We start from the raw sequence: 72,089 nt of genomic DNA, 5'->3' as shown, positions 1-72,089 counted from the left end.
GCAGTGGCAGAAACAGGCTCAGAGAGTTTAAGAATATGCTAGTGAGTAGAAGGGGTGAGGGATTAAACCTGGTCATTGTGGGTCAAATCTCAGAATTTTAATTGTCTGTGACACCATTCCACATGCTGTTTGGCCACTGTCTCTAGGGATGCTGGGCCAGTGTGGCAAGAGGGCTCACAGAAGGGGCTGAGGGGTAAAGGTTTAGGTGGAACATGGGGTCCCCTAGCCATTCTTAAGAGGGAGCGTAAAGTGAGCATAGAGATTTAGCAGAGCTTAATCTGCAGGGTCACTTGGCTACATCTCGTATCTCTTTCTACATTATTCAGCTGAAAGTTGATGCCATTGTTTACAAGAAGATTCAAGGATAGCCACATATCATAGATTCCCATAAAGGTTTCTCTCATTTCTACTTCTGTCCTTCTGCCTTGGGCAGAGTACTTTTCATGTGAAATATGAGCCTCAGAATGGAACTCTGGTGCAGATGAGAATGGGAGGAGGTGGGAGGACTGGTGATAGAGAGAAGGAGAAGCAGGATCTCAGGAAAACAGCACAGACTATGACAGAGGTGAGATTGTGCACGTGATCCCTTTGATATGGCTTCTCACTCTTTGAGGATAGTCAGATCCCAACAAATTCATTCAGTCACTTCCATGTGACCAACCGGGCCTCTCTGGGTATAAGGACTCAGGCTTTCTGGATGGGCAGAGCTGAATTATATCTTTACAAGTCCTAAGCATACTAAAGAGAACGGTTTTCCCCTTCCCATATGTAAATTCAAATAGTGAAAATACTCTACACTACAGAAAGTCCAGCGAGCTTGAATCTTTCTATTATGATTGTATTAGTGCTTCCTTCAGTTCAGTTCAGTTCAGTTCAGTCGCTGAGTCATGTCCGACTCTTTGTGACCCCTTGAATCGCAGCACGCCAGGCCTCCCTGTCCATCACCATCTCCCAGAGTTCACTCAGATTCACATCCATCGAGTCAGTGATGCCATCCAGCCATCTCATCCTCTGTCATCCCCTTCTCCTCCTGCCCCCAGCATCAGTCCCTCCCAGCATCAAAGTCTTTTCCAATGAGTCAACTCTTCACATGAGGTGGCCAAAGTACTGGAGTTTCAGCTTCCATCATTCCTTCCAAAGAAATCCCAGGGCTGATCTCCTTCAGAATAGACTGGTTGGATCTCCTTGCAGTCCAAGGGACTCTCAAGAGTCTTCTCCAACACCACAGTTCAAAAGCATCAATTCTTCAGCACTCAGCCTTCTTCACAGTCCAACTCTCACATCCATACATGACTACTGGAAAAACCATAGCCTTGACTAGACGGATGTTAGTCAGCAAAGTAATGTCTCTGCTTTTCAATATGCTATCTAGATTGATCATAGGGAAAATTAAATATCATATTTCTATTTTTCTCTCTCGGTGTTTTTACTAAGCCTGCTTTGATTTTCTGCTAAGAAAAGGCATGTCTAGTTTCAGTGGGGAGGCTTGGGCACTGCTCCAGTATCAGGCCACACTAGGAAAAGTTTGAATGGAGCTCCAACTCCTGGTTTCATTGTCAGGGAGCATCTGTGTCTCTCCATCAAGGCTGAAAGGTACCAGAGGCCTGGATATGAGGCCCGGGTGGCTCAGAAATGTTGGGCAGTGTGACTGGTCCAAGTGTTTCATATACTGGACATGGATTCTGTCACTAGGGTAGAGAAAGAATTGAAAAGTAAACTAAAGTTCACCTTGGATTTGGACAAAGGTACACTCTATCAATATCTCTTAAGATGGATTGTTGTTGTTCAGTCACCAAGTTATGGCTGAATCTTTGCAACTCCATGAATGGATACACAGAATTAATAAGGGAAAATAACTGTTCTCATAGACTTCTGGTCAGTCTGGTCTATTTTGGTTTTGCAAAAGACATCTACAGTCAATTCCATGATACACACAGTGAACAAAGTTGTATTAATAGCTGAAAAGTAGATTTGATCTAAAGAAGTAATCTAGGGTTCAGTGGGTCACCAGAATATCCCCCAAAGTCCCATAACCCCAGAGGGGGTGGGCAGTAAAGAGGTCTTCTCAACGTGAAATCTAATTTATTTATTTAAGAAATATTATTTATTTGGCTGCTCCGGGTACTCATTGCAGCATGTAGGTTGTTTTAGTTGGGTCATGTGGGATTTAGTTCCCTGACCAGAAATCGAACATGGACCCCCTGCATGAGGAATGTGGAGTCTTAGCCATTGAACCACCAGGAAGTCCCTGAAATCTAATTTAGATAGGTTGTTTCTGCCATCGATTTTTGATTAGTGAGTTAATTGCTATGCCCATTTCCTCTTCTCAGAGAATGTTTTCCTTTGACTCTTGACCCGAAAATGCTTATGGATTTTTAAACAAGCTGCTCAGCCAGTTTCTGGGGGAGAGATGTCTGTACTTTTGCAAGACTGCCTGACCGGTCCTGCTATCTGGGTGAAAAATTGGAGTGGAAGGAGCCCAAGTCATGGTTGAATGTCTTTTAATGAGTTGCTGTTTCAAGCATGTTTTCTTGTACAGAATGTGGCTTTCAGCACTGAGTATTTTTCCTGCCTCAGTCTGGAATTTTAAGGAAGGAGAAAGGATGATGTGGAGTCAAGGATGCGTAATTCGGGCACAACTAAAGCTTCGAAGCCATTGTTTCTTCTCTTATTGTCTCAACATCCCAGAGAATCCTGCATCTCCCCTACAAATATAAAGTGGTGGTTCAGAAAGCCCGTCTCTCCTGCCTCTTGGATTAAGACTTGGACTGAATTTTGGTGTATCAGAAAGGAGCATGTGGCTGGCTGTGTTTGCTTTAATACATAGGGAGGACTTTCATCCATTACTCCTACACATGAAACAACCTCTCTGCTTTTAGGTGCCTGAATGAATAACTCATTTCTCAGCACCTGAGTATGAACATAACCTTACTTTAACACAGGTGTCTGAGAATTAAATGGATGGAGTTGGGTATGGATGCTGCTTCCTGGTCATGTAAAAAATACAAATCTAATCATCTGACTTCCTTGCTTAAAGATTTCTGATGACTGCCACTGGCTACTGAATAAAGCATACTCTTCTTAATTAACATCCAGTACCTACCCAGGAGAAACGCATATATATGTGCACCAGAAGATATGTATATACTAACTTTTGTTTATGAGCCTGAAAACAGCCTGACTGTCCACCAGTAGCTGAATGGACGAATACCATGTTGCGGTATATTCACACAAAGTATGAAGACCCTTGGATATCATGCAAAGAGGTTGGACTTTGTTAATTTATTTTTTAAATAAATTTTTTATTTTGTTTTGGAGTGTAGCCGATTAACAGTGCTGTGCTAGTTTCAAGTGAACAGCAAAGGGACTCCCATACATGTACATGTATGTATTCATACTCCCCAAATCCCCACCCTCCCATTCAGGTGGCCACATAACATTGAACGGAGTTCCATGTGCTGTACAGAGGGCCAAAGGGCCTGGACTTTAATTGTTAGGTAATGGAACACCATTCGGAGGTGCTGAGCAGAGAACAGAGCTGTGAATGAAGAAGTTGCTATGATGCAAAGAAGATATTTGCACATATTGGGGTTTGGACAAAGGTTTTTCTTTTCAAAAGGTCTAGGTTTAAAACTATTTTTAATATGTGATCTAGAGTGATCCAATGTTATTTTGATATAGTTTTTTCCTCACCACTAGGTGTTTTCATGTCAAGATTGCTTCCACATTAAAAAATTATACTTAATAAATTAAAGTACCCTCTAAATTTCACCCTGTTGAACTGCCCAGTTCTTGTGAAGAAATTCGTTGCTTAAGATATTGACTTCATTAAAAAACAGACTAGCAATGAATATAGTTATGCTTATTTTCAACTATGGACTTTACAACAGAGGATTTTTTTCCCTCTTTGCACAGATTAGTTCTAGCTGAAGGAGTCATGAAGTTAGAATTAGGGACATTTTGGTTCTAAAAACAGACATAATTCATGAAGAGGAAAAAGCCCACTTCTTTCATTGATTTTGAAGTGCTTATTCAGTATCAAAGTCATCTGTCAGTATGATTCTTAAGCTCCTTATGTACGTTGGAACGTTTACCTGGAGAATATTCTTTTTAAACAGGTCAGTGACGCTGTGTGAATGAGAAAGACAAGAGGAAAGTCTAGATTTCTCTTATTATCAGGTTTTCTTTATTGGTCACATATATAATCATATATTACATGCAAGGAAATCACAATATAGACCAAAACATATGTGTATTCTGGCACAAGAGTAATACAGTGCAAACATCTGTTTTTATACACAGTTACATCAAACAGTCAGATAAGAATAAAGTGAAATGAATTTAGTGATATGCCTGTTGGTTGATGTAGGAATCAACATTTTGATCTGCGTGTGAGACCATTGTGATTTGACAGTTCATTCTTTTGAAGCTATGGTGGATCATCCTGTCTTGTTCGGAAATATTCATTAAATGATAGTTTAGTCTTTTCTTCAAGTGAAAATACTTGTTTATCAACAGTGAAAAAGACATTCTGATGGATCAAACAAAAAGCTAAAGAAAAACTACTAGATGATCAAAAGGAAAAGAATGCCATATATTTTTAAAATGTTCCTCTTTGTGTGTTACCATAACCAACAATACATTCATTTGTCTCTATTTCCCTGGCAGGGGCACATAGGCAAAGTACAGATACCTGGCAATACTTTTGTCTTATTGTGGTGAAGACAGATGTGTGTATGTGTGTGTGGGGGAGGAGATCTGAAAAATAAATATAGGAAGCATGCTGTATTCATTGTTAAATCCATGGATTTCATACTATGTTTTGAAAGACATGGTTGGACTTTCATTTACTTGAATACGGAATCTGTAAAACATGAACTATTCTAGGCTTTCTGTTTATGTTACTGGTTGGCATCTCTGCTTGCTCTTTGAATAGTTAATGCTGCAGGGAGGCTTATTCCATAGGCAGAGCAGCAGATCAGTTTCTTTTCTTTCACCTCCAAGGAAAATTATCAATTCTGCTCTTCTCTCAGACCCTGAATGGGAGCCACTTGAGTGAGATTGATGGATGGAATTTGACCTGAAGCTATAGAAATAGGAAGTAACAATTCTTCTGCCATTTCTATTGCTGGGGAGAAAAGCATCAACCATAGACAATCTCATTTAATGAAACAGATTCCCTTATAAATTTTTTTTCCCACAGAAACGTGATGGTCATCTTTATAAACTAAGTGTTTTTAGTTACCTGAATTTCCAACATAATTGAAAGCATGCAGTACATCTTCTCTTGTCTAATGGAAATTATCTTTAAAAAGCAAAAATGTGTCAATACTGCTACAAAAAATTTCTCAACAAGAGTCAGAGCAACTACTGTTTAGATTTACACTTTTTAAAAAGATCTTTTTCTATTTCTTTTTTCTTTTAGAGCTCCGCTTGCAAAATGGTTTCTTTTTTCCATAACAGAACAAAATTAAAACTTGTCATCTTGAGTTTTCAGAAATATGTCAGTAGATGAAAAGTTCAGAAAATGTTTTACCAAGGGAAGGATGAGTTAGTAGAAACTGGCATTTCTTCTTTAACTCCCATTAAGTTAATGGGAACTTATATGGCAATATATATAGGTACATTTAGACCAATATATAGGTTTCCCAGTTGACTCAGTGGTAAAGAATCCACCTGCAATGCAGGAGACATAAGAGATGCAGTTTTGATTCCTAAATCAGGAAGATTCCCTGGAGGAGGAAATGGCAGCCCACTCCAATATTCTTGCCTGGGAAATCCCATGGACAGAGGAGCCTGGTGGGCTACAGTCCATGGGTTGCAAAGAGTTGGATACGATAGCACACATGTACATCAATATATATATTCCCTGTATATACTCAAATTTATAATGGGATATACAATGGAAATACGTATTCATATATCTATATTCTTAATTTGTTTCTCATTAAATTAATGTGAATTTATATTCTGATATTCATAGACCAGAAATTTTATGGTGGGAGTATTAAATTATAAACAGAAGCTTTGAATTTTATGGATTCAGGATTTATGACCATTCAAACTTTTCACTGAAATTGATGGTCTGAATGGAGATCATAGCATCATTTAAAGTTCAAATTAAGATTTAAATAGAGAATGTGTAGTTGAAAGCATTTTAAATTCATTTTGAGTTTATAAGTAATTTTTTTGATTCTGGAGTGTTGAATAAAGAGCCACATTTTTGATAAATTTGATTTTATTGATTGCTTTCTATTTTGACTACAATTACCATATAATTTCCAAGACTTCTTTTTGCTATGGAGTGTGTGTGTGTGTGTGTGTGTGTGTTGGTGTATGTGTGTGCCAGTGAAAGTTATTTTAAAAGATACTATATAATGTAGCAGACCTGACTGAAAATGGAAACTTCATCCAAACTAGCCATTTTTAAAAATCACAGAGTTCTCTGATCCTCAAGATGCTGCTGAACTATTCTGAAGAGTCTGGAAGTCATATGTTTATCAGGCCATGAACTAAATAAATATGTTTGAGAATAGTCATAGAACTATCTTTCAAAAAAATGTAGATGCTCTTAACAGAAAGAAACTCCAATCTAAGAGTATGATTGATGTTTTAGTTTTTCCATTATGAATTTTCTCAAACAGAGGGCACTCAAAGTCAAAATGATATTTGTATGTGGGAGTCTCCAGCATCATACCATGTTGAGATGAAACTTAGATTTCAAATGTTATAAAGTACAGACACAGGCCAGACGATGCTCTTTTAACATGACAGAGTCAAATTGACTTAGGTTATAGATCCAACCAAACATTAATTTCCTATTATTTACAAAGATATCTGTACGCTATGCAAAAACAGAGCTAGAGGAAGTCCTACTGGTTTTTCAGTTTATGTCAGAGATAGCATGGCCGTTACTAGGCATCCTTCCCCGGTCCTGTCCCTCAGCCCTGCAGGAAGTGTAAGGCAACTTTTTTTTTCTCATGCTGTCTTTAATTGCTCAGTTTTTCAGTCGTTTCTAAATGAGAAATCAGCCAGTTAGAAAGCAACTAGCAAGATTGCTTCAACTATCTTTAGGATCAATAAGAAAAGTAACCAAACTGGTCTCCCAAGTTCCTACTGATTGGTATGTATTTGATTATGATCAGATTTAGTGTATTCCTGGACAAAGAAGGATTTCATAATAAAAGTGAAAAAGGAGCCATGTAATCAGGATGAACGTCCCCCCACCCTGGCTAGTAAATGGATTGAGTTTATTCAAACAAACAAAATCATTGGTCAGTTTCTCACATTAACCCGTTTTTTTCACTGTTGTTATTTTGCCCCAGTTCACACAGAAGTTACATGATTGGTTTGCAGACAAGCAAGGGGATCCATGTGCCAGGTTCTACTATTTGCAATATTGAGTTTATAAATCTTGAAAATAAAGTCATTTGAACCTAATTTATATAGATCCAGTCACTCATATGGAAAGTACCCGGCTGGTAGGAGGTCTATTGGTTTTCTCCATTCCCTTGAGAAATAAGGGCCATGAATTTCCATAAAGCAAATGAGTTTCGAATTAATGCAGCAGTGATCAGTAGCAGCTTCCCACTGAGTCAGAGGGCCAGGTGAGCCTGGGAGCAGATGGGAACAAATTGTCTCAGCCAGAGAGCTTAGCAGGAAGACTTTGTTATTTTTCTGAATGGACCCCTGTGGAGGCTGGAGCAGAAATCAGGCTTTCCGCTTGCAGAGATGCAGCTGCAGAATCAGCTGATGGGCTTCCTGTGCTAGACAGGATGTAGGAGGTTGAATTCTGACCAGCTCTAAAATCCAGATGATGTAGGAGGAGGGGGCCGTTGTTTGGCGAAAGAATGTAGGTGGCCCCACCAGGGTGTCGAACTATCCGCAGAGATGTGCCTCGGTTTTCCACTTTATTCCAGTGAGGATGCTAACCTCCTACACTGGTCATTACAAAGGGAAATCCATTCAGTAGGGAGAATAGAGGCATATGAATTTGCGTGGTGACAAACATTCCAAAGAGACCTGAAAAATCTTGAACAGCAGCAACAAAAACCCACACATCATCTAGCCAACCAGCCAGCCAACAAAAACATCTCCAAGGGTCAACAAATGAGGAATAGGCATTCTGAAACACCTAGCTGACCCTTTTGTTTCAAAATCACATTATAAATGGGAACTCTTTTCTTTTGGAAGTCTTTAGTTATCAGAAAGCTTAGACAATAATATACGTGTGGTCAAGGCATCAGAGCAAAAGACACGTTAGGTTTCCTGCACATGATAGTAGGGTGAAGGGCAAAGTATATTTGATTCATGACATAGCTTTGAATGATAGCAGATCATTTAAAAGTGTGATCACCCAGCAATCCCACTGCTGGGCATATGTACCGAGGAAACCAGAATTGAAAGAGACACATGTACCCCAGTGTTCATCGTAGCACTGTTTATAATAGCCAGGACATGAAAGCCACCTAGATGTCCATCAGCAGATGAAAGGATAAGAAAGCTGTGGTACATATACACAATGGAGTATTACTCAGCCATTAAAAGGAGTACATTTGAATCAGTTCTAATGAGGTGGATGAAACTGGAGCTGATTATACAGAGTGAAGTAAGCCAGAAAGAAAAACACCAGTACAGTATACTAACGCATATATATGAAATTTAGAAAGATGGTAACAATAACTGTATGCGAGACAGCAAAAGAGACACAGATGTATAGAATAGTCTTATGGACTCTGTGGGAGAGGGCAAGGGTGGGATGATTTGGGGGAATGGCATTGAAACATGTATAATATCATATATGAAACGAATCGCCCGTCCAGGTTCAATGCATGATACCGGATGCTCGGGGCTGGTGCACTGGGATGACCCAGAGGGATGGGATGGGGAGGGAGGTGGGAGGGGGGTTCAGGATGGGGAACACGTGTACACCCGTGGTGGATTCATGTTGATGTATGGCAAAATCAATACAATATTGTAAAGTAATTAGCCTCCAATTAAAATAAATAAATTTATATTAAAAATAATAAAAATAAAAGGGTGAGCATTGAGATGTACAGACAAGAGCCAAATTTAGCTACTGAGAAAACTATCCCCTTTTATGAGATGTACTTATATACTTGTAACCGAAGTGTCAAGAATGATTGCTCAAAACCAAAACTAAAGAGGACACACCATTTGAAAAATATAAAAATATGTATACTTCCATTGAAAACTTGGAGGCTGCTTTGATGCACATTGGGTAATTTTTACATTAACATAGGGCTGTTTGTGCTATTGCCCCAAGTACAGAGTTTTTCCAGAAACACTGCTTGCACTCAAATGTGGTTTTAATAGGACTTGCTTCTGGTCTGATGGATCCCATAGACCCTTTGCAGTTTTGAGTAGATTGCTACCAGCTCTATAAAATATCTGGGTACTTTTTATAGATAATCTCTTTGCATAAGGGTACTACTGTGGGAATTCCCTGGTGGTCCCGTGGTTAGAACTCAGTGCTTTAACTCCTGAGGTTTGATCTCTAACCCAAGATCTCTAACTAAGATCCTGCAGGCTGTGCAGCGTGGCCAAAAGAAAAAAAATGTATCATTTTTCTAGATTCCATATATATGTGTTAATATATGATATTTGTTTTTCTCTTTCTGACTTACTTCACTCTGTATGACAATCTCTAGGTCCATCCATGTGTCTACAAGTGACCCAATTTCCTTCCTTTATATAGCTGAGTAATATTCCATTGTGTATATGTATGACATCTTCTTTTTCAAAGTTTTAATTGAAGGATAATTGCTTTACAATATTGTGTTGCTTTCTGCCATACATCATGGATCAGCCATAGGTATACATATGTCCCCTCCCTCCTGAATCTCCCACCAAGCTCGCATCCCAGCCCATCTCTAGGTTGTCACAAAGCACTGGTTTGGGCTCTCTGAGTGATACAACAAATTTCCTCTGGCTATCTATTTTGCATATGGTAATATACATGTTTTCACGCTACTCTCTGCATCCATCCCACCCTCTCCACCCCTCCATGTCCACAAGTATGTTTTCTATGTCTGTGTCTCCATCGCTGCCCTGCAAATAAGTTCATCAGTCCCATCTTTCTAGATTCCATATATAGGCATTAATATATGATATTTGTTTTTCTCTTTCTGACTTACTTCACTCTGTATAATAAGCTCTAGGTTCATCTACCTCATTAGAACTGACTCACATGCATTGCATTCCTTTTTAAGGCTGAGTAACATCCCATTGTACGTATGGATCACATCTTCTTTCTGAAAAAGAGGGGGTGTGTGTATACATACAGCTGATTCATTTTGCTGTACAGTAGAAACTAAAGCATTTTAAAAAAAGAAAAAAAGGATGGTAATGCCAACTACTTTCTCTGAGTGGCAGTGAAGTGTTATGCTAATTCATTCTAGTGATTATGGTAAAAATGAATAAACTCTCTCCTTGCTGCTTTACCCCATATTGATTCTTCTTGATTCTTAACTCACTTATTCCAAATAAATAATAAAGCTTTCCTATTGTCTCACACCTAGTAGTACATTTTAAGAATGTCTTAATCTACTGCTATAGAGTTTTACTTTGTCTTTAAGTATCTGAGAAGATCTTGGATGTGAATGGAAAGAGACTTGCTAAGTTTCTGGAGTTTTGGAGAGAAGAAAGGAGATAATGTTTTGTACCGCATAAGATTGTAGAAATATTTTTTCTAGGCTTGGGTTCTGGAATACGGTGGATCTTAGAACTCTAAGCATTAGCATCTAGATGACTTTTCTATGAAATGCAAGCCTGAATTTCCCTCAAAGTTCAGAAGAAACAGTAACTCTTCCAATTTCTCTCTAACTTTGTAAAGTTTAAGTGAAATCCAAAGTGCTAACTTTAATGGAGTTCTCATTTGCTATAAGCTGATAGATTATGCAAAGTGAGTTGAAAAGTACCTTATCAGATTTCTATTAAATGTGTGATGGGGAAAACCCCATAAAATTTTTCTTTTCTCTGAATATGTGCCCAGGGTCTAGAATTATCTTCATATAAGTCAGAAGATGCTTTTGAAGATTGATAGATTTAATTCAATGATTTCTGAACTCTTAAAATTCCTTTAAAATGCATGTGTAGCTATCCAATGTTACTTGAAAAGTACCTTGTTGTCACAAGATTCATTTTCAATCCACCTGCAAGCCGCTTTTTGTAATCTTAAAATTTTAGTGTTGATGGTCCTTATGGTTATAACCCAAACACCCATGATGCAATAATATTGGTTGAATTAAGCTGAACTCGACTCCTTTCAGAGCTTAGATATTTGCCACACACTGTAGCACACTAAACTTTGGGCATTTGGTTTTGCTTAATTTTGAACAGTGAGTAATATATATATACTTCCTAAAATTTTTAATATTTTGATCTTGCTGGAAAACAATGACTGCAGGTTGAAATTATTTTAAATTAAATTCTGTCGGCTCCTGGCTGAATGTCCCAAAGTTAAGCCTTTTAATTAACTTGTCAATTTAGCCCCAAGGTTCTAATGACAATAGTCTTAAAAATAATCTGGAGGCTGTGTTCCATGACTACGAATCCTAAAGCATCTCACACCAGGGAAAAAAACAGTTGTTATGCATTGATGAAGGTTCATGTTCTCACCCTTTCCCTAACCCAAGCAACATGGTTCATGAGAAAAGACTTATGTTGAGAACCTAGACAAGAATTTTGTTGCTTCTATAATGGCAATAAGGATTCTCCAAGACACTCCTTTCTTGCTGTTGAATATTCTATGAAGAGGATAGTGTTTTTAATTATGACCAGCCTCTGGAATTGCACAGAACAGGGGCATGTGTGACATGTAAAGAGGTCAAGACGCTGAGGCTGCTATGTCCTGTTCTCAGTTTGCTCTGGTTGGAATGCTCCAAAGTTTGGAAAACCCCAAGGGACAGCATCAGCTTCTGCAGCATTCATGTCTGAAGCTGGAAGAGCCACTTGCGAGCCATCTCATCTTGGTAATTACCAGCAGACAGAGCATAGAGCATAAGTCTGTATAAATGGATTACCTCCATTACATGGGAGATGCACCACGTATCTTATCATTTCCATGCATCTTGAATGAAACAGTCCAACGTTTATCAAGAAGGTTTTCTTTTAACTTTTGAACATATAAATATACTTGACTTAAGGACTTTGAATGCTTTGGGGGATCTTTGCGATAACTATGATCAGAGAGAATCTTTTCAGAAGTACTTTCTTTGTATCTTAGTTACATTTCCCTAATAGATTTTGAATCTGTGCTTCTGAATTTCAGCCTTTGCCTGGATCCTGAGACATAAAGTGTTGGCTATGATAACGCTGGAAATTGAACTCTGTTAGCATCATTTTGGGGGGAGGGTAATATTTAATAAGCTAACTGTACTTTTTCAATAATGAAATTTGCAAATGAATGGATATCAGTTTTAGCAAGACCTGTCTTATTATTTAAGGAAATTAATATCCTCTTACCAACTCAAAGCTGTTTTTTTAGATGAATTTATCTTAAAACTGCCAACTGTCTATTTCAGTGTTGAGAGTATTTCAAGTGGCCAAGTTAAGAATCCCATTCTACCAATGGCAGTTGGGATGGCATCCCATCACAGTAAATTCTGCTTGAGATACTTCCTGCCTTCTCAAAAGAGGTCCTTCTCAGGGTTTTATGCCAAGGGTGATTAGAGGTGATTTCCAACAAATTCACCTAGTTACTCTAGCTCTTTTTTTTTTTTTTGACATTGATATTTTCATGTATAATGTTCACTACACATAAGAAGCATTTGCTATGTAGGTCAAGTTTTTTATAAACATTATCTGACTTGATCCTGAACACGACTCAATAAGGGTACTATTATAAGCCTACTTTTAAAGCTAAAGTCAAAAAGCTGAAATGTATTACTCAAAGCCAAAAGATGTCACAGTGTGTTTTCAGACATGGCTCTAGATGAACTAGAAGCCCAGATTTTTAGCCTCTCTACTAGACTCAGTAAAAGTTTGACATCATCAGATTGTTAGGGTGGATCTAGAATAGTACAGGAAAAGTTTAAAACAAAAGTGTGATCAAATCCCCTTCCGAGGACCCCATCCATCCAGCAGGGGGATCGGCAGTAAAGTCCTGATGACTCACTTTTGCTCCAGCCAAGTCTCACCTGTTTCTTCTTTCCTTTCTAGTGACAGGCACGGAGAGAATCAGGAGCAAAATATCCGCGAAGGTAGAGACCAAAGAGGAAAGACCACTACCTACTGGTGATGAGAAATTCCACAGCAAGAAATTAGACAAAGAAGCCAAACTTCTGCTTCACATCTAGAGTCTGCATTACTAGAAAGCCAAACTAGGAAGACATTCCATCCATAAGTCAGAGTGAAATACAAGAATAAGAGGAGGAACAAAGCAGAACATTACATTTTCTTTATCTTCAAATTTTATAAGAAGCTTTAGCTCATCCATCTGGGTCTGGGCTGTTATTTCTCTATTTGCAAAGGTAGTTCTAGCAAATTTATGATAAAAAAAGAGCAGATACATGCACCTGTGCAACTGATTCACTTTGCTCTACACCTGAAACTAACATTGTAAACCAACTATAACCCCAATAAATGTTTTTTTTTTAAAAAAAGGAACAGAAGAAATGTTTCTTTTAAAATAAAAAAATGGCTTTGAAGGAAACATATAAAAACCCACTAATGTACTGTTTAGAGTGTCTTAACTAAGAGCTGGTCATTAGACAGAAATAATGAATACTGAGAAACAGTCATGAGCAGGAAGTATTGTCCTGTCATCTCTTGAGAAAACCCTTGTTATTATGGTCCATTAACAACAAGAACTTTCCTCTGCAGTACACCAATATTTCATTTTCCCTTATTGGTGGCGTTTCATTTGAATTATCACTTGTACTTGTGGAAGCTCTAATAGTGTGTATATGTATATAATGTACATAAAACAAATGCATTTATTCACCACTCTAAAACTTTTCAAGGCCCCAATTTTAGTTATTTTGATCTGAAAATCTAAAAAATAAAAAAATAATGCATATCCATACTTGGACATTATATTTGAGAAATGAAGATTATTAGAGGCAAACAGAAGACTTCATAGAAGGAAACACTAAAACACTCATCTTGCATCCTTTTTTTTTCTTCCTCATCCAACAGATTCATGGGCGATATCCACATATGGCCATATAACTACAGCCAATAGGATCTGAGACAGTAAATTCATTTAGTCCAATCTGTGACAGCTGTCTTTCTGAAACATTGCCCTTAGATAGCTGGTGCATATTTGTGCCTTGTTAGATTCAATAATGAAGACAGATTGTAAGGTTGAGACTCTTGGCAAACCATGGACTCAGGAATATTCTTACAAGGGAAGCTGGCAGCCCGTTTGCTACCATGTCTTCACAGAAAACTATGATGTATTTGATTCATTTAATCGGTGCAGTCAACAGTTCAAAGTGGAGAGCTTTTTGGCATGGACCATCTAACTCGATTGTCTGTATAGATTAAATAAAATGGGTGGACTGCCAAATCTCTAACTGTATTTCATGCCAAAGAAAACCTGTCAAAGAGAAGAATTGTCTTAGAGAAGCTACTTAGAAGACTGACATTTTACAAAGGAAATCTTGACATTTAGCAAAGATCAAAAAGACCAACATATTGGTGATGACATTATAGAAACATAATCTTCAGGAAAATATTCTTGGGTCACTGTTAATATATCATGTCCAAGGAACTACCTAGAAGTGAAAAGTAGATAACCCATTTTTCTCCACGGTCTTTTGAGTCTTTCAAGTTTGAGATTAAGCTTACTGGATCCATATTTTCTTCGAGTTTAAACTTCTGAAAATCAACAAAAAACAGCTGTCATTTTGTCGTGTTGATTCAAAAGGTGTAAGTATTCTGAGAAGAGTTAAAAAAAAGAGAGAGAAAGTATGATGTAAAGAGCATTTAGTAAGAAGAAATTATCAGAAATAAAGAATCCATTTTAGGGCTTGACTTTCTGTGGGGATAAAGCAATGAAATGAAGGTGGAAACTATATTTTAACTCTGAAGATAATTTTGAGGTTAACATTAGAGGATAAAAATGGGACAATTAATTCTCTTGCAGACATGGAAAGTCTTGGATGTTCACATAAGGTGCTTTGATCAGAGGTAGCATTTAAATTACATTATACGATGAATTTAACAAGTGATGGTTTTCCTTCGATGAGGCTGTAAATATTTGCTTGAAAACAGAATATTACATACAGTAGGGCCGTCTTCCACGATGACCTTAACGCACATACCACAGCAGGTTTCGACCCCGTGTGGCGTCTTCCTCGCGATTATGTACACACAAACTCAAAGTGGTTTAGTTCTTTCCTCCCTAATACTTGATTTAGTCTGGATGTCCCTCTCAGGTGCAGAGTGGAGGAGGCAGAGAGGAAGGAGTTTTGATGACTTTGGGCAGGAACAGGCACTTCCCCAGGAAACCAGAGCTTTCCACGCATTCTCACAGTGACCTCCTTCCACATAGACGGTGGCGTCTAAGCTCAGTGAGGGTCTGAATGGTATGAGACCCAGTTAGGGTAACGGAGTGGTTTCTGCTTCCAGATTTTCTAGCTGAAAGAAGAGAAAGTGCAAAGACAGTGAATATTTCAGGTTGGGTTGCAGTACACCGTTATTGGACATCTTCTGTGTCAGAAAATACATTGAGAATCTTCATGTATACTTTCGTTTGCAACTCTCAGAGTTTATCCTAGATATCAAGATGTTATTTAATCTCTTGGGTCTTTGTGAATATGTTACTGCATCTGTATACACTGATGAATAAGAATTATACGCTAATCATAAAAGAGATATGATATGATGGCTCTTGAAAAAAAATAATTTAACCCAAACTGTTTCCCTCTGTGCTTGACCCTCTTCCCTCCTTGTCTTCAAATTATTCATGATTTGGTGAAAATTTCAAAAGAAAAGCAACACCTCTCTTTGTAGTACTTTTTACATTCTTTCTTTCTAGATGAAAAACTTTTATTTTTCATCGAACTCACTAAATCAGTGGATTTTTTTTTTCCTGAAGCCACTGATTTGCAGTTCAGAGATATTTTCCCCTCACTACCCCCACCATAAACATAGCATATCTGCTGAGCACTCACTGGACATTTGTTCACACACAAAAATGTGGCTTGATATTTTCTAGTAAGGGAGGAGGATCACAGACATGAAGTGAATTGTACAATGAACAAATAGTTGTTGTTGTCATACTGGTTGCTAAAAAAAGGAGTTGTTTGTATAGTAAGTGGAAAGAGATGAGATTTTTTTTTTCCTTTAACTTTATTTTGGTAACTTTCACACTTCAGGAAAAGTACAAGAATTAGACTGGTATTAATACAAAGAACACTTGCATACCTTTTACCCAGATTCACCTACTGTTAACAATGTACCCCATTTGCTTTACCACTTGCTTCCTCTTCGTTTTTTTCCTCTTTCAACAGACACACAGACTTACAGACACACACATACACAGACATACACACTTCGTCTTATTGAACCATTTGATGCTAAAATTTGATCTCTAAATATTTCACGATGCATCTCTTAGGAGTAAGGAACAGAGAGCTCACTATGGGATCTCTGTGGGAGAGGCAGAGTCCGCCATGACCCCTGGATGCTCCTGTTCATGCTTTCTGATGGTAGGGCTTGACCGATCTCTGACCCAGAACCATTTCTGCAGTGGTAGCATAGGTGATTAAGTAGGTCGAGCTGACCACAGCATTGATCACTGTGTGACTGCTTGCTCCTAAGAGGCTGGTTTATTACTTGTTACCAAAGGGACTGAGACGTTAGCTCTGGTTCCCCAACTGTGATACAATCATTGTGTGTACAGCCACCATCTGGTCCCATCGCATCACCCTTCGCAACAGCTAAAGTTTCTACTGTTCATTGTGCTATGACTACCTAAGTAATTTTTATCTACTTTTGGCAGATAAAAGTATCTTGCTTGCTTGCTTGCTCTGTCATTTCCCACTTTGGGGTCTTGTTACCTCCTGTCCTCTTCTAAGAGGCTGAGGTTCTTCCCCAACTGGTACAACGAGCAGTATGTCAAGATGGATGATGAGTGTTTGCAAGAGAAAAGACAAGGGCTCATGGAAGAGATCTGAGGATGTGAAGAAACTCCTCGGGAACTGGTGGCGCATGTTCTGGCCCACGTGGTGAAGAGAAGGTGCGAACACTCCACTCTGTCCTTTGTTGTTGTTGCTGTTTAGTCACTGAGTTGTGTCTGACTCTTTTGTGACCCCATGGACTGTAGCCCTCCAGGCTCCTCTGTCCATGGGATTTCCCAGGCAAGAATACTGGAGTGGGTTATTATTCCTTTCTGCAGGGGGTTTTCCCGATGCAGAGATCGAACTCGAGTCTCCTATAAGGGCAGACAGATTCTGTATCACTGAACCACCAGAACAACTCTGTCCCATCTGTTGATAAACAGGAGTTGAGTGGATGGATGGAGGCTGAGCGGTGAGGGGTAAACTCTAACCAGATGCCCAAGTGGTGCCATGGTTGCCGCTTGGGCTCCTGTGGGCTAGGGGGCTAGAAGAGCACTCTGACCCCATGAGGGAGGAAAGTCCAGCTACATCCAGTCTCAAGTCACAAGTAGAAACATCTAGAGGACAGTGAGTCCCTATATTGAGCACCAACATATAGACCCTTAATGAGAGGGAAAGGAAGCACGCCCAGGAGCATTTTGATCAACAGACTGAGCAACTTGTAGACCCGTGGATGACAAAGGAGTGAGGAAAGCGATGCTCTTAGAGGGTGAATGAAGCCCCTAGGCTGTCAAAATCTTGAATGGACTATGACTCAAAAGTGGATTCTGGAGGCAGTAAACAAAATATTCTTTGCACTATGACTCTCTATTATCATAAACATAGCCCAGCACTTAATTGCACTGTCCAGCTATTGGAGACAATATGTGCCTTATCTACGCATGCATTTTGTTGTCTGCAAGTTAATCAGATAACCTGTCAAATTTTGCTGAAGACCTAAGCAGCAGGTGACACCCTGGGGCTTTTCTGAACTACAGATTTCTGTAAGAGGAGGCAGCCTCCGTGAGGAGTGTCCCTTGGAACCTTCCTGGGACCATCAGTATCTACTTCAGCTGGGGAAGGAATAGCTCAGGCTTTGGAGCTACTGGGAGGGGAACATGATTAATGCTTTCTTTGTTTCCAAATTCCAGGCTGCAGCCTGGCAAAGCAATCACATGGTCCACTGGTCAGGGAGCAGCTCTGATAGCTAAACTGACCTCCTGCAGGGTTTATCACCCCCGACTGTGTGCTGTGAGATCAGAGGAACTCGTGTGGGTTTGGCTGGTCTTGAATTACTCTACAATGCCTAATGCTATTAAAGGCAGCTCTTAAATGTGAAAATCTTATACATGTACAAACACACACAGATAGATGCAGCCATAGAGTTATAACTAGCTGACCTGCTTAGTTGCTAAGATATCTCTCTTGAAAGCTTGCAACTCCCTGACATTTTCTAAGACCAGGCTTCTTTCCTGACTGTAATCACAGTTGCTGTTATAAATTCAGTAAATTTAACATTTGACATAGATACAATATTTTAATCTACCATCAGCTTTCCATTTTTAAAAAGAACTTCTTAAACTGTTATGTTCTCCAGAAAGTCAACCAGCAAATACCCTTGAGCTGTTTTTTAGCCTACATTGAAAAATAAAGTTTCCAAAAGCTTTTAGGTTCAAACTGAATCTTATTTGGGGCACTTTTAATCTCTAGTGATACAAAGATCGGTACGTGCTTCCTATCACTGGAAGGAATTTAAGAGCCTGCCTTTTCCCATTTTATTAATCTCTGGGAGGAAATAGAGGTCTTGAGTGGTGAAGTGACAGGCCCAAGAGTACTGCTGGAGGAAAGCCCCTTTAATATTTTTATTTTCACTCTTTGTAGCACTCTCTTCCACTTTTATTTTCTCCTTCCCATCCTTGATGATACCCAACGTTGCAGGTGAAGCCAGTACCAGGCTTGGGATATTTCTGAAGCTGATCAATGTTTCAGTCAGTCATAGACTTCAAAATCCCATTCATGACAGAATCCATAAAAGCAGAGCCACCCACCCACAAGAAAACTTTGGGAGTGGATTACTCATTGGCAAAGATGTCTATTTATGTAAGCAGTAGAGAACTCACCCTCTCTTCCATGTTTCATTGCTAGAACCAGACACTTTGGAACGTAGAGTGTAACAAGGGGTCATACTTTAGTAAGGGAGAATTCAAGGAGAGGTGGAATTTCAAAGGTTTTTGTTTAACTGCTAAGTCATGTCTGACTCTTTGCAACCCCTTGGACTGTAACCCAACAGGTTCTTCTGTCCATGGGCTTTCCTAGGCAAGAACAGTGAAATGCGTTGCCATTTCCTTCTCCAGGGGATCTTCCTGACCCAGGATCTCTTGCATTGGCAGGCTGATTCTTTACCACTGAGCTAGTAATCTGGACTCAAATATGCCTTATGCTTCTTTCTGCTTTTAATATGAATTTTTGTTCGGTATAATAAATTCTTTTACAAAAGGAAGCTTTGGTGGTTACCTCTTTTGTTGTTCACTAGGAGTAGTTAGTCCCAAGAGCCTGAATGGGGGTAATTAATCAAGACCAGAAATGAGCCTGATTCACTGGCTAGCAAAAGAAGGTAAGAAAGTCCCTTCCTAAAGGTAGAAGAGAGCCCCTAGGCAGCCAGTAGCACGAGATGCCAAACCCACACAGCTGGCACCAGAACCCAAGTTTTTTGATTTCTGATCTTGTATTGTTTCACAAGAAAGACTGTAATTATTTAACCTTTGGTATGATTTTCACAGTTAAATATAGATCACTCTTAAAAGAAACCTATTTTCTAGAGGGACCTTGCTGCACAGCACGGGGAGCTCTGCTAAATTCTCTGTGAAGACCTAGATGGTTGGAGTGGGATCAGGGTGGGAGGGAGGTCCAAGGAGGGGATATATGCATAGGTACAGCTGATTCTGTTCATTGGTCAGCAGGAACTAATACAACGTTGTAAAGCAATTATACTTCAATAAAAAGGAAACACATTTTTTCCTCCAAGATGTTTCACTCAAAACAAAAGAATCTGTCCGTTGTAAGGCTTCTTACTAGCAACGTGTAGTTTAAAGCACTGAAAACATATCCCAAAGCTATGTAGATTTTTTCCCGCTTTAGGATGGTAACCAGAAAGCAACAAACTTCAAAATGAAACAAAACAAAAGTGAGAACCCAAACAAAATACAATCTGTTCTATTTTCAGAGGTATAAAGTTTCATTATCTTGCTTGTATTTAGACCTTATGTTTTGAATGAGAGAGAATAAGAGATCGATAATCAATTTTAGAATCCTGGTTAGTGCCTAGAATTATAAGACCTTGTCATTCATTCTAGTAAAACATTGAATTTGAAACAGATTTGTGCCTAACTGGAACTAATGCTCTATGTTGGGCTTTTTGAAGTGCTTAAGCAAACCATTCTGTGATTTGTTAAAGAGAAAAACAAGTATCATATATTAATGAATATATGTGGAAACTAGAATCATGGTACAGATGGACCTATTTGCTGGGCAACAACAGAGATGCAGACATAGAAAAGAGAGGTGTGGACACAGGGAAGAAAGGGGAGGGTGGGACGAATTGGGAGTTTAGGACTGAGATATGAACTCTACTGTGTGTAAGATAGAGAGCTACATGCTAGCAAAGTTATGCTCAAAAATTCACCAAGCCAGGCTTCAACAGTACTTGAACCATGAACTTCCAGATGTTCAAGCTGGGTTTAGAAAAGGCAGAGGAGCCAGAGATCAAATTGCCAACATCCACTGGATCATCGAAAAAGCAAGAGAGTTCCAGAAAAACATCTACTTCTGCTTTATTGACTATACCAAAGCCTTTAACTGTGTGGATCACAACAAACTGGAAAATTCTGAAAGAGATGGGAATACCAGACCACCTGACCTGCCTCTTGAGATATCTGTATGCAGGTCAAGAAGCAACAGTTAGAAACAGATTGGTTCCAAATAGGGAAATGAGTACATCAAGGCTGTATATTGTTACCCTGGTTATTTAACTTATATGCAGAGTACCTCATGAGAAATGCTGGGCTGCATGAAGTACAAGCTGAAATCAAGATTGCCGGGAGAAATATCAATAACCTCAGGTATGCAGATGAAACCACCCTTTTGGGAGAAAGTGAAGAGGAACTAAAGAGCCTCTTGATGAAAGTGAAAGAGGAGAGTGAAAAAGTTGGCTTAAAAGTCAATATTTGGAAAACGAAGATCATGGCATCCGGTCCCATCACTTCATGGGAAATAGATGGGGAAACAGTGCAAACAGTGTCAGACTTTATTTTGGGGGGCTCCAAAATCACTGCAGATGGTGACTGCAGCCATGAAATTAAAAGACACTTACTCCTTGGAAGAAAAGTTATGACCAACCTAGATAGTATATTCAAAAGCAGAGACATTACTTTGCCAACCAAGGTCCGTCTAGTCAAGGCTATGGTTTTTCCAGTGGTCATGTATGGATGTGAGAGTTGGACTCTGAAGAAGGCTGAGCGCCAAAGAATTGATGCTTTTGAGCTGTGGTGTTGGAGAAGACTCTTGAGAGTCCCTTGGACTGCAAGGAGATCCAACCAGTCCATTCTGAAGGAGATCAACCCTGGGATTTCTTAGGAAGGAATGATGCTAAAGCTGAAAGTACTTTGGCCACCTCATGCGGAAAGCTGACTCATTGGAAAAGACTCTGATGCTGGGAGGAATTGGGGGCAGAAGGAGAAGGGGATGACCCAGGATGAGATGGCTGGATGGCATCACGGACTTGATGGATGTGAGTCTGAGTGAACTCCAGGAGTTGGTGATGGACAGGGAGGCCTGGTGTGCTGCGATTCAAGGGGTCTCAAAGAGTCGGATATGACTGAGAGACTGAGCTGAACTGAACTGAAGATCATGGCATCTGGTCCCATCACTTCATGGCAAATAGATGGGGAAACAATGGAAACAGTGACAGACTTTACTTTTTGGGGCTCCAAAATCATTGCAGATGGTGACTGCAACCAAGAAATTAAAAGACGCTTGGAAGAAAAGTTATGACCAACCTAGATAGTATATTAAAAAGCAGAGACATTACTTTGCCAGCAAAGGTCTGTCTAGTCAAAGCTATGGTTTTCCAGTAGTCACACATGGATGTGAGGATTGGACTATAAAGAAAGCTGAGCACTGAAGAATTGGTGCTTTTAAACTGTGGTGTTGGAGAAGACTCTTGAGAGTCTCTTGGACTGCAAGGAGATCCAACTAGTCCATCCTAAAGGAAACTAGTCCTGAATATTCATTGGAAGGACTGATGCTAAAGCTGAAACTCCAATACTTTGGTCACCTGATGTGAAGAACTGACTCATTTGAAAAGACCCTGATGGTGGGAAGTATTGAAGGCGGGGAGAGAAGGGGATGACAGAGGATGAGATGGTTGGATGGCATTACCAACTCGATGGATGTGAATTTGAGTAAACTCCGGGAGTTGGTGATAGACAGGGAAGCCTGGTGTGCTGCAGTCCATGGGGTCTCAAAGAGTCAGATACAACTGAGCAACTGAACTGAACTGAACTGAATGGGAATCTGCTGTGTAGCCCAAGGCACTCAGCTCAGTGATCTGTGACAACCTAGATGGGTGGGATGAGGAGTAGGTGGGAGGGAGGTCCCACAGGGAAGGGACCTGTGTATATGTATAACTGATTCATTTTGCTGTTAATGTTGAAATGAACACAACGTTGTAATGCTTTTATGTCTGTGTTAGTCTCTCTGTCATATCCAACTCTTTGAGACCCCATGGACTGTAGCCCACTAGGCTTCTCTGTCCATGGGATTCTCCAGGCAAGAATACTGGAGTGGATTGCCATTCCCTTCTCCAGAGGATCTTCCTGACCCAGGGGTTGAACCCTGGTCTTCTGCATTGCATGCAGATTCTTTACCATTTGAGCTACAGGAAAGTCCCAGAAATCAAGTACCCCATGGACTCTACAGTCCATGAAATTCTCCAGGCCAGAATACTGGAGTAGGTAGCCTATCCCTTCTCCAGGGGATCTTCCCAATCCAGGGATTGAACCCAGGTCTCCCGCATTATAGGCAGACTCTTTACCAGTTGAAGCACTAGGGAAGCCCAAGAATACTAGAGTGGGTAGCCTATCCCTTCTCCAGCAGATCTTCCTGACTCAGGAATTGAACCAGGGTCTCCTGCCTTGCAGGAGGATTCTGTACCAGCTGAGCTACCAGAGAAGCTCAATGAAAAAAAACAAAAACAAAAAAACCAGACTGTGTTCAGATAAGTTTGAACAGTTTAGCTTAAAAACAAGATGTGAGTACATATAGAGAACTAAACGCAACTCATACACGTACACACACATAAACACACAATAGGGCTTTTCAGAGCCTTGAAAATGCTCATCCGCAGCATCAGTCCCCATGACCTAAATAAGATATGCAACATTTCTGAATATTCACCTAACACCTATTTTTTCATGGACCACATATTAGCATTTCACTGTAATAGTGTTCTGTAAGAACTCAGTGGAACTTGTAAAAACTAAAAAACTTATGAAAGAGTCATTTGTTCTGATTCCCTAAATATCAAATCTTAACATTTGAATTTTTGTAGCGTCCCGTTTTATGCATGCGAAATGTGATGTTTGGACTTTTAAGACTGCCAGTGGCAAGGGAATCCTTGTGTCTCTAGGCTTAGAAAATTAGAGAGTCCCACTCAGTTCAGTTCAGTCATTCAGTTGCGTCCGACTCTGCAACCCCACGCACTGCAGCACGCCAGGCCTCCCTGTCCATCACCAACTTCCGGAGTTCACTCAAACTTATGTCTATTGAGTCAGTGATGCCATCCAACCATCTCATCCTCTGTCATTCCCTTCTCCTCCTACCTTCAATCTTCCCTGGCATCAGGGCCTTTTCAAATGAGTCAAATGAGATCCCCATTACTGAATTTCTAATTCCCTATGCTAATCATTAAAAATCATTTGACTGCTTACTTTTACACGCAGATACAAAAATACACTGAGTACATCCAAACAAACCTATATAAAGGTCTTATGGCTTTCAAACTGTCAGTATATAAATGCTATAATCTAGTTCTCAAAGCCACCACTGAGTGAAGGGGGAAACAGACTGGGAGGAGAGTAGGGTAGGTCTATGATATAAAATTTAATTGGACTCATTCCTCAGCCAGTACTTTTTACCTATGACCTTGGCCATGTTAATTCCTTAAACATTGATTTCCTCAACTGTAGAGATAATCCACACCTTATATGATTAAATAAGATACAGTGGATAGAAACTGGTTAATAAATGTTATTTCTAACAGTCTTATTTTAGACAAGCCTAAATTTATCCAAATGCAAATATTGTAACTCTGTTTTCTTCTTTTCTTTTTTTAGCCATTTTAAACTGAAGTATAGCTAATTCACAATTTTGTGTTAGTTTCAAGTGTACAGCAAAGTGTTTCAGTTATATATGTACATATACACATTTCTTTTCCAGATTCTTTTCCATTATAGCTTATTACAAGATATTGAATATGGTTCCCTGTGATGTACAATAGATCTTGTTATTTATCTACTTTATATATAGTAGTGGGTATATGTTACTCCCATAATCCTAATTTGTCTCCTGCCTCCTGTTATCCCCTTTGATAACCATGCATTTGTTTTCCCTGTCTGTGAGTCTGTTCCAGTTTTATAAATATATTCCCTTGTGGCTCAGCTGGTAAAGAATCTGCCTGCAGTGCAGGAAACCTGAGTTCGATCCCTGGGTTGGGAAGATCTCCTGGAGAAGGGAAATGCTACCCGCCCAGTTTTCTGGTCTGATGATTTCTATGGACTGTATAGTCCATGGGGTCGCAAAGAGTTGGACACAACTGAGCGACTTTCACTTTCATTTGTATCATTTTTATGTAAGTGATATATATGCTATTTGTCTTTCTCTTACTGACTTATTTCACTTAGTATGATCATCTCTAGGTCTATCCATGTTGTTGCAAATGGTGTTAATTTAATTCTTTTTTTTTTGCGGCTGTTATTCCACTGTGTGTGTGTGTGTGTGTGTGTGTGTATGTATATATATATATATATATATATATATATATATATATATATACCACATGTTTATCCATTCATCTCTTAATGTACATTTAGATTACTTCCATGTTTTATATTACTATAAATAGTGCTGCAATAAACACTGGAGTACATGTATATTTTGCATGTATATTTTGAATTAGAGTTTTGTCTGGATATGTGCCCAGGAGTGAGATTGCAGGATTGTATGATAACTCCACTTTTAGTTTTTTAAAGGAAACTCATACTGTTCTCCATAGTGGCTGTACCGATTTACAGTCTCACCAACAGTGTAGGAGGAGGGTTCCTTTTTCTCCATGCCTTCCCCAGCATTTATTATTTGCAGACTTTGATGATCATTTTGATTTATATGAAATGATACCCCATTGTAGTTTTATTTTTCAGTTTTCTAATAATTAGTGATGTTGAGCATCTTTCCATGTGCCTGTTGGCCATCCATATATCTTCTTTGGAGAAATGTCTATTCAGGTCAGTTATTACTAATAGCCAAATATTTTGTGGGAATAAACATACTTCCAAGTAAACAAGATTTGCTTTTCCCAGGCCGTAGTCAATTTACAGAAACATGCTATTTCTTCTGCTACTTGTGAATGGTGGCATTCATTTTAAACTTAGATATACTTTAGTACTACACATGCATAGAGGCACACCTGTATCATGCCCATGTATGCTCTCTCTCTCTCACACACTCATCACTGGGACTGTTTTCCTTTTAAGTCAAAGAAGTGCAAGCATAGCCACTTTGACCCCATTCATAAAATATGTATTAATGTAGTCAAGTGTGGTAATTTCGCGAGCTATTCTCATTTTGGGTCTTTTGTCACAGAATTGAAATACTTTTCCATCTTAAATTGGCTCTCCACAGATGTCTTGTTAAAAAACAATTGAGAGCCGAATTTCGAGAATAATGTAGTTGATTTGACAAACTAGGCTTCCGCTTTCAGTTTAGCTAGGGATAATATAGTTTTATAGTTAATACAAATACAAAGTATGTCATTTCTTGACCTGCTACTTTGATTAAAATGTCAAGAAACTGATTTAAAAATAGTAACCCAAGGATTTAGGAATGGGCTTGCCATATCGATGAGGAGTTGGCAGGAGGCAACTCTTCACATGAGGTGGCCAAAGTACTGGAGTTTCAGCTTTAGCATCATTCCTTCCAAAGAAATCCCAGGCCTGATCTCCTTCAGAATGGACTGGTTGGATCTCCTTGCAGTCCAAGGGACTCTCAAGAGTCTTCTCCAACACCACAGTTCAAAAGCATCAATTCTTCGGTGCTCAGCTTTCTTCACAGTCCAACTCCCACATCCATACATGAACACAGGAAAAACCATAGCCTTGACTAGATGGACCTTAGTCGGCAAAGTAATATCTCTGCTTTTGAATATGCTGTCTAGGTTGGTCATAACTTTTCTTCCAAGGAGTAAGTGTCTTTTAATTTCATGGCTGCAATCACCATCTGCAGTGATTTTGGAGCCCCCCAAAATAAAGTCTGACACTGTTTCCACTGTTTCCCCATCTATTTCCCATGAAGTGATGGGACCGGATGCCATGATCTTCGTTTTCTGAATGTTGAGCTTTAGGCCAACTTTTTCAGTCTCCACTTTCACTTTCATCAAGAGGCTTTTTAGTTCCTTTTCACTTTCTGCCATAAGGGTGGTGTCATCTGCATATCTGAGCTTATTGATATTTCTCCCAGCAATCTTGACTCGACCTTGTGTTTCTTCCAGTCCAGCGTTTCTCATGATGTACTCTGCATAGAAGTTAAATAAGCAGGGTGACAATATACAGCCTTGACGTACTCTTTTTCCTATTTGGAACCAGTCTGTTGTTCCACGTACAGTTCTAACTTAGCTTCCTGACTTGCATACAGATTTCTCAAGAGGCAGGTCAGGTGGTCTGGTATTCCCATCTCTCTCAGAATCTTCCACAGTTTCTTGTGATCCACATAGTCAAAGGCTTTGGCATAGTCAACAAAGCAGAAGTAGATGTTTTTCTGGAACTCTCTTGCTTTTTCCATGACTCAGGGGATGTTGGCAATTTGATCTCTGGTTCCCCTGCCTTTCCTAAAACTGGCTTGAACATCAGGAAGTTCATGGTTCACGTATTGCTGAAACCTGGCTTGGACAATTTTGAGCATTACTTACTAGTATGTGAGATGAGTGCAATTGTGTGGTAGTTTGAGCATTCTTTGGGATTGGAATGAAAACTGACCTTTTCCAGTCCTGTGGCCACTGCTGAGTTTCCAAATTTGCTGGCATATTGAGTGCAGCACTTTCACAGCATCATCTCTCAGGATTTGAAATAGCTCAACTGGAATTCCATCACCTCCACTAGCTTTGTTCATAGTGATGCTTTCTAAGGCCCACTTGACTTCACATTCCAGGATGTCAGGCTCTAGATGAGTGATCACACCATCGTGATTATCTGGGTCGTGAAGATCTTTTTTGTACAGTTCTGTGTATTCTTGCCACCGCTTCTTACTTTGGCCACCTAATGCGATGAGTTGACTCATTGGAAAAGACTTTGATGTTGGGAGGGGTTGGGGGCAGGAGGAGAAGGGGATGACAGAGGATGAGATGGCTGGATGGCATCACTGACTCGATGGACATGAATCTGAGTGAACTCTGGGAGTTAGTGATGGACAGGGAGGCCTGGCGTGCTGCGATTCATGGTGTCGCAGAATCGGACACGACTGAGCGACTGAACTGAACTGAAGTGAACTGAACATAACATTAGCTTTATCACTGTTGTGTTACTTTCTCCTACAAGACTCACTGATTGATAAGGCTTTATCAAAGGATATCAACATCTTTTTGCTAAACACAAGATTCATTTGGTGAAAGACATAGGGCCAATCATCTTGACTGAATGGGTTACTCAAGTTAGACACACCAGTAACTGTGATAATGTTTGGATGAAGTCATATTTTAATTCGGAGTTTTCAGTTTAGTACTTTATTCAACATTCAGATTTTTGGATCCTACCCTGACTCAGTGAACCAGTCTTTCTTAGAGTTCCCCCAAAATTATTCTGGAGTTCATAGTAAAGCTTGAAATCTTCTGCTTGAGGCCACACCCTAATATTTGAATGCATAATGGTGTTTTGTGGGATAACAGGAAAGTTTTGGATTTGTATTAGAATTCTACCTAAAAAGAAATGATACAAACAAACTTATTTATGAAACAGGAAAAGACTTGCAGAGAATGAATTTATGGTTGCTGAGGGGAAGGTTGAAGGGAAGGAATAGTTAGGGAGTTTGGGATAGACATATACACACTGCTATATTTAAAATAGATAACCAACAAGGACCCACTGTATAACACAGGGAACTCTCCTCAGTCTTGTGTAGCAGGCTGGTTGGGAGGGGAGTTTGGGGGATAATGGATAAATGTATATGTATGGCTGAGTCCCTTTGCTACCCACCTGAAACTATTACAACATTGTTAATACTCCAGTACAAAATAAAAAGTTAAGAAAATATTAGAATTCTACATGTCTGTCTGAGTTTTACCTCTTACTGGTGATGTGATATTGTATAATTATTAACCTCCTTGAACATTTATTTTTTTCATGTTTACCCATTAGGGTTATTATTAGAAGCTGATATGATAAAAGTACTTTTTAATCAGCATGCTATCTATCATATGAGTAAGATACCATTATTATTAATATTATAGTTATAGTTAATACAAACTGAATATTAACAACAATCCAGCAGATACAATAGAATTCTCTTTTCCAATATAACGTTATGCATTAAAAATCAATCTTTTGTCAAAACAAAAATGCATTTGAGAATATGATTAGAGTGGAAGGCACACAGGAAGGCAGGTCAGTAGTGGTCAGTAGTGGTCTCATGTCTAAGCTGGACCTGGACCGATTTGAGCAAATGATGGAAGTGTTTTGAAGCCAAATAGAATCCAATGAGGACAACAAAAGGGTGGTACACATACAAAGAAATTAAACTTCACTGACAGCCAATGGAAAATGAATACCTTTACCTAAGTCTACCTAACAAAGATCTAGAAGACTTAAAGACAAGTTGAACATAAATCACGCATTATTCTGGAGCAGTAGGCTGGACCCTGGAATGCACAAAGGAATATGAGCCTATCTTTTTTTTTTTTTCCCCCATAATGAGCCAGGACATGACCTCTTTAGGGCACTGAGTCTCGTTCTTGATTGCCTCATCACTAGCATTTACTTAGAATTAGAAGACAAGCACAAATGCAAGAAAATTTTTGAAAGGTGTAACTGGATTAGAGGACTAAAGGCTGGAGAGAAAAAAAATGAAGAATCCTTCCTGTGAATATTTTCCTCTTATTGAAGGGTAAGTATGAAATAAGTCAAGGTGCCACGCGATCCTTTAGCCTGTCAATCAGTTCCAGGAAAAGGATCATTCTGGCCCCTTCCGTATCTCCTGAAATACCAAGAGCCCTCAGAGGTCATTCACGTATTCAGATATGGAGGTACAAGGAAGACTGAGGCAGATGTGGTTTGTCCTCTCAGGAAGCTGTGACTTGCCTGACCCAGGCAGCATGTGTTACTGTAGATGGTGATCGGATGTGGCCACAATGACTTCCCTCCCTTCATCCACATCCCTTTGCAATGTGACTGCAGCTCCGAACATCCATAGGTGGAGTCTGTTTTCCCATCCTTCGAATCTGGAGCCTGTGATCACCATGGAAACATGCCTCAGCTAACATGAATGAGAGAAGGTGCGGATCCATGAAGAGCCAGCCATTCTCACTATGGCCACTAAATCAGCTGGCTGACAGCCCAACTAAGGCTGGGGAGAACTGTCTATCTTAGCCCAGCCCAAATCACTGATCAATAGAATTGTAAACTAAGTAAATGGCGTCTTTCAGCCAATAAATTTTGGAATGATTTGTTGTGCAGCCAGAACTCACTAAGTAGCGCTTACCTATCTATGTGACTCAAAGTTTATTCTGGGCACAAAACTCTCTTATAAGGTTTATTGAATTACCTTGATAACTGCCACCTCTCCACTTGACTTTGCGTTGTATGAACATGGTCTCAGTATACAGTTGTCAGAATACAGACACCCTGGGAAGGTTTGATATTGGATCTCTGATCTGCAGAATATGAAGTTGACTAATGTGCTTGAGATATGACATAGATAGAACAACACATTTCTTGAGAAAATACAAAGACTAAGTCAGGACATCAGTATCTACAATGGTATAAATTTAAGATGAGCAGTTAAAAAGTTAATATGAATCCAATTAGCTCTGTCTCATAACATGATGGCTCATGAGTTAAAAGAAAAAAGAAAGAACAAAACCTTCCTGTCAGATACTGAACTTGTAAACTAATCAACTACGGCCTATGTATTCTGTGTGCTCAATTGCTCAGTTGTGGCTGACTTTTTGTGGCCTCATGGACTCTAGCCTCTCAGGCTCCTCTGTCCATGGGATTTTCCAGGCAATAGTGGAGTGGATTGCCATTTCCTCCTTCAGGGGATCTTCCCGACCAAGGCATCAAACCCATGTTTCATGTGTCTCCTTCATTGGCAGGCAGATTCTGTACCACTAACCCCACATAGACCCCACTGGAGGCATAAAGTCTCCAGTTTTTTCCTCAAATAATGTTACCATTTTGATATATTACTGAAGTGATCATCAAAGGCTCGTATATTGTTCTAAATGTATGTGTGTAACTGCCTTGATTCTGATGATGACACACCAGTGGCAATTAGTGAAAGAAATCTTTGATTTCTCTTAATTTTCAGATATGTCAGTATGTCTTTTCCTCTTTCCCCAGCAGCGGCCCTTCTCTGTCCAACTCTCCCAGCTGGGCATTTTGGGAAAGCAGCCAGCTCCAGGGCTAATGTGTTTCTGCTGTTATCTGACACTGATGCTGCTTCATAGAGGCAGCAATGAAGATAAGCCCTAATTGGATGTATTTTTAAGGCAAACCTTTTAGTTACTCAGAACAGAGCTTCCCTAATTAGCTTCCTTTCTCCTCTCTCTGACTGTGCAAGGACCACACGGATGTGGAAACACAGGATTTGGAGGGGACTCAAGGGCAGTGGCAGGACAGCTAGAGGACATTCATGGTGAACTCAGGAAACACGCTCCAGCAGACAGGCTGGGAGCTGTCTTGCCAGGAGAGCAAGGCAAATGAAGGATGCTGAGAGGATCAAATGTGACGAGAAGGCCCGGCAGTGGTCCAGGGTATAAGGCCAATACCCACACTCCAAAGGAGAGGGAAGGCATGAGCTGGTGCTTAAGGAGAAAGAACTAATCCTTTGTAATGGCCATCGTCTTGTTCCCATAGAAATATATTTCTCCAATGTAAAATATTTGAACCACAGTTTAGGACTGAGAGTTTGAAGTTGCACTCTTTAATGTATTATCCTCGCCTTAGAGAAAAATCTATTTAAATGCCTACCCTCTCTAAGTTATTCACAAGATTTCCATAGCCACTGAGAAGGAGCTATGCTTAGCAAAAAGAACAGGATTCGAGGTCTTGATGATGAAGGAAAAAAAAAAAAAAGGAGCAGAGTAGGAAAACACTTCTTTCTGGCTTTCCTTTCGGAAATGGAATTAGAAATGAGACATAATAAGTTAATCATTTCCCTTTGGTTGGAAGTAGGTCTGCCATCATTACCTCATGCTCCCTAGGGCTTGCCAGTTCCTGGGTTCATTTGAGCATGATTTAATATCGAGGGTATGAGGATTAATGCGCCTATGACAGATCCATCTGGGCCATATTGCATTAGTCCTGCAGTCAATTAGCAGGGTGAGCCCGGGTTGGGGTCGGTTTGGTGGCGTAGTGGGACAAGAGAAAGCAGAGATGAAGCAGCTGCATCTTAAGGGAGTCAGGCTCTCCTTCTGGCCCCTTGATTTGGCTTCTGGGTGATTGTCATGGAGCCATCTGTTCCCATGGCTTCTCCCTGAACCTAGAAACTTTATCTAAGCTTCTGACATGAGGATTTACTTTCACAGGGAGTTTGCATTTGAGCTTTGTGTTATAAAATCACATACGCCACGATTTGGGGGATGCTGGCACCATTATTTGGAAATTTACTTGGTTACATTGATAAGTAAGTGACTGATTTACTTAACAGGTCAGAGGCCAAATTTTCGAAACCAGAGGCTGAACAGGCAACAGTAGCCTAGAGACAGATGTTTTTCTCTTTTCTTTTTTTTTTGATTTCTTGTGTGATTATACTGCTGTGTGTAAATCTGGCCTCTTCCATGCAGGCTTCCGTCTGTACTCTTTTATGTGTAGGGATACATCTTCCAGGAAATAGTCACTCCTTATGATATTAGCCTCAAGGGGCATGTTGACTGGGCTTCCCAGGTGAGTTGGCGGTAAAGAATCCACCTGCCAATGCAGGAGATGCGGGTTTGATCCCTAGGTCAGAGGGATCCCCTGGAGGAGGAAATGGAAAACCAATCCAATATTCTTGACTGGGAAATCCCAGGGACAGAGGAACTTGGTGGGCTACAGTCAGTTATAAAACTAATTTAGTTTATAACTAATTTTTAATATTAGTTTATAACTAATACTGTTATAAAACTAATTTAGTTCTAAGAAGCAATAGGTTTGAGTTCAGGTATGAAAATTTACAAGTCAGTGAGTTAACAAAGTAAAGGTGTCCATTTGACTTTCTTTCTCCTTTTCTGGGACACTGAGAACATCGTCCTCCATTACCACAGTGGGCAAAATGCTGATGCTCTCTTTGCAACCACAGAACCAGAGCAGGACTGGCTTTAGAGGAGTGACAGGGACTTTACTTGGGGATAGAGGCAGATGCCACAGAAGCACTCTGGCAAAGCTAGTGGTCACTTAATTCTATACCCCCTGCTAAATTTCCCAGCCTCCTTTGCCCTTGGTTAGGGCTTTGTGACCAGTTTGTTCCAAAGGACTGTAGTTGAAAGTCAAATGTGTTATGTCAAAGTTAAGGCAGCTGAAAGTCTGTGCGCCTTCCCCTGTCTCTCTCTACTCATCCTCTTGCTGATCGTCGTCGTCATGTTAGTCGCTTCAGTCATGCCTGACTCTTTGTGACCCCATGGACTCTAGCCCGCTAGACTCTCCTGTCTGGATTTTACCGGCAAGCATACTGGAGTGGTTGCCATTTCCTTCTATAGGGGATCTTTCCAACCCAGGGATCCCACCCGGGTCTCCTGCATTGCAGACAGACTCTCTACTATCTGAGCCACCAGGGAAGGCCACCAGTTATAAAAGCCATCTATTCCTGGTGGAATCCACATGAGCTGAAGGAAGGCAGTGTGTCCTCCGCTGGGCTCTGTATTCTAGTGAACAAGAAATAAAACCAATATATTAAGCTAAAAAAGAAGTGACAGGGATGTTGGAATGATATGCACAAAACACCTAACATTAGGAGAAATCAGAATTCTAGATGAGGATCTCTTCTTCAATGTGCTGAAGTCATTAACCTTGCATAGACGAAAAGGCTGCGGCAACACAGACTTCTAGCAGATTTATGGAATTCTAATTGGAATGTCTCTATATCTAAATGATTATGTGCCAAATACATAGAGCTCGGTTTATAAAATGAAGTGTTCCTCGGCCACAGTGATAATAATTTCCTCCTCTCCTCCCTCCCTCCTTGTACTGACCTCAACCCCTGAGTTACCAGTCCACTTCTAATGGATTCTAATGTTGGACTTTAAAAAGCTCTGTAATTTTTATGTCATCCCTGGTAGGTACACCCAGTCCTAAAAGCTGCATACCTGATGGTTAGTCCTATCCACCGTATTGGCTGTGGAGGGGTGGTCTCTGGTGTTCTGACGAATTCGAGTGGAGTTTTGCTGCTCAATGGTGGAGGAAGTTGGGATACAGAACTCTCTGAAGCATCGTTTGAAGTTTTCATCCAGAAATGCATAAAGGACCGGGTTCAGGCAGCTGTTGGTATAACCTAGAGCAATGCAGAAATGCCAGGAAACGGTCTGGAAAGTAGTTTCCGGGATTGTGATCAAGGCTTTAATGATGACGTAGATGTGAATGGGCGTCCAGCAGACAATGAACACAGCCACAACCACCAGCACCATCCTGGTAATTCTTCGCAGGTTCCTGTCCTTTTCTTTGGAGCCAGAGAGCATGCGGACACTCTTGAGGCGTAAGATCATCAGCCCATAACACACTGTAATGATGAGGATAGGCATGATGAAGGCAAAGATGAAAACGCAGATTTTCAGCAGGTTTTCCCAGTACCACGTTGGGTGAGAGAATATTAGTGTACAGTCTATGGAACCTAGAGAAAAAGAAGTATAAGGAAGAATTAGCAGCAACATTTAATGCTATCATCAGGTGTTAATATTGCCATTTCGCTTTCTAATTTATAGCCTTGACCTGAGGTAACTTAAATGGCTCTTGGTACACAAATCCTGGAAGGAGGATTTAAAGAATTCATGGGAAAAAACTCAGATCTCTGTTGATTTTTCCAAATATGTCATTTGGTTGTCTACTTTGATGATGTTATGTATCTCTCACCATGAGCTAGATTCTCTATGGAGTCTAAGTTGACATAAAAATATAATCACTGTCCAGACTCTAGGAGTTCCCAGCTACTGGGTGCCTTCACTCCACTTTTTTTTTCCTCTTTTTTTGACTTCTGAAGAGCTTGTGGGATCTTAGTTTTCCTACCCAGGGCACCACAGTGAAAGTGCCAAGTTCTAAGCAATGGACCACCAGGAAATTCCCTAAACTCCTCTTTTTGATGGGTGGTTTCTCATTCTGAAATGAGGTCTAAAAAGACACACTTGTCATGTAGGCAGTCACTTGACATTTTCAAACAAGCCTCCACTTAATGTTCTTTGGGTCTAAGCTCTAATTAGTGTTTAAAGATCTGTGTTCTTCTGCTGCCATCATTTGGATGAAGTAATCAGGAATGATTACAGTGCAGAGGAATCAGGAATGGATAGATTTTGGTTTATATTCTCTCTAAAATGTTCACTGGGCTTAAAATTTTAGGGGAAAATTCCTATTTCAAAATATTCAAAAGTATTTTATGAGAAAGAATCATCAAAGCTGCAGTTTGCACAGCACTGGACCACTCTGTAAATTCTACTTGGGTCATGACGTCACCAACATATCTATCTGTATACTCTCCACCGCCCAGGCCCGCAGCATCATCAGTCACCTTGCCGGTACTTTGTCGTTGCCATGAACATCACAGGCAGACCAATGGCTGAAGAGAGGATCCAGTTGCAGATGTTGATGACCTTGGCATTACGGGGAGTGCGGAAATCCAGGGCCTTGACAGGATGGCAGACTGCAATGTAGCGATCCACACTCATGGTGCAGAGGGTGAATATGCTGGTGAACATATTGTAGTAGTCTATGGAGATCACAATCTTGCACAGGATGGTTCCAAACGGCCATGTTCCCATCAGGTAATTGACACTCTGGAAAGGCAGGGTACTGGTTGCTAGGGCATCTGCCAGAGCAAGGTTGAAAATATAGATGTTGGTGGCAGTCTTCATTTTGGTGTACCTAGAAGATGAGGGAAAAGCAGTGGTAGAGTCAAAAAAAAGAAAAAAACCCAAAAAACCCATCAGTGTGAAATGCAATGAAGTTTTTAGTAAAAAAAAAAATTGAAAACTAAAAGGCAAAAACCAAACAACCCTCCCAAAACCAAAGCAAAAACAATAGCAAGGATTAGTGGAAAACATCTGAGATTAGATATAAAGGAACTCTTTCAGAGTGCTAGGTTGGCCATTTATAATCATGTACCTATTTCTCTACTTTTCCGTTTCGCTATCTGTAAAATGGTTATAAGAATAGCTGCCATACTGATTGATTGGTTTATTTGCTTTTTTTTAAAAAATGTGCCAGGCACTGTGATAAGTGTAATAGACTCAGGGAGCTCTCAGTAAAGTATCTACACAGTGAGTAATAATACATTTAATTCTAAGTAAGTAAGATAAAATTTTCATATATACAACTAAAACTATGGAACAATGTAATTGTACTAGAGTCTATATACATATGTGTGCTTGCCAGGTGGCTCAGTGCTAAAGAATCTGCCTGCCACTGCTGGAGACATGGGTTTGATCTTTGAAGAGGTAAACCAATTTGATTGTAGCGTGCTTGTGTGCTAAGTCGCTTCAGTCATGTCTGACTCTTTGTGACCCCATGGACTGTAGCATGCCAGGCTCCTCTGTCTTTGAGATTCTCCAGGCAAGATTAATGGAGGGGGTTACTATTTCCTTTTCCAGGGGATCTTCCCAACCCAAATCTTCTGAAGTAAAAAATAAAAAATGAAATAAAAGATATAACTTTTAGGACCTTTGAGTAATTGACCTTGATGCTCAAGAAGTTTTAAACTTTTTGATGTTGTTTATTAGCTGAAATTTCTCCCTCAAAAGCAGAAAGAAAACAAAAATAAACCAAACTCCCCAAACCTTGCTAGCTATACCATAGCACACTCGACTGCGTTAGTCACCATCTCAGGCAGTAGACGTACATTCCACAGCTTATATTTAGTACAATGTTTTATGTTAAATAATCAGTTTCTTTACTGATTTATGTAAAGTTTATGACTCATTATACTTCTAACCTTTTCTTCAGGCTCATCTTAGCCCTATGTGCTTATTAATGTATGATTATTTCAGTTAAAAAAGCCTTTCCTCCTTTAGAATGAGATATTTTGTGAAACAAAGTTAGGTTAGAGTCTCACATCACAAAAGAAAAAGTGAATATTTGTCTATGAAAGTTACTTCGCTTGGCATCTTATGGGAACAATGATGTTTAATTTTCTCCATTTATTCAAAGATCCTTCCTCTACAGATAGGCAGTATTCTTATCTCAGTTACTCACACTTTAAATCACAGCGACATATAAAAAAGGGTTCAGCAGTTTCCAAAATACGTGAAAGAATAATACAAGACTAAAGGTCTGAGAATTCCAGTTGCCTCCAGTATAGCTTCAAAGGCTTCAATCTAAAACAATAGTCTGATCAGAAAAGGGGTCATGCTGTCCAGCAAACATGAGCTTTTCATTTTGTCCTGTTCTATGTGGTAGTATGAACATTGCCCCCGGAAAGTGACATGAATGATTAGACTCACACTACAAGCTATAGGAGTGTATACACCAGAGTGAGCAAGCGTGCCAAAGAAGGGAGCCAAAGGAAGGTGGGTCTGAGTCGAACTCCTGGATGTCAACACACAATCCTTCACCCATCCTTCGGGCCTTTTACTTCTTACTGAGTCAGAGATGAATTTGGTGGCAAAGTGGACAAAACAAACTGGGAGGGATAGGTGACGTATTCCCAGAGTGTCTCCCATGGACAATAGGGCCTTCCTGACACTGCTCATTCCTGCTGCAGTCACTGAATTGGGTCTTTTCCTCTAGGTAGTGGGCCAAGCTATTTTTCTCCTTCCTAGTTATCCTACAGAAATTTTCCTAGTATGTATTTTTGAAATTTTGTTCTAAGTGATCTAGTAGCTTATTTGCAATATGATTCCGAATAAATTGCCGTAGAACTATTTGAAAAATAGATTCTCAGAACCTTCAATGATTGATCCAGTAGAGTGATTTTTATGGAGCTTTCAGATGATATACTAGGGAAAGGGTGTCAGGAAACTCATTTCATGGGCAGGTCATCTATTCTTTTGTGCTCCATGTATATCTTTTGTTTGTAAATGTCCTCCCTTGTTTGTGGCTATAACTCCTATTTATTTTCAAACCTGTTCTTCAAGCTATTTCCCCAGTTACCAAAACCTCACTGAATTTTGACCCACATGTACTAAATGAAGCCACCCTGAACTAACTACTTTTGCAATGAGATAGGCTTTGTAAACCTTTTGTTATTCTATTGTGTTTTTGAGTTAATTCTTGAGTTGTGATGACCCTGTCTTTGTCCAGAAACAAAAAAGATCAAGGATGCATGAAAACAGGATGAACTTCTCTGGTGGCTCAGGGGTCAAGAATCCATCTGCCAATGCAAGAGACAGAAGAGACGCAGATTCAGTCTCTGGGTTTGGAAAATCCCCTCAAGGAGGAAATGGCAACCCATTCCAGTATACTTGCCTTTATAATATCATGGACAGAACAGCCTGTTGGGCTACAGTCCATGGGGTCATAAGGGGTTGCAAAGAATCACACACTACTTAGCATACACCTACTCCACCCACATTCCAGAATCCATCTTGCCAGTTTCGTATACCATCGTGAGCTTCACATGGCTCTCTACCTATTTTCAGTTCAATTCAGTTCAGTCGCTCAGTCGTGTCTGACTCTTTGCAACCCCATGAACCACAGCACGCCAGGCCTCCCTGTCCACCACCAACTCCTGGAGTCCATTCAAACTCACGTCCATTGAGTCGGTGATGCCATCCAACCATCTCATCCTCTGTCGTCCCCTTCTCCTCCTGCCTTCAATCTTTCTCAGCATGAAGGTCTTTTCAAATGAGTCAGCTCTTTGCATCAGGTGGCCAAAGTATTGGAGTTTCAGCTTCAACATCAGTCCTTCCAATGAATACCCAGGACTGGTATATATTCCTTTAGGATGGACTGATTGGATCTCTGCAGTCCAAGGGACTCTCAAGAATCTTCCCCAACACCACAGTTCAAAAGCATCAATTCTTTGGCACTCAGCTTTCTTTATACCCCAACTCTCACATCCATACATGACCACTGGAAAAACCATAGTCTTGACTAGATGGACCTTTGTTGACAAAGTTATGTCTTTGCTTTTTAATGTGCTCTCTACATTGGTCATAATTTTCCTTCCAAGGAGTAAGCGTCTTTTAATCTTATGGCTGCAGTCACCATCTGCAGTGATTTTGGAGCCCAGAAAAATAAAGTCTGACATTGTTTCAACTGTTTCCCCATCGATTTCCCATGAAGTGATGGGACTGGATGCCATGATCTTCGTTTTCTGAGTGTTGAGCTTTAGGCCAACTTTTTCACTCTCCTCTTTCACCTTCATCAAGAGGCTCTTTAGTCCTTCACTTTCTGCCATAAGGGTGGTGTCATCTGCATACCTGAGGTTATTGATATTTCTCCCGGCAATCTTGATTTCAGCTTGTGTGTCTTCCAGCCCAGCGTTTCTCATGATGTACTCTGCATAGAAGTTAAATAAGCAGGGTGACAATATACAGCCTTGAAGTTCTCCTTTTCCTATTTGGAACCAGTCTGTTGTTCCACGTCCAGTTCTGTTGCTTCCTGACCTGCATACAGATTTCTCAAGAGGCAGATCAGGTGGTCTGGTATTCTTATCTCTTTCAGAATTATCCAGCTTATTGTGATCCACACAGTCAAAGGCTTTGGCATAGTCAGTAAAGCAGACGTAGATGTGTTTCTGGAACTCTCTTGCTTTTTCCATGATCCAGTGGATGTTGGCAATTTGATCTCTGGTTCCTCTGCCTTTTCTAAAACCAGCTTGAACATCTGGAAGTTCACGGTTCATGTATTGCTGAAGCCTGGCTTGGGGAATTTTGAGCATTACTTTACTAGCATGTGAGATGAGTGCAATTGTGCGGTAGTTTGAACATTCTTTGGCATAGGTTTTCTTTGGGATTGAAATGAAAACTGACCTTTTCCAGTCCCGTGGCCACTGCTGAGTTTTCCAAATTTGCTAGCATATTGAGTGCAGCACTTTCACAGCATCATCTTTCAGGATTTGAAATAGCTCGACTGGAATTCCATCACCTCCACTAGCTTTGTTTGTAGTGATGCTTCCTAAGGCCCACTTGACTTCACATTCCAGGATGTCGGGCTCTAGGTGAGTGATCACACCATCGTGATTATCTGGGTCGTGAAGATCTTTTTTGTACAGTTCTTCTCTGTATTCTTAATTTTTTAAGGAGTTCACAATAGAACCACCTGGGATGTACAGGGTGTTTTTTATCTCTTGGGGGGCTGATATTCTGCCCTTTGTTGTTTTTGACAAATGAAGTTTTTCTTTTTTCTCTTTTACTGTTTACCTGTGAAGAAGAAAGCTATCTAACTCTTCAAGGATTCAATGAGCCCCTTTTCTATGTTCAGCATTGTGCTTGGATACTTTTTCATATCTGTCATGATTTTTATATCCACTTACCCTCACGTAGAAAAATTCACAGTTTTAATAGAGAAAAAACTTCAGAGTGTCATCTTTTGATATTCATGATTAATTGGATAAATTGGATGAAATAAAGTCACTTGTCCTACATTTCAGGTTGTTATTTAGAAGAAGAAAGTAGATATATGAATACCCACCTGAATCTCTCTTCTATTATCTAGACCATTCTGTTGTCTCAGGCAAATGTGTGTGTGTGTGTGTGTGTGTGTGTGAGAGAGAGAGAGAGAGAGAGAGAGAGAGAGAGATTGAAAACAACCAAAACCTATGATACACTCTCATCAGGCATTAACACAAACAGACTATATATTAATTTGTTATTTTCTGTTAAGTTTTCCACTAGCTTAGTGGAGCAAACAAGGGATTTCTCGCTTTACTATAAAATATTCTAAAACATTTTATTTACATTTATTTCAAGTGGTCTTATGTGGTCAGTGACCAAATTTCCAATGAGTTTATGTTAGCAAAATGAGACAGGAGTATTCTTAGATCTCTAAGCCTTGCAGGCAGAAAAATGACTATTGTTTGCTAATTTGCCTCAGAAGAGAAGACCAAGCTAGGTTTACAGGAAATTAAACAAAGACACACTGCCTCTTTCTGCCCCTGTATCACCAGAGTGTAACAACCATGAGTCTTTTTGATTGAGTGGTGCTCTCTCTTCATCTACATCTACTTTTTTTTTTTGCTGTTGTTCTCTGTATTCCTACTTCTTCTTACTCCATCATACATTAATGACAATTCAACGGAAAAATAGCCTTCAGATGGAAAAGGGACAAAAACCTGCTTCCTTCAGGCAATGGATGTACTTTATAAATAGAAAATGTGAAACAAATAACTGATCCTGTTTTTATTTTTGCATTTGGTGCTAGAAAAAATCAGAGTGAAATGTGTGGGTCCTTTTAATAATTGCATAGAATTCTAAAGGCACTAGAATCTAATATATTTCTATTGTACTGGGTCTCTGGCTAATCTCATCATTTCGTTCTCTTTTGGCTTCCTATTTGCGTGTTTTCTTTTTCATTTCTCTCATTTTATTGCATGCATTTTAAAAGGTTCTTCAAATCCTCTTGTTGGAATTGGAAACTGAGGTGGAGGATTGGTAGAGAACAGGGAGGCACATCAGGGCAGAGGAAAGAAAATGAAAGCAGAGAGTTCCATTACGGCCAAGAGACTCTGTTTAATAATTTTTTGCATTATGCCTTTTGAAACTGCTTATTTCCTGCTTTTTTTTTTTTTTTGGTTTTTGATTTCTGAAAATTTTACTTCAGCACATTTATCTCCTCAAAAGTTTATATGAAAAAACATGTTTTTTCTTGATTCCCATATTTGGTGATAGATTACATTGATGTACTATAGAAAAATATGATGCTAAATCCTCTGATGTATGTAAACCATTGTCATTGAAATATTCTTATCTGTGACTTCAGATTTTTATTTCCTGAAATATTGATTTTCATCTCTTTAGACCAAATTACTTGAAAAACATTATTAGAACATCTACCTCAGCCTTTGCTTCATAGATAACAATGTTTTATTTTTATTCTAAAGGACTGATTTTTAGAATTTAGAAACACTTTAGCTTTCAAGTTTGAGAGTGCTAAGAGAAAAGGAAATTCTCTTATTTTAGAATCTGAAAGTTTTGGACATAAAAAATAATCAAATGGGTTACCACTAATAACAAATTATGATATATCCCTAGGCATTTCTTTAATATTGAAGGAACAACAAGGAAAACTTCAAAATATAATAAAACAATTCTATCAATGTCAATATTAGAAAATTGCTTTTTGAGAAGCTCAAGCATATGCTGTAGAATATACATTTTTAGAGTATAGACTATCAGTAGAATTATTGTCTACTGCACTGAGTGCAACAAACATAAAAATTTTGGTGATGATATGGTGCATATACTCAATGCAAGTATATAATATGAAAGACAGCATGAACAGAAAAATTTAAAACCATAATAGATTATCGATTCAGCATAGAATCCAGCACAAGATGGGCACCAGTAAATCAAACTGAATACAGGAAAAAGGGCTTGGGTTATTTTATTTTTTTATGGTAAAATGAAACAAATTTTTTACGGGAACCAATGGCTTTTGAAGTAAAAGTGAACATGGAGTATTCCTTTCTGCCTTGTCATTTGGTTGTCAAATTGAGAAGAACTTTGGCCATAGAAAGTCATAGAATGATGAGAAGTGAGATCTGAGGGGGCCTCTGAGGACCACATCATTTGATCACCTTCTTTTATGGTGGAAGAAACTAAGCATAGAGAGATGTACAAATGTTTGAGACCTTCTCTCTGCCCTTCCGTAGGCTCCATTTAAAAATGAAATGATCTTCTGTGCAGTAACTGCATTGCGTGCCATGTGTATTTCTGGATGTGCATTGCTGATATACTCAGCCACTATGTAGCTAATCGAGGTAGGTATGCAAAGGTTTTTAATCTTCTTTTCAAAGATGCCCATGCTGGGAATGTACTGGGAATTTTGAGATATTTTCTCCTTATACTGAATGTGGTAACAGAACCATATTTTTTAAGGAGAACCAAGTTTGCTCCTTTTCTTTTGTTTTACTCTCTTACAATCCATGATTTAAACCTATCAGTTCCATGTAGTTGACTTAGAACCTCTCTCTCAAGTTCAGTCACCATGTTTCCAGGTTTTTTTGGGGAACATCTGTAATTTACTCTAGGATTCTCAAGTGCAATGTCTCAGTTCAGTTCAGTTCATTTCAGTCACTCAGTTGTGTCTGACACTTTGTGACCCCATGAATTGCAGCACGCCAAGCCTCCCTGTCCATCACCAACTCCCGGAGTTCACTCAGACTCATGTCCATCGAGTCCGTGATGCCATTAAGCCATCTCATCCTCTGTTGTCCCCTTTTCCTCCTGCCCCCAATCCCTCCCAGCATCAGAGTCTTTTCCAGTGAGTCAACTCTTCCCATGAGGTGGCCAAAGTACTGGAGTTTCAGCTTTAGCATCATTCCTTCCAAAAAGAACCCAGGACTGATCTCCTTTAGAATGGACTGGTTGGATCTCCTTGCTGTCCAAGGGACCCTCAAGAGTCTTCTCCAACACCACAGTCCAAAAGCATCAATTTTTCGGCACTCAGCTTTCTTCACAGTCCAACTCTCACATCCATACATGACTAGTGGAAAAACCATAGTCTTGACTAGATGGACCTTTGTTGGCAAAATAATGTCTCTACTTTTTAATATGCTCTCTAGGTTGGTCATAACTTTCCTTCCAAGGAGTAAGTGTCTTTTGATTTCATGGCTGCAATCACCGTGCAGTGATTTTGGAGCCCCCACCCCCAAAAAGTCTGAGACTGTTTCCACTGGTTCCCCATCTATTTCTCATGAAGTGATGGGACCAGATGCCGTGATCTTCGTTTTCTGAATGTTGAGCTTTAAGCCAACTTTTTCAGTCTCCTCTTTCACTTTCATCAAGAGGCCTTTTAGTTCCTCTTCACTTTCTGCCATAAGGGTGGTGTCATTTGCATATCTGAGGTTATTGATATTTCTCCTGGCAATCTTGAGTCCAGCTTGTGCTTCTTCAGGTCCAGCGTTTCTCATGATGTACTCTGCATATAAGTTAAATAAGCAGGGTGACAATATACAGCCTTGACGTATGCCTTTTCTTATTTGGAACCAGTCTGTTGTTCCATGTCCAGTTCTAACTGTTGCTTCCTGACCTGCATATAGGTTCTCAAGAGGCAGGTCAGGTGGTCTGGTATTCCCATCTCTCTCAGAATTTTCCACAGTTTATTATGATCCACACAGTCAAAGGCTTTGGCATAATCAATGAAACAGAAATAGATGTTTTTCTGGAACTCTCTTGCTTTTTCCATGATCCAGCGGGTGTTGGCAATTTGATCTCTGGTTCCTCTGCCTTTTCTAAGACCAGCTTGAACATCTGGAAGTTCACGGTTCACGTATTGCTGAAGCAATGTCTCAAAGGGTGCTTATTCTTTCTTATGCACTACAAACACCATGACCATCACCATCATAACAATCAGTAATAGCAAAATAACCATCATTGAAGGAGATGTAATGAATGGAGAGTTGAGATAATTAGAAAGGCAAAAGCTAATTATATTTTTAGAAATAGGGAGTAAAGGAGGAAGGGTGAAATAGAACTTACAAGTTTTAGCATGCAAGAATGGATAGATAGTAATACCATTATTTAGCAGAGAAGGAGAAGAAGGAAAGGAGATTTGGTTTTGATAAAGAGTTCATTTTTGAGTGTATTATGTTGTGTAACAAAGGAAACATGACCATTATATGTGAATATATGTTTGCAGTTCAGCTGGGCAATTTATTTATAGGTCATCAAACTCTAGATGTTATTTCCAATCATGCAAGTGGATGAAACTGCCTTTCTGTATGATGAAAAATGTGAAGAATGTTGAAGGCAGAGAAGAACAAAGTTTCATAAAGGGACAGAAGAGAAGAGAGGGGGAGAGGAAGGAAGAGAAGGAGAGAGCATATAACATGTTATATAAGGATACAATACTTCAGGATGTGAATGAGAAAGAAATGAATTTTTAAAATGTCAGAGCCAGAAGCTAGTCTGTGGAAAAGTCTTCTAATCAGAGGACACATTTTTGTAAATGAGGGATTTGATTTTTATCAATATCCAAGAAAATGGCTCTTTTCCATTATTATTATATTTGGTTATACAACATAAAATGCATTTATTCATAGACTATAATATTTTCAATATTTTTAAATATTTATAATATTATTAAATTCTGATAAATAGAATTTATCAGAATTCTTGCTTCTGAAAGAACAAGTTTGTAGCAGTACCACAGCTACAAGTGTGTCTATATGTGAATGCATATATTTTATATATTCTAATATACTAAATCACATTTATACCTAATTTCCTTATAAATCTTATAGCTCATGTAAGAAAGAAATTTGATAGAAATTTTCCCAAATTTAACAAAATTAAAAATATACATTACAATTTCTATATAAACTTATAGAATGGGAAGAGATTTTTCTATAGTCTTAATAGAAATAAATTTTGATCAACAAAGCTAGAGAAAAAATTATTTTCTACTTTACTATAGAAAATGATAAGGCAAAATTGTTGTCAAAAACCTTAAAATATCTACCAGTCTATGAATGATATATAACATGTCATTATCATTTTAATTAAAATTTTAATGATTATAGGTTGAAAATAATTTAATGTATTCCTTGATGAGTTATTTTGCCTTCTGTATTAATTTGTTTTTACTTTTTGCCCATTTTTGGATCATTTTTTTCTTATTGACTTGTTAGAGATTAAAATGGATACTATAAATATTTCTTCCAGGCTGCTAATGTTTAATTTTATTCATCATGGTTTTCTGTTTCTTAAAACTGTCAAATTTAATTCCTTTATGGTGTGTGTATGTACATGTTTTGCATCTATTTTTCATAAAGACTTTTCTTATTATGTGGTTGTTGAAACATTTTTGAAATTTCCTTTTAATAATTTGAAAATATAGATATTCTTCAGAATGTATTTTTGATTTTTTAAAAAATGTGGTGCTTGCTTATTGTAAAAATAAATAATATAGGAAAGCACAAAGGAAAAAAAATGGAATACTATAATCCAGAGATAGCATTTTGGCTAACATCTTTCTAAACTTTTTCTTATATATGAGAAGAGTAACATTCATTTATAGTGGCTACTGGCCTGACATTGCACTAAGCAAATTTATAACATTGAGGGGAAAGGCACTTTATCATCCCCATTTTACAGATGAGAAAACTAAGCCTCAGAGATCCGATACTTTACTCAAAGTTATAAAGCCTGTAAGCGACAGAACTGGAGTTACCCTGAGTCTGTTCACTCATCCATGCTGCCTCCCTGAAACACACAGAAAACCCCTCAGGTAGAATTTGAGTCTTGCAGCTCTTCTAAGTCCAGCACATAGGAGACACTAAAAAAATGCTTATTTTATTTGGTTATCTAACAAATGTATTTGATCTGTATCAAAAAAACAGCTGAACATAACTTTATCCTTGGGATGAAAAATGACAATTCCTCTCCTCCCATCACATTTCTATTGTTCATGTGGTCATCTTCAGCATTTGTCACTTGCCTCTGAATTTATAATTTGAGAATAACATCATCAGCAACCCTTAACACTACTGATCTCGCTGTTTCATCATTTACTCTTTTCAAAAGGAGTAACTTATCCAGTTTATGTGTTTATGATAAAGAGTTGGTTATGTACAGCTCTGCCACTTTTCCTCTCTCTCTCTCTGAAATTTAACTGCTAAAAGGGAACACGGTATATTCCACTGATCCAGGTTCCAAATTGTAAAGGGGCTGGTCCACACATGGGGAGGTTGCCAGTGGGCCAGGCCTGTGGGATACTATATTTCATTCTGGGTTTATAATTCAGGAGCCATTATTATTGCATAACTATGTCACATCAGCTAAGTATTTTTCAGTAATAAGGTTGACTTTTTTCTTTGCTGATTCGTTTTGGGCTCTCTCTCAGTTGGTTCAAACAGCAGAGAAAGCAGGAGTGACATTTAATAGGACCATTTAAACATTCATATTGCCTACTGGGAACTTATCTATAATTTTCAAAAATTTATTTCATTGATTTATTGATTTTTAACTTGTGTTCTTTAAAAAAAAAAAATTCTGAAAGGTGGAGTAAAGGGGCCAAAAGTAAAATCTTGTGCCTGTTCTCAGTCATTTTAAAAATGAAAGATTATTTTATATTCACTTTGAGTATTTAATAAAGGCAAATCCTGTGCTATTTATGAACTTGAGAATAAATTTCAACCTTTAGCAAAGCTTGCACATGAAATCTTCCTGCTATGTAATATATGTGTGGATGGTATTAGGATTACCTGTTTTGTTGTTTTTCTGTAAGTTTGCGGAGTATAGCGAACAGACTCAATCTGTGTTCTGCAATGTGTCTGTCTGAACGACAGGCTCGATTCTCCTGACCCCAAAGCCCACATCTATATAATTTCTTTAAATTTGAAATTCCCATTCATCTTTTAAAGTATTCATACATTTAAAGTATTCCCTACTCCTTGAGAACAAATCAAAAATAAATTATACCTCCCCATCCCATGTCATCTTATCATTCCGTCGTTGATCACCATTTTTTTCCGCTCCCCTGTTGCCAAAGGAAAAGCGCAGATGACGTGTGAAAGTAGTGAGGCCGAACGATAGAGAGAAAGAAAAGAAGCCCTGACAGCTTTCAGGAAGCAAGTCTAGTTACTGACAACTGGGTTGTGATATTTCTTTGTGGAACACAATTCTATAGGATATCAGCCTAAGAGGAGAACTCTTCACGATTGGTTGTGATGCAATAGACAAAAACAGGTGGATTCTATAATCATGCCTGGTTAGAGATAAAACCAAAATCATTCAGAACCATAAAAAAGGCAGACATCTCCCTTTCCTGGTTAACATTAAGTGACAACTGCTTATTAGTCAGTGATGACTCTAGCTCTACTCTGTTAATTCTGTCTCCTATATTAAAAAAAATCTTTGATGCCCATGTGTCAAACTCCTCTTGTTCTGAGACAGCATCCTATCCAGACAGAGCTCTGCTTTCTTGAATCCTCTTCTAAATCACCAAACAAAAATTAAAATCCCTGTGATTCTGCTGCAGCAAAATTAATGTCAAATTTCATTTGCCTCTAGGTATATTCCCAGTGGCTTTTGGCTGGTAGGCATTGATAGTAGAGTGTGCTCGCATCAGGAGGGATCAGCAGCAGCGGGCCAACAGCAATCAGCAATTGGGGGAAGCCACACGACTGAGCGACTTCACTTTTACTTTAGGAGTCTTCCAGCAATGTCCATGGATGGGCTACAGGCTACTTTGAGGGCATGGTAGCTACAACAGCTGTCTGCACCCTTGCAATCTTGGCAAATACATTTACCCAGTGTCTATCTGTAGCAGGCAGAATCCGTTCTTGGTGGACCTGGGGGCTTTGAGAGCTCACATTGGATACTATCTCACATTTTTTCAGGGCTCCTTGCCTCTCTCAGAGCCTACGATCACACACTGCTTCCTCAGCTGCATCCTCAGCGCCCCTGAGGTTAACTCCTCTCCTCTGTGATGCATTCCATCCCTACAAGGACTGTTCAGTGTGCGTCTTTAGGTCTAGATGTCCCCAAAGCAAAGACCTACTTGCCCAATTGTAGTCATCAGGTTTATATTTATCAGGTTTATTTTCAATATCTTTCAGAGATATTTTGAACTTTAAAATGATTATCTGGGGCTTCCCTGGAGGACAAGTGGTTAAGACTTTGCCTTGCAATGCATGATCCCTAACTGGGGACTTAAGATCCCACATTCCTTGAGGCCAAAAAATCAAAACATAAAACAGAAGCAATACAAAAAAAAATTTAATGAAGACTTTAAAAATGGTTCACTTAGGGGGAAAAATGTAAAATGACTATTTAATGTTCTTTTAATTAAAATCTTATGTGTTAGGAGCTTAAGAAACAAAAATTTTACCTTTCAAGGTAAGACTATACATTTGTGGCAATTCTCTAGTCATACCAGTTGTTTACTTAATCTTAAGAGCAAGACCAACCCTGTTTAAATACTGTGCATCTACACAAGAGTGAGTAACTTAAACTACCTTGATTTTGTTCACTTTCTCCAAATTTGACTTCTTAATCATGTTAGGAGTAAGACATTTCAGCATAGCATAGTAGAAAGAAAATTGGATTTGGAAATAGGATACACAGGTCTGAGGGTCTTCTCTGGTAGCTCAACTGGTAAAGAATCCACCTGCAATGCAGGAGACCCTGGTTCAACTCCTGGATCGGCAAGGTCCACTGAAGAAAGGATAGGCTAGTCACTCCAGTATTCTTGGGCTTTCCTTGTGGCTCAGATGGTAAAGAATCTGCCTGCAGTGCAGGAGACCTGGGTTTGATCCCTGGGTTGGGAAGATCTCCTGGAGGAGGGCTTGGCAACCCAATTCAGTATTCTTGCCTGGAGAATCCCACGGGTAGAGGAGCCTGGAGGGCTGCAGTCCATGGGATCACAGAGTCAGACACGACTGAGTGACTAAACAAAGCAGAGCAAACAGATCTGAGCACAATGTCTTGTGACCTGGGGGAAGTGGCTGAGCTTCAGTTCTCATAGCTGTAAAGAGGTTATTATATTACCACTAACAATAACCATCAAAACAAATTAAATTATGATGGTGACGTTATTTTTTGAGTATTATAATTATAGCTGGTATTTACTGAATGGTTACTCTGGGTTAGGTATTGCTGTAAGCAGTTAACTTGAATTTTCTTAATCTTTGTAACAGACTTATAAGTTGCACGTTATCACTTCTTTTGTCCATGAATAAGCCAACTTTTATGAAGCTTAAATAACTCTCCAGAATAGCTGTGGAAGAGGCAGAATTTAAATCCATATCTGTTATAGTTTATGCTCTTCGTTACATTACACTGCACAGTATGTACCATGTGATGTAAGTTTTTTATGTGAGAAATAATAACTTTTATAAAGTACAGTAAGGCTTCAGTTCAGTTCAGTTCAGTTCAGTTGCTCAGTCATGTCCGACTCTTTGTGACCCCATGAATTGCAGCACGCCAGGCTTCCCTGTCCATCACCAACTCCTGGAGTTTACCCAAACTAATGTCCATCGAGTCGGTGATGCCATCCAGCCATCTCATCCTCTGTCGTCCCCTTCTCCTCCTGCCCCCAATCTCTCCCCAGCATCAGAGTCTTTTCCAAGGAGTCAACTCTTGGCATGGGGTGGCCAAAGTACAAACACTTATATATACCTTTGTGTAAACCGATGCTCACAAAAATCTTACTAGTATCTAAAACAACTATGATCATTATCTTTAATTTTTAAATGAAATTTCTTTTTTTAAATGTTAATTTTTAATATTGTATCTTTTAAAAAAACTTTGGCCACACCATGTGACATGTGGAATCCTATTTCCCTGACCAGGGATCAAACCCAGGGCCCCTGCATTGGAATTGTGGAGTCCTAACCATTGGACCACCAGGAAAGCCCTTATCCTTATTTTAAAGAGAACTGAGCTTTAGAACAGTTGTCAAGGACAAAAAAAGCTTAATGTTGTACACTTGAGACATTTGGATGCTTGTTGCTATGCAAGTAAAATGCCTAGATAGTTTGAATATTTTTACTGGGAGTGTGTGTATGTGTCCTGTAGATAGAACCATTCACTGCATTTAATATTAGCACAACATGTTGGAGAGAATGATACATTAGGATACTGTGTAGGAAGTTGAAATAAGAAAGTTCTCATTGCTCCTGAGTTTTGCACCAGAGATTTAATTAAGATCTGTGAAGACTCAGTTTAAAATTCCATTTGCCAGAACTGTCGATGAGCATTCCCTGTTTATCCCCTTTAATGTGTCGTAGCACCTGCTGATATCTAAATATTTTGGCATTCAATTAATTTCTGCAACAGTAGCTGTCCAAAATCTTTTAGGACCAATTGAAGGAAATATGAAGGTAATGCAATTAATTAGTGCCTGGAGATCTTGGCTTATGTAAAATCGTGTATTTATAATAACTATTTGCCACCCAAGAAGTATATAATCCTTTATAATTCAACTATCATGTTGACCTGGGATTTTTATTGGAAACAAAACACAATGTATTGAGATCTCTTAAAAAGTATTTTTGGGCAGAAAGATTTTTGGTATTTTTCCTTCCCCTGTGGAGAATTCAACAGCACTTGTTAGGAGAAAACATAATTCATGAATAGACTAGTTATTTGGCAAAGCAGATAAGTCCCATTAATTTTTAAAATTAGAAATTTTAGGCTTCTGGTGCAACAAGAGCTATTAAATCAATATAGAATTATCTTTCAACTGGGACTAAAATCACTTGGCACTAACAACATTTTTAGTCACAGATTAATGTATGTAACAGTATTTTAAATAGGGAAACTGCAAACATGATCTTGAATTATCTTTTGGTGAAAAAGCTCTTTAATGCAATATTTTATCACTTTTCAGGATTATCTATTACTTTTGAAAATTTCTCCTCTTTTATTTTTATTTTTTGTATTTTTCCTTATACCATTATACATTCATTTTTTTTTTTAGAATCTGAGGAATATAAAAAGTAAAATGCAAAAGCAAAATACACCATAAGTTTAATAGGTAGAGACAAACTTTGATAACATTTCATGTTTAATACTCTATGATCAAAGTTATATATTTCACATTTCTTCTAGCTTAAATACTTATATTGGACTTTATGTATGAACTAGAATATCAAGCATTATAGCATATTTTTCATTTTCATAGCTACATTTATATTTTCAAATTAATTTATTTCATCATAAAACCCTCTGAGTGTCAACACTGAGTCAAACATGCATTTATTTAACCCCTTTTTATTTTTGCCAAGTACTGTGCTGGGTAGTGGTTCTTGACTGAAACGTATGGGGCATTCAGTATGGTAAGAGACCAGAAACAAGTGTTTTCCAAACAGTATGTGAGGTTTTATGGCACAGTAGCTGGTGATGTGGCAATGTTGAAAGGAGTATCTCACCTGTGTTCAGGCTTTAGGAAAGATACAATTATTCAGCATTTGTTTCATCACATGTAGAGTGCCCAGGGAAGTATTAAATTTGCTTCTTGAGTCACCTGTCTGGCTCAGGCTGTCCAGGATTTTGTCTCTGATTGTGACAGGAAGGGGATAGTAGAAGACTGACTATAAATAAGTCTGTCTATTGTTTGTTTTTCAGAAATAAATGTAAATCTAGTTGTTTTCCAGTTGGTCTGTTTCCAAGAAACAATTACAAATCTATGTTAAATGCATTTAATTTAGAAATTTTACTACAATTTTGTGCTTCCCAGGTGGCGATAGTGGTTAAAAGCCTCCTTGCCAGTGCAGCAGATATAAGAGACGCAGGTCTAATCTCTGGGTTGGGAAGATCCCCTGGGGAAGGGCATGGCAACTCACTCCAGTATTCTGGCCTGGAGGATCCCATGGACAGAGGAGCATGGTGGGCTACAGTCCATAGGGTCCAGAATCTGGCATGACTGAAGAGCCTTAGCACATACGCATTATCGTTTTAGCTGTTCAGCTACTGTTGTGTCCAACTCTTTGGACCCCATGGACTGCAGCTTGCCAGGCTTTCCTGTCCATCACCATCTCCCAGAGCTTCGCTCAAACTCATGTCCATTGAGTCAGTGATGCTATCTAACCATCTTATCCTCTGTCATCCCCTTTTCCTTCTGCTTTCAATATTTCCCAGCATTAGGATCTTTCCTAATGAGTCGGCTCTTCGCAACAGGTGGCCAAAGTATTGGAGCTTCAGCTTCAGCATCAGCCCTTCCAATGAATATTCAGGATTGATTTCCTTTAGAATTGACTGGTTTGATCTCCGTGCAGTCCAAGGGACCCTCAAGAGTCTTCTCCAACACCACAGTTCAAAAGCATCAGTTTTTTGGTGCTCAGACTTTCAAATCCATACATGACTACTGGAAAAACCACAGCTTTGAATAGATGGACCTTGTTGGCAAAGTAATGTCTCTGCTTTGTAATGTGCTGAGTAGGTTTGCCATAGTTTTTCTTCTAAGGAGCAAGCGTCTTTTAATTTCATGCTATAGTCACCATCTACAGTGAGTTTGGAATTCAAGAAAATTGTCTGTCATTGTTTCCATTGTTTCCCCATCTATTTGCCATGAAGTAATGGAACCGGATGCCATGGTCTTCGTTTTTTGAATATTGAGTTTTAAGCCAGTTTTTTCACTCTCCTCTTCACCTTTATCAAGAGGCTCTTTAGTTCCTCTTCACTTTCTGCCATAAGGGTAGTATCATCTGAATGTCTGAGGTTATTGATATTTCTCCCAGCAATCTTGATTCCAGCTTGTGCTTCATCCAGCCTGGCACTCCACATGGTGTACTCTGCATATAAGTTAAATAAGCAGGATGACAATATATAGCCTTGATGTACTCCTTTCCCAATTTGGAACCAGAACATTTTTCCATGTCCGGTTCTAACTGTTGCTTCTTGTCCTGCATATAGATTTCTCAGGAGGTGGGTAAGATGGTCTGGTATTCCCATTTCTTTAAGAATTTTCCACGATTCATTATGATCAACACAATCAAAGGCTTTAGCATAGCAGAACTAGATGTCCTTGAATTCTCTTGCTTTTTCTATCATCCAACGAATGTTGCCAATTTGATTGCTGCTTCCTCTGCCTTTTCCAAATCCAGCTTGAACATCTGGAAGTTCATGGGTCATGTACTGTTGAAGCCTGGCTTGGAGAATTTTGAGCATTACTTTGCTAGTGTGTGAGATGAGCGCAATTGTGCAGTAGTTTGAACATTCTTTGGCAGTGCCCTTCTTTGGGATTGGAAGGATAGGATTCTGGTCCTGTGGCCACTGCTGAGTTTTCCAAATTTGCTGGCATATTTCATTTTACTGATAGTGGGTAATTATCCTTTTTACCAGTGTATTTTCTGCTCTGTGAAGTGGGACTTCCATTTCTCGGCCTAAACTTTGTGCTTTGAAATATCTGTGAAATGGTAAGTCCATAGCAGAGGCCAGAAAAGTCCCTTTAGTCACCTAGGGTGACCTCTCACATGACACAACACTAAGATGGATCTGAATTTCTTAGTCTCACATTATCTTGAGATTTCTCTTCTTCCGTGTCCTGGGAGGAGCCTCACTACTGTTGTTCTAATATCATAGCTACGGTCATCTCCTTTCTTCTCCTAGGGAGTCATACATCCATTGGTTTTTCAGGGGGAAAAAAATCTGTCCATTGAGGATCCCTCTTACAATGTTTGTCAGTGTTTAGTCTATCCTATTGATACAAGAGGCAAAATTCCATGCCCTACTCATCTCCCTGGATAATTCACGTTCTTCAATCTGCTTCTAAAGCGTGGAAGGTGAAGTGAAGTAGAGCGGAGTCTTTGGGAAGACTTTGGTCATAGAAATGGAATAAAATAGGTTTCCACATCTTTTCATAAGGACATGAGAAGCAAAGAAAGAATTAAAGGCGAGAGCCATGTGTGAGAAGGGAGACTTGTCAGTACTTCAGACATCTGCTTACCTTATTTAGGCTCTCTGGAGTTAATACTGACATGCCTGGTTACTTTCACTTGGCAGTAACTCCAGTCGACTTGCCCCTAGCTTGTCCGTCTGGTGTTTTGCTCAGTAGAGAGACAGAAGAATAGACTAAGATGCTTTTCATTGAATTTAATTAGGCAGATGATTTAGCAGAATCTTTCAGTCAAAGTGTATCTTTTCTTACTGATTGATTCTCCTCAAATTCTTCCAGAGTTAATTCTTCCAGATCCAATTTTTTCTCAGTCTCTCTTATCTCTCAATAACCCCTCTCCCATTTGGATTCCTGGGGACAATGAAGTTGGAGAAGGAAAAGGCAAGGACTCCACAGACCTAGGTTCTCATCTCTACTTGAATATGGAAAATATTTTGCTCCCCAATTAAACAAAAGTTACCCATGTTATAAGAATTTCACTTTGGAAAATTCCAAGTTTCTTTCAGCTATTAACGCTCAGAGAAACAATGTTCTAAAAGTTCTTATTTTGGCAAACTAGAACTAGAAATGGGACACTGAAACACAGAGGGCTGAAATAAGCATGGCATTAACATAACAGTATAATCAGTATAATTCAGTGTACTGAAACATTTCAGCTCCATTATGTCCTATTACCCTTTGTTACGCTGTTAAATTCAGGGATAGGAGAATTTTTTCTTTTATTTTTTTAAGATAGTCTCATCCTCGGGGAGTTTACAATTTAGCAATTTTGTAAATTTCAGAATTTTTTTTTTTTAGAAATGTAAAAAGGGATCCCTGAAATGAAGGGAAACTTGAGAATGGCTGGTGTTTGGCTGTATAATAGATCCAAAAAGCCTAGTTTGATCTGTCACTTGCAGTACTGACGCTGGCACCCTGGTTGTCTCCTGGTCAGTTTATTGATGTAAATTGTTGGCATATGCTGTTCACAACATAAAATGATGCTTCTGGGGATCAAGAAAAAGAGTACCTTTATACCACAATTGAGTTTTTGTAGTTAGAAGTTCCACAAATAACTAATGGATTTTATTTTATTTTTTTTCAGGTTGAAGGGCAGACTCAATCAGAGACCTGAATCCAGTTATCCCAGAGACAGAAGTTCAATCCAAAATGTCACAGCTTAATATGAAGGAAAAACTCCTGATTTTGACCTCTCAAAAGCCAACTTTCCTATTTTCTTTATTCCCATTTTGGTGGGGGCACAGCCTATCAATAAAGAAAAAGTCATGAAGAGGTTATCAATTAGGGAACATTCTGGGAAGTATGATAGGTAAGGTAAGATAATAGACTAGTCAGTCATCCTAGTGAGACCTCAGAAACTAGCTCAATGAAATTAAACATAACAGTTTTGAAAGACCTTAAGTTTCAGGGCCATGTAGGTCTTGTTTCAGATCTTGGTATTATCATTTATTAACTGGCAAATTTGGGCTTTTTACTTAAATTTTCTGAGATCTGCTCTCTTCATTTGTAAAACTTGAAAGGTATCAGTATCTTCCTTAAATGGTTAATGTAAAGATGAAAAACATTTCAATAGTATGTTTAAAGATTATTGATATGGAGGCTAATGTATACTGTAACTTTCAGCAAACGTTAGCTAAAGTGATGATGACGATGCCTCTTATGGGTTTCAAATTTAATGAAGCAGATACTATGTGCTCTGATAAGACAGAGGTTAAATGTTTATACTTATATAAGTATTAATTTTGCTCTGCTTGTATTGATTTTTAGAATATTTTCTCTTGTGTGCTAAAGGTAACTGATGCATCAAAACCTAGATTTTTCTAAAATCACAGCTATTTTCCTTGACTGCTTCCCCCCAATGATTTGATTTATTTAACTTTACATCTTCATCTATCTTGACTAGAACATTGACTAGAATATATTATTTTCAAATGTCAACATAACTTCAAACAACTGGGTGGGCAGAATATCTCAGCTACATCAAAGCATGAATTCTATTATTGTTCCAGGAGACTAAATTTTCTGATAAAGGACATATATCTTTTTGTAAAATATGTTTCAAAAAGCAATTAAAGTAAGGGTGTGTGAAAGGACATGCTTATTCTTTCATTCATATGCTCTTATTTTTGAGTCTTTAAAGTGTTGAAAAAATAGTACTCTTGAGGAAATTATCATTGGTTTGGTTTATACGTCTTAATATATGCTTTGTGGCATTGACTCATGTACCAGTGTCTTTCATGGAAATGTGACACATTTATTTAAAGACTGAAAACTTCTATTTATTTTCAGAGTAATGATCCTTTTTCAAAAGATGACATCAATTTCTCCTTTGATAGTTGTACCATAAATTCCACAAAATGGATAGAAATTTTGAATAACATAAGATTTGAGCTTGACTTCTAACTTGAGCTCTCTGCTGCCTGTGTTTCTGAATGACAGGGTGTTCAGAAATAAAACTGACATTGTTTCAATGCAGGGACGCACTGAGGAATGTCTTACAGCAATGGTTCTTGAGATTTTCTTCCTGTGAATCCCATGCATTCCAAACTCCACTCTTTCATTGCATTATCTTTCATACTTGTGGAATACTTGTAATATCGGCTTTGAGATATATTTATAAATCCTAGTCAATGGGGTTCTCTTTCACTGTTCTATGAAAATTAACCAAGCCCCACTCCACGCACTTTTCTTTATTTTGTCTCTGAAACATAAAAAATATGTTTAATGAAATTTGGAAAATTAAATAAAGACAAATCAAAATGTGTCACATTGCAGTAAACCATGGGAAGAGTGTTTGTCAGATAGTATGATTGAAGAACCCTGGGTTAGTTACCATAGTCCTACCTTTGACATTTATCAGCTGGTGAAATGGTTTAATTTTCTTCTCCACTAGACTGTACTTTTAGAGATAAGTAGAACCTGATCTGGGCTTCCCAGGTGGCTCAGTAGTAAAGTATTCATCTGCCAATTCAGGAGACATAGATTCAATCCCTAGGTTGGGACCATACCCAGGAGGAGGCAACCATTCCAGTATTTTTGCCTGAAAAATCCCATGGACAGAGGAGCCTAACAGGCTACAGTCCATGGGGTTATAAAGAGTCAGACATGACTGAGCAACAGAGCATGAGAACTCAGCCTGTTTTTCTCAATGGTATATTTTGGAGCCTCAAAGAGGGTGCTTTGGAAGTAGTGTTCAACAAACATGAGCTTCAAATTCATCTTCTTTAGTATTAGTTTGGTTTACAATGTTTTTCCCTGTCTATACGCATATTCTTTATATGTTTTATTTTGCAGTGTAGTTAAATAAGCTTTCTTTTCTCATTAGAAGAAAAGACTGTTTGAAGGATCAATATTGCCTGCTTTTAATAACACCTCTTAGTGGCCTTGGATCACCAACATCACCAGAAGCATGCTCATATTCAATTTCATTCAACCCATGTGGTTTCCTCTTTAGAACTGATGGGGACTGAGTAAGTATGAAATTATAATGTTGACAATAATTTCCCTTGTTCTTTTTGGCAGGCACAATCAGGGTCTGATATTCAGGTTATACTGCCAGCAGCATTTTTCAATTAGCATTTAATACTCCCTCACAATATGCTCAAACTTTCGCTGGCACTGAACCCAGTGTTTCAGTGAAAAATTGCTCAGAAGCAAAGGCCTTTTCTTTCATTGATCTCCTTGTTCCCCTACAGTTTCTGTACTTGGAATACTCTCAGCTTTCAGGGACACTGTAGATCTCAAAGATATTATTTTCTACTTTGTGCTTGCTTTATTTGTAGTGTTTACTGCTCTGATTTTAAAAGTTGACAGGCATTGCCTTGCAAGTCCTGGAAAAATCTATTATGAAGGTGTTGGGGATAGACATTCACACAGACTCACTGTACCATCATTAATGCATCCTCCATGAAGAGTTCCATTTTTTCACCTATTTTACTGTGATTAGTGAGTCAGACTCTAACAGAAGCCAGGACTTTTTGCAAAGATGTTATTTTAAATTTCTAAATTTTCAAAGCTTGTATTCAGAGGACACCACTATTATAAGTTATTTTTTCTAATTCAAGTAAACTATTCTGCTGAATAAAAAGGAGTTTCATCATATGAAGTCTGTGTTTAGATTTAGATTCTTCCTTAGACACTTTGACTATAATACCAGTTGAAATGTGAAACATCTAAGTTAAAAATAGATTTTTTTCCAAAAAATAATTGGTTTGTGTCTTTTTTCTCTATCAAACTTTTTATATAACATAGAGAGGCTAATCAATAGGGAGCGGAGTAAATTGTGGTTAAATGTCCTTAGAGTTCTGTTCACATCATCTTAGTGCGAACAAAATGAAATTAGAGCAATTCAGGGCATTGGAAAGAATCAAAGAATGACAACAGGGACCCTATGCAATGCCTTGCCTTACCTCTGCAGAAATCGTAATTCCAAAAGGCTAAGCTGTGTTTCAAAGTGTAATAATATGATTGATTTATGAGAAGGCAAGAATACTGAGTGAATGTTGAGATCTTGCATGCTGATGAGCGAACCCTGTGGGAGGGAAGAGAAGAAATTCCCAGAGGGAGGGAAAGTGAAAGTGAAAGTCACTCAGTCTTGTCTGACTCTTTGCGACCACATGGACTATACAGTCCATGAAATTCTCCTGACCAGAATACTGGAGTGGGTTGCCATGCACTCCTCCAGGGGATCTTCCCAACCCAGGGATCAAACCCAGGCCTCCCACATTGCAGGCAGATTCTTTTACTAACTGAGCCACCACGGAAGCAAATAACTAAACTTCTTGCTCTTATATAGCACTTTTAGAATTTACCGCACATTTTCGTATATCTTATCTAATTTGGACCTAAACTCCAAGTGAGGTTGAATGTGATTACCATTCCTTTGGGAAAGTTAACTAGTGAGACTCAGGGAAGCTCTGTGGCTCTGATAACTAGTGAGAGGCAGAGATTCAAACGTGAGTCTCCTCGTCCTAAGGTTAGCACTGTGTCCATGCTAGAATGCCTATTATTAATGGAGCCGATTGGTCAATTTCAGGGAGCTTTTTAAGACATCCTGGGCTTTTGCTTTTCAGGGAGGTAGTTTAATTTAAGATTTATTCTATAAACAGCTTCTTAACATTCAGAGAAATCAAACATATGGACAGATCTCTTAAACCTCCTTGCCCAGCAGGACTGTTTTCTCCTCCATGAAATAGACATCCAGATCTGTGCACCTCAATCTTGACTGTACACTAGACTCATTAGACTCATCAGGGAAAGTTTTAGATCTATCTATGCCCAGGAGCTATGCCTGGACTGTCTAATTTAATTAGTCCAAGGTGGAAATGGGTTTTCTTTCTTTTTTAAAAGCCTTCCCAGGTGATTCTAGATTTCCCTGCTGGTCCAGTGGTTGAGAATCCACTTGCCAAAGCAGAGAACATAGTTCGATTTTCAGTCAGGAAACAAAGATCTCACATGCCATGGGGCAACTAAGCCTGTGAGCCACAACTGCTGAAGCCTGTGCACCCTCAAACCGTGTTCTGTGATGAAAGGAACCACCACAGTGAGAAGCCTGTGCACAGCAAGGAAGAGTAACCCCAGCTGTCCATAACTAGGGAAAGCCCGCATGCAGCCAAAATAAGTCCATAAATAAATAAATAAAATCATTAAAAAAAAAATCCTTCATAGTTGATTCTAACATGCGATCAGTATTGAGAACCACTGGAATAGAAGATTGAGAGATCTTCTTGGTGTCTAAGTGTGTTGCAAGGGTTCCTGCAATATCTTGGATGCTCCATGAGTTAACCTGAAGGAGATTCACATTTGATTATCCATTTTATCCTGCCTGGGTTTCTCACTAGAATTTAGCTCCAAAAGTCTCACATAAATTCTGGGAACTGTAGCATTCTTCAGCTAGACTATTTTACTCATCCAGTTGGAACCCTCCTTAACTTGGCTCTCATTGTGGACTTGAACCTAGCGGCCACCATGCTGATCTAAAGAATTCCTGGACATTCCAGAAAGTTTTCTCTGGGCACAAGTAATCAAAGAAGCAGTCATTGGAATACAAATGGGGACTGAATTAAAGATGTGAAATCAGACAAGGAAGAGATTCCAGGGAATTTTAGGAAATGATTGAGCAAAACCAAGGGCAGGAAGCCAGAGTACTACAAATACCACAGAACACCTAAGGCTGCCCCTAGTCCTCTTTATCCGGCTGGGCAGTCTAAGTTTTAAAACACAGTCAATAAACCTTTTCAAAGTGACTTTTGAAAACCGCTAAAAACAAAATTTAAAAAAATGATCAAGTTATGTAAGTCAGAAAGAAGAGGAAAAAATTCCAAGTGACGAGCTTTTGTGCTTCAAAATGCCTAAATAGAGGTGGAGGGAGATGAAGCTGCCAGTCACCACCTGGGTGCATGGGGGTGGATGTGTGTGCAGGTACAGACGTCTTTGAGGACAGATTTCATATTTGCTAAGAAGCTAATATGAATTTACAGGTGACAGTTCCAGTTTTTCCTGAAAGCTTCAAATGGCTTAAGATGAAAATACTGTGAGAAGGCCTAGAAAATTACACCGATTTAAGATAACCTGCAGCCATGAAATTAAAAGACGCTTACTCCTTGGAAGAAAAGTTATGACCAACCTAGACAGTATATTCAAAAGCAGAGGTATTATTTTGCTGACTAAGGTCTGTCTAGTCAAGGCTATGGTTTTTCCTGTGGTCATGTATGGATGTGAGAGTTGGACTGTGAAGAAGGCTGAGTGCTGAAGAACTGATGCTTTTGAACTGTGGTGTTGGAGAAGACTTTTGAGAGTCCCTTGGACTGCAAGGAGATCCAATCAGTCCATTCTGAAGGAGATCAGCCCTGGGATTTCTTTGAAAGGAATGATGCTAAAGCTGAAACTCCAGTACTTTGGCCACCTCATGCAAAGAGTTGACTCATTGGAAAAGACTTTGATGCTGGGAGGGATTGGGGGCAGGAGGAGAAGGGGATGACAGAGGATGAGATGACTGGATGGCATCAGTGACTCGATGGACGTGAGTCTGAGTGAACTCCGGGAATTGGTGATGGACAGGGAGGCCTGGCGTGCTGTGATTCATGGGGTCGCAAAGAGTCAGACACGACTGAGCGACTGAACTGAATTGAACTGAAGATAACCACAAAGCATATCTAATAGATGGTAATTTTTCAGAACCACTATTTTCTAAGCACTTACTCCTTAATCCCTGGCCAAAAGTGGTAATGGATATTGTAAACTGTCTGGGTTAGATGATGAAGATAGGAGTTGAAGATGTTGGGGTGACATGGAGATGGTCCTATGTGATTACTTCTTTGACCCAACTTTAATATTTGTTTCAGAAAAACAGTATCCTCTGTCATAACAAAGCAGTATTCTCTTTCCAAAAAAATCAGTGAGAGCTTTTCTGTTTTGTATGGGACTTCCCTGATAGCTCAGTTGGTAAAGAATCTGCTTGCAATGCAGGAGACCCTGGGTCAGGAAGATCCACTGGAGAAGGGATAGGCTACCCGCTCCAGTATTCTTGGGCTTCCCTTGCGGCTCAGCTGATTTGTATGAAACCTCATTTTGTACTGATATTTCTTCTTCTTGAAAAACACTGCAAGTTGGTACTAGATATTTTAACAAATGCTTTGTTTCCATCTAATAAATAACAAAATGCAATCAAATTTGCCAAAGAAGAAGACATGCTCTTTTTTATGACCACTGCAAGACTATGAATCCTACTCAGTACATTTGTACCAGAGTTTGGCAAATGACAGCTTGTGGGCAAAATTTGTCAGCTAAAAATGGTTTTCTGTCAGAATGGTTTTACATTTGTAATTTGTATTTTAATTTTTTATATGTATAACAATTAGCTTGGTTATTTTTAATCTGAGGATGCTATAAGAAAGTAGTTTGGTAACACTTATTATGGAATAATTTGCATTATAGAATCAAGTAAACCAAAAGAAAGGTTTGTATTATTTTGTACTGAAAGAAGAATCATTTTATTCTTGCAAAATGAGTCAACAAAAGAACATATGGCATGATTATTTTCTGATAATCAAATGTATGGATTTTCATAAAATTCAAAATATTATATTCATAAAACATTAGGTAAAATTATTAAATATGCTATTAGAAAATAAATTCTTTTTTGTTATTAATGATAAATATTTTAGAAGCTAAATTTTTAAATTTTTCCATGTCTGCCTTCTACATCTGTTTTAGTTAGAATAACAAAAACCAAAAATAAGTTTATAGGTAATTTTATATTTTTAAGTGGTTGAGAAAATAATATTTTGGGGCATGCAAAAATTATATGGAAATTCACATTTTTGTGTCTATATACAGTTTTATTGGAACACAGTCATGACTATCTATTTTCATTTTGTCTGTGGATACTTTTGGACTACTGTGGCAGAGTGGAATAATTGTAACAAATACCATGCGGCAACAAAGCCTAATATATTTACTTTCTGGCCCTTTACAGTAACCTTTTTAACACCTGGTCTAGACTGCGAGGTCATCCCTCTATATGATGGGTGGTGTGTATATCTAAATGTAGTAAAATAAGGTGAATTCTTTCCTTGGAATCACTTAAATCCAAACTTTACATTGGCTTATGAAAACATCTTGGTATAAAATAGATTTTTTTAGGTTCCAGAATTGTCTCCCTACTTCACTGGTGCATTCTCACCCTTCTCAGAGTGGAGGGACCAGGCTAATTCACACATCTGGAGCCATTAAATTATAGGCAGTTTAGCTTTCTATTGAAAACTAGGGTAAGAATTTTGTGGCTTAAAAATTACTCTAAACTTTGTTGAATATAAATATCAAGTACACTATATAGAAAACAATGAACAAGGACCTACTGTATAACATAGGGAACTCAACTTGATATTCTGTATTACCTATATGGAAAAGAAACTGAAAAAATAATAGATATGGGTAAGTGTGCTGTGTGCTAAGTTGCTTCAGTTTTGTCTGGCTCTTTGTGACCCCATGGACTGTAGCCCACCAGACTCCTTGTCTATGGGATTCTCCAGGCAAGAATATTGGAGTGGATTGTCATGCCCTCCTCCAAGGGATCTTCCCAACCCAAGGACTGAACTCGCATCTCTTACGTCTCCTGCATTGGCAGGCTAGTTCTTTACCGCTAGCGCCACCTGGGAAGCCCCAGGTGTAGGTATGTGTTTGCTGTACTTGGTTGCTCAGTCGTGTCCAACTCTTTGTGTCCCTGTGGACTATAGTCTACCAGGCTTCTCTGTCCATGGGGATTCTCCAGGTAAGAATACTGGAGTGGGTTGCCATGACTTCCTCCAGGGGATCTTCCTAACCCACGGATTGAATCCAGATCTCCCGTGTTGCAGGCGAGGCACCAGGGAAGTCCAGATATAAGTATATGTATAACTAAATCACTTGGCTGTTCACATGAAAGTAGCATATCATTGTTAATCACCTATACTCCAATATAAAATAAAAATTTAAAAAATGGCCCCAAATGTAGTGCTGAAGTGCTATTCGTGTCCTAAACACAAGAGGACTGTGAGGTGCCTGACAGAGAGAGTAGACATCTTAGGTAAGTTTCATGCAGATGTTATAGAGGTGTTGGTCATATGTTCAAAGCCCATGAGTCAACAATACATATTAAATAAGATGCCTTTTAACAGGAACACACATAACAGAACATTATGTATTGATTAGTTGATGAAAATGTAACTGTATGCTCACAAGATCCTCCCCCTATATTTCCCCTAGTAGCAAAGCTTCAGTCTTCTCTAATTCAGTAGGTAAAGTGAATTCATAGGGGGAAAAAAATACCATGAAGAATGAGAATTGATTATAGTAACTTTTAATTTTTTCACTCTTTAAAATTTGACTTTCTGTAGGTAAATTATAAGACTAACAATCTATTTCCCATTCAAAGTTTGTGGGCTCGTGTGTAGATATATATGCATTTTATTTGAAGTTATTATTTGCTGATATCAATCCATTGGTACAGATCAGTTTTCATAGCTCAAGTCATAAAGGCTAAATATGCATGAACAAGGCAATGAATTAAGGGAATTTTCTGAATTAAGCTTTACATTTGAATAATCTGAGGAATATCTGCTGTGCTGAAAACTTTGGATTACAGAGTATTTTAAATATATGCAGTCCTATTATTCAAGTCTGAAATGTTAAACTTTTTGGCTAACACAGAGAGATCTACAACTATAGATCAAGTTTTCAAGGATTAGTATCAGTTATTTTGATAAACATGAGAAAATGCAGATTTTTCACATAGTAGCATTTATTATGGACTACACTTCAGGGAAATTGGTGGTAAGAGTAGTTTGAGGAGGCTTCAAAGAGGAATGGTTTTAAGTTGGGACTTGAAGAAGAAGAATTTTTATAGAAGAAAGAAGTATTGAGGTCATGAGGGAAAATAGAAAAAGTAAAGAAAAGGTATAAAAGAAATTAATACATAGCATTTTTGAAAACAGTGAGTGGATCAGCTTGGTTTAGTTTATTCCACATTAAATTATATTAATACTTGTTAGTACATCTTAAGGATTACTGTTTGAACCACTTCAGGACACCTACTTATAACCAACTGATAAACTAATACATGAAACTGCACTTGAAAATATTCTTGCCTGGACAGAAACTGATGTCCAGAATAGAATGATCTCTTTCTCATTTCATATACTCCATTGCATGTTTCATCCTGTGTAAAAGCCCTACCTACCCTCCCCATTAGCTTACAAAGATTTACTTGATTAGACTTGGTAGAATCTCTCTGATAAGCTTTACAATGCAACATCCAGAAGGTGATTAATTCCTGAAGGCAATATGAAAATAACTTCCAAACAAATTAAAGAGAAAATGAAAGAGAGAGAGAGAGAGAGATCAGAACTTAAGCTGAATCTGAGAAGTCTGGGTCCAGATCAGAATCTTCTGTGTGATCTTTGAGACTCAACCATAGGCAATCACCAAGGGTCTACCTGGCAGGCTTCACGAGGGAAAGCATCCTTCTTACCACTACTTAGTATACAGTATCCAGGGAGTTGCAGGCAAGGACATGTGCCCTTCCCCCGCCTTTACCAACCATGCTCTTGGGTGTATATGCATCCTTAGCCCAACAACCTCCATTTGGACACCTTCAGGAAAGGCTTTAAGATACTTTGCTTAACAGATAGGGAGTAGGCAACAGCCATGGATAGTATTCAGCATAATTCTTGAGGTCAGGGAGCCCTTGGTGCTCTTGGTTAGACTCTTCCCAGGGGTCTCTCTGAAGACCTTCATGTCAGGGGTCCTTCAAGAAATTCTTCTTACTCTGATTCTGTGCTTTCCCACTTTTACCACATCCTTTCTTGTTAGTCCTGGTCCCTTGGTCCGTAAAATGGGAGTATCCTATGATTTGGGCTCCTTGTGTAATGAGATGATGGCCTCTTTTCCCCTTCTCCACTTCTGTGCTCATACTTGTGACCTGGTGTCTTTCTGTGGGGAAAATGGAACACTGAGGATGGCACCTTTCCTGTTTAACCTTTTGCTTATTCCCTCCCAGGAAATGAAGAAAGGCTTGAAGGTAACTTTCAGTGTCGTTTATTGTCTTAATCGACCACTACAACATCTGGCCGTTCAGCATTTTCTCTCTCTGACAGAATCCGTTTGAGCTCATTTAGAATCCAAGGAAGTGAGATGGAATGCGAAATCGTTTATTGTAGATGACTAGCTTTTTTATCTCCAGATAGTAGAGGTGTAAAAACTATGGAGAAACAGTCCTTGAAGTTACCGCAGAAAATGTTAGTACTACAAGTTACCAGCTAGACTAGATGTTCGTCTAAGCAACCCGTTTTACAGAAGAGGACTATCATGCACTGAAGAGTTTGAAGTTGAATCATTATTGGCACTTTTCTTCTATGTTGCTCTTCCACTCTGGATTTATTTCTTGGTTCAAGGACTCTTAGACTGAAGTACTAGTGGGGAAGGAAATAAGGTGGCCTGAAGCAAGAACGGATGGGTAAAGAAAGGAGTTGCTATGACAAGCTCGTTAAATGATGTTTCTTGTATATAATGCTTCTTGTGTCTGTTGTTTCAGTTCACTTTCAGGGACCCTGACATTTGCTTGAGCTTACTTGTTATGAGTAGTCTTACAGTTATTGCACAACAAGGGATCAGTGCAGAAAGAGATGGTAGTTTGTCTCTTCAGAGAGCCTTCACTTTCTTTACATATCAGATATCCTACTGCTACCAACACCCTGACCTCAAGAAGTATACCACATACTATCCATGGCTGTTGCCTACTCCCTATCCATTAAGCAAAATATACTAAAACCTTTCTTGAATCCAGAGGCAGAAAAAAGGTGAAAGGAAAAGCTTGGTTTATAAACGGTCGTGGTAGTTCTGACTGGGGCTATGTAGAATTTTCCTTAAGAATTGCTAATTGCTAACAACAACCTATACTCAATGAGTCTGTAAAGCTCTATTTATTAATCAGAAATTACATAGTAGCCAGTTATAAAATAACAGAAATGATGAGCTTTGCAGTGCCTGAGACAAGAGCTTGGGTGAAGGTAAACCATTTTGGAAAGGGATTTCAGGGAACTGAGGTGGGAGGAAGGCTGAGCACTGAAGAACTGATGCTTTCAAACTGTGGTGCTGGAGAAGACTCTTGACAGTCCCTTGGACCACAAGAAGATCAAAGCAGTCAATCCTAAAGGAAATCAACTCGGAATATTCATTGGAATGATTGATGCTGGAGCTCCACTACTTTGGCCACCTGATGTGGAGAGCCAACTCATTGGAAAAGACCCTGATGCTAGGAAAGACTGAGGGCAGGAGAGGAAGAGGGTGATGGAGGATGGTTGGATGGCATTACTTATTCAATGGACATGACTTTGAATAAACTCCAGGAGATAGTGAAAGACAGGAAAACCTGGCATGATGCAGTCCATGGGATCACAAAGAATTAGACACGACTTAGCAACCGAACAAAGAACAACAAAGGTGGGAAAGAAGAAAAGTGAAACAGACAATGAAGAAAAGCCAGCACATGGCTTGAAATGGTCACAATGTGGACCAGACTTTCCAATGTGCTTCGTGATCTGTACAGAACTGTGCATTATTTGATTGATTTTTTTCTTTAAAACATTCTTGACAATAATATACTACTATCCCATTTTAAATGATGGCCACATTCAGCCTGGGTGGGAGAGGAATTTAGGGAAGAAAGGATACATATATATATATGTGTGGGCTGAATCCCTTCACTGTTCACCTATCACAATATTATTAATCAGCTATATCCCAATAGAAAATAACAAGTTTAAATTAAATTAGAAATTAAAAAAATCCCAACAAGTGGAAAATGTCAGCATTCTTCACACCAGAGAAGGCCACCTGATCCCAGATTCAAGGAACCAGAGAGGCACACCAGGAGGCCACCCGAGACCGGATTCGAGGATTACAGGCCCTATACACATCCTAATCGTATCAACAATCTGACCTTTGAACTGTTGCTATAAAACTCTCATCAAATCCTCCTGTGTGGGGCCATATAGTTTCTGAGGCAGAAGCCCACTCTGTCCCCCTTTGCCTGGCAAAACAATACAACTATGCTTTTCTACTTAAAAAAAAAAAGTGTTTGCCATATCTTATAATATTTTATCACCAAACTTTTCCAGAATATTTGCGGTAATTTTCATAATATAGTTATCCCACAAGTAATTTTTTTCTTTAAGACCATAAAGCCTTTCAGATAATGAACAGTTATAACATTTTATCATCTAATATCTGGATTTTAAAACTTTAGATATATGACTATCTCTTTTTCTCCCTCATGTTTCTTAGAACAACACTATAGGAATGATACTTAAGTTATATTCTTTAATAATGTTGCTGATGAAGGTATGATGATGATAAAGTGCAGACACAGGATAGAAAATGACTAATCAAGGCATCCATAGTATCTTTGTTGTTATTTTCCTGCCATTGTCATTGGCGCCTCATGTTTTAGTCAATGTATTAAGACATTCTAATAAATGTTATGTTGATCTGGTTAGAAAACCCTAACTACTTAATAATTCAAAAGTATTTGTTGAATTTTGAATAATAGCAGGAAGTAAGCATTTTATCTCAGTACTTGAATAGATACAGCATTATATCCATCTTTTTAACAGAGGCAATAATGTCTGTGAAATGATCACTTTGTAGTGAAATAACCATAGCGTGGAGATAGTCTAGTTAAATATTCTCAGCTAAATAGATATAGTTCCTTCACTCCCCAGAGGCTTCTCTCATTACTTCATTGGTCACCGAACTATTTTTCTGTTTCACAGTCATATTCCCAGAAGATTACCTGACCTTGGAATTAAACACCTGACTTGCACAGGTGGGTGTTTGAGGTGCCTTTTCAAACAGTACTGTATTCTGGTTGGAACTTTAAGCACAGAAAAATAAAGCATAATATCATGTTCTCAGTAAGAGACAAGGTCACCATCCTTTTCCAAGTCATCAAAAGTTCAGAGGTAATACCTTTAAAACAAAATCACCCAACTAGTAATATCTTTAGCACTAGAATAAAACCAATCTGTTTATTCCACAGCCAGTTGTTGCTCTATTGGCTCTCTGCTTTATAGAAAAGCATAAACCAGAGAGGAGAAAAATTAGGAAGGAAAATACCAAGAGAAGCAATAAAAGCATAAATGATTATGTTTTAGATGACAGAATTTCAAGATGGTTTTATAATTTCTTTTCGTCCTTCATTCTCCAGGATTACAGAAGTAAATTTGGATTAATTTATTATTTCCAAGTTATTATCTAAACTACTCTGTCAATGTTGTAGTTGAATTAACTCAAATCATGAGCCACTCTAAAACAGAAAATACATTGGCTAAGAGCAATCCCATGGTATTGAACTAATGAACTTATCTGTCCTTGGAGAAATAATTTATATTTTCTGTGCCACATTTTACTCACCTAGCCTAGAAAACCTCTAGGTTTCCTTCTGGCCCTATAAGCTTACGAGTCCATGAATTTTCTTAGGAGAAAGAATAAATTTTCCCTTCATGGGCAGGGATTTAGTTGTTATTTTTATTATCATAAATGCAAACTAAGACAGTTTTCATATTTGAGAGGAAGCTTTGTATTGAATTACATAAAGTAAATGTTTTAAAAATAAATTTTCCCATTGATTCTCTTCCTGCATTTTTCCTTCTGTTGTTAGCTTTCTTTGCAATAGATGGTGCTCTTTACTCAGAGAAACTGCTTATATGATTCTTCATCAAAAGATCAAGAAAATTAGTTTTACTCTTTAACAATCATTAATTAAAGAAATCAGACATAAAAAGCAGAAAAAATCGATTACAAACAACTTGCACCACCTCAATAAAGAAAGCATAACGGAGAAAACGACTGTTAGATGATTTAAGAGCTCCAGTGAAACCTACAATACTTGCTGAATAGATGAAGCCAATATTGCAGCTAAACATGGAAGTGCCATAGTAGGAAGAAAACCCTAAATCAAGAGCCGTGTTAAAGTGTTAAAATAATCATATACTTCTCAAAAGTTAAAACATAGTATTCCATATTAACATGTAGGATTTGAATAGGCACATCAACACCAACACAATCTACATCAATCTCAGCTAATATTGAACTTGTATATTTTCTGCCAAATAAACCTGGAACATCTGGACAAATAGAAACTGGGCCACAAACTCTTCTGAAATAATTTCACTGGATGAAGACACTTTTTAATTTCTCTAGAGCAACCATTACAACTTCCTATGCAATAGTTTATCATCCAGAATTATGTTGTTTTTGGTCACTTCTGACTAGTTTCAACTTTTGGGGGCACTGAAAAACAGTGCTGCAGTTCCGAACCACCTGACCTATTCCTGATTCAGTTTGTGACTCCCCTAGCAGATCTGTAGCTGCCAACTGCAAACTGGTCTCGGCAACACAAACAGCACCATTTACTGTGGCAAGACACCAGAAAAACTTCCTCTAGGAGTGAGGAAGAGCAGGGCACAGCAATGGTGCAGCAAATACACTGGAATCAGCAGGAGCAGGAAAGTTGCCAAGGTTCATCTCTGAAAAGAATAGAGAAGGAAATCTGCCCCTTCTGCCTCCAATTAAGGATAAAATAACTAGAATTTATCTTCTATTTTCCACAAATTATTGTTTCCACAGCTCCTTTGGAAGGGGCTATGGGACACTGTGGTTAAGAGCCCAGAGCCCTTCTGGATCAGTATAAACAAGCTGTAAGATAGAGGCTTTTTTTTTTTTTTTGCCAGAGCTTTATAGCTTTTACTAAAGCAACTTCTCTTTCTGAAATTTTGGATTCTGTCTTTATTAACGGAGGGAAGAATAGAAAAGTAAGTTTTTGTACTCAAGCTGCAACCACTCTGTCTAATTTCACCTCTACATTCTCCCCTGTTTTACCTCCTTTTTTCTCATCCTCCCCCCCAACACCCTTTATGCCTCTATTAGCCACCGAAATCCGGAGCCCTGTGGCCTTCCTTACCTGACAATCACATACATGACCAGGAAGTTTCCGAAGAGCCCCACCACGCACACGATGGAGTAGAGGGCCATGATGATGATGGCCGTGATCATGGAAGGGCTGCCGGCCGAAGGGCACAGGCTGTCGCTCCCGCCCAGCTCGGTGCGGTTCGGACCGCATGGGTCGGACAGGTTGCCTTCTAAGTGGGAGAAGTTGACCCAGGAGCTGGGACTAGGTGCTGGGGAGCAACTTGAAGGGTGTGTGAAGGGGTCAGTGCAGTTGCTGGCGTTCGTGGGGACGGCGCCGCTGTCCATGGTGCTGACCGCCGGCTGGGACCACGTTGGGAGTAACCGCGAGCACCCTGACTTTTCGGGTTCCACGCGTGAGCCGCTTCGTCTCGCCGCTGCCACAGCTCCTGTTATTTCTTACAGCGACCAACCCCGGCGGAGCCAGAGAGGAGCGTCAGGCAGGAGAGAGCTAAGCATCTGACATTATTCTCTGCTTGTAGCCCCCTCCCACCTTAGAAGTACACAGACAGGGCTCCAGCCCCACACCGCCGGTGGGGAAGGAGGGGAGAGCTGTGCGGGATCCGGAGGCTGGAGCCGAGGGAGGAGAGAGAAGGGGATTTTGCGCAAAGCGATCCAACGACTCTGTTTCCCCACTCAGCATTCCTCTGTGCAAACACCTCTAAGGACAGGCAGAACCAGAAAGGGGGTTGGAGGGAAGGGGTTGAGAGTGAGATAAACGGAGAGTTTTTGGCGGATGCAAAGCATTAAGGAAGGGGGCTGACCTCACATTTTCCAGCACCGTTTTCTCAGTGTACCATGACAGAAAAGACACTGGTCTGACGCCATCCTGACATCCCAGACCCCAGAGCTCTTCTGTCTCTGCTGCCTAAGCAATGATTTGGTGCAGGGTACACAGAATCCTCTTCTGTAGCCCTCCTTGCCTCAGACTTTTTCTGTCTGTAGAAAAAGTCACCATGTGTCTCTTTACTAATGGAGAATTTCCAACCCTTCAACCCTGCCTGAGACAAGAGTGATTCCTTTTCTGAAAAGAGATGAAAAACAAACTTTGAGAGAGGATATCTATTCCCTTTACTTCATATTCCCTTTTTTCTCCTGGAGCAGAAGTTTTATTTGCATCTAATTTCTAGCTTGCTGACAAAGAGGCACAGGGAGTTGTGGCATCCTGAAAAGCCAAAGAAAGACAAGGGTGACATTCCATATATAAATCTCATAGGTTGGAGTTATTAATTATTGGTTTTATCTCCAGCCTTCCTACATATGCTTCTCAGTAGAAGACTGTGAAAACCAAGTGTTTACATTATTTCAGTGTATTCTAGTGTAGACATTCCAGGAAAAACTACATAGACATCTGGAACTG

At 39.0% G+C, this 72,089-nt stretch overlaps 1 protein-coding gene across 1 annotated transcript; it reads right to left on the bottom strand.

Moving 5' to 3' along the window:
- Window positions 1–30,213: 30,213 nt before the first annotated feature.
- Window positions 30,214–71,195, bottom strand: OPRM1 (opioid receptor mu 1). The gene is made up of 4 exons (XM_069598770.1): window positions 70,725–71,195; window positions 35,298–35,650; window positions 33,889–34,409; window positions 30,214–30,258 (listed from the first exon to the last, which is right to left on the bottom strand). Exons 1-4 carry the CDS (start codon window positions 71,015–71,017, stop codon window positions 30,214–30,216), a joined length of 1,212 nt encoding a protein of 403 aa, XP_069454871.1. The 5' UTR covers window positions 71,018–71,195.
- Window positions 71,196–72,089: the final 894 nt, after the last annotated feature.

This window comes from Ovis canadensis, chromosome 8, assembly GCF_042477335.2.
Source record: "Ovis canadensis isolate MfBH-ARS-UI-01 breed Bighorn chromosome 8, ARS-UI_OviCan_v2, whole genome shotgun sequence".
Lineage (NCBI taxonomy): Eukaryota > Metazoa > Chordata > Mammalia > Artiodactyla > Bovidae > Ovis > Ovis canadensis.
Note: the sequence above shows the minus strand (reverse complement) of the source record. Positions and strands in the feature narration are given on the sequence as shown.

What these genes read in the sequence shown, in the direction of transcription:
- OPRM1 (XM_069598770.1), bottom strand. Translation starts at nt 71,017, where the DNA reads ATGGACAGCGGCGCCGTCCCCACGAACGCCAGCAACTGCACTGACCCC. An exon ending in AACGACAAAGTACCGGCAAG is followed by an intron (nt 34,410 to 35,297) that starts GTGACTGATGAT and finishes CTTTTTCTCTAG; the next exon opens with GTTCCATAGACTGTACACTA. An exon ending in TGGATAGGACTAACCATCAG is followed by an intron (nt 30,259 to 33,888) that starts GTATGCAGCTTT and finishes CATATTCTGCAG; the next exon opens with ATCAGAGATCCAATATCAAA.